This window comes from Quercus robur, chromosome 10 (genome assembly GCF_932294415.1).
Source record: "Quercus robur chromosome 10, dhQueRobu3.1, whole genome shotgun sequence".
Lineage (NCBI taxonomy): Eukaryota > Viridiplantae > Streptophyta > Magnoliopsida > Fagales > Fagaceae > Quercus > Quercus robur.
In genome coordinates, this window is record NC_065543.1 from 30,534,849 (window position 1) to 30,606,937 (window position 72,089).

Below are 72,089 nucleotides of genomic sequence, written 5' to 3' on the forward strand. Positions count from 1 at the left end.
TACAAATTGTCACATTATTTAAAATTTTAAATTGCTGATGGATGTTTTTTTTCTTTCCCTTTATACTATTATTGGATAAGTAACTCATTAAAACAAAGCATATTAAATATTTATTTAGCAAAAATATAACCCCCATATATATATTTATTTATTTATTCTAGCCTTGGGAGAATTAGAGACATGTACACTACGTTTATATTATTTTTTTTAGAAGGAAAGAAAATTGTAAATTTGTGGTTAGGAGTTAGAGATCCTTACTGTATTTTTCATCTGTGAAAAATAATATATCTCTTTTGTTTAGATTGTTGTTATATTTTTCTTATATTGACTAGTATAATTTTAGACATGTAAAATGATATTTATTATTTAAATAATTTAAAGTTCAATTAATTTGTATTATATGTGTGGGGCCCGACAACAGATGGGCCAAATCCACCTGTTCACAGGAAGACTTAAGGCCCAAGCCGAAGAAGATAGTAGTCCAAGCCCAATAACGCAAAGCATCAATGGGCCAGAGAAGCCGCCGAGGAGGGTACAGCCCTCGGCTGGCCCAGAACTACACTAAGGAAAGGGGTAAAAGTGGCATAGGGATAATCTTGTAAGAAATCTAAAATATCTAGGAAAGGCTGCCCATACTACCTGCCCTAGACAGAGCTTTGCCTCTCACAGAGTCGTGTTTCTTTAGCCTACTCAACCACTCCCCAACAACTCGGGTCTAAAACTGATGGGACAAGTATCAGTCTTGAAAGGGTCGACCCTACACGTGGACGAAGGAAATTGAACGCATGCGAGTATAAAAGAAAAAATATGTAACCTAAAGTAGGGGCTCCTCCAGTCCCACTGAAAGGAGAAAGTGCTTCAGAGGCAAAGATATTGGAACCATGCATAAATATCTTAACAAAACCACAGCCGGGTAAACATGACTTAGCCTTTCGATCCCACTCTCTACAAATGATATTGTATGGGCCCATTTACGTGCGAACCCAACCCAACTGCGGTTTAACGCAAATCGTGTGCCTACAATTGGCGCCGTCTGTGGGAAGGCTTGCGTGTTAGCTCGAGCGGTGGCGAGGTTGAGTTTCTGTCGAACAAGGGACTATGAGGACGCCTGTATCACCGGCGACGCATTGTTGCTATTCCAACATAGGCTCCCACTAGGGGCTACGTTCCACGGTGTCAACGACATGGGCAAGCCTAGGGGCTTCAAACATCAGGCCGACTTCCTCCACCTTATTCGAGGAGCAAAACCTTCGGAAGAATAAGCAAGTAAAGAAGCATGCTAGTTTTGGACAGAACAAAGGCCTTGCATGGTCCTCGGACCCGAGCCTCTGGGGAAACCAACTACTTAAAAAGAAGCATACAAGTTTTGGACAGAACCAAGGCCTTGCATGGTCCTCGGACCCAAGCCTCTGGGGAAACCAACTACTTAAAAAGAAGCATACAAGTTTTGGACAGAATCAAGGCCTTGCATGGTCCTTGGACCCGAGTCTCTGGGGAAACCAACTACTTAAAAAGAAGCATGCTAGTTTTGGACAGAACCAAGGCCTTGCATGGTCCTCGGACCCGAGCCTCTGGGGAAACCAACTACTTAAAAAGAATCATACAAGTTTTGGACAGAACCAAGGCCTTGCATGGTCCTCGGACCCAAGCCTCTGGGGAAACCAACTACTTAAAAAGAATCATACAAGTTTTGGACAGAACCAAGGCCTTGCATGGTCCTCGGACCCGAGCCTCTGGGGAAACCAACTACTTAAAAAGAAGCATACAAGTTTTGGACAGAACCAAGGCCTTGCATGGTCCTCGGACCCAAGCCTCTGGGGAAACCAACTACTTAAAAAGAAGCATACAAGTTTTGGACAGAACCAAGGCCTTGCATGGTCCTCGGACCCGAGCCTCTGGGGAAACCAACTACTTAAAAAGAAGCATGCTAGTTTTGGACAGAACCAAGGCCTTGCATGGTCCTCGGACCCGAGCCTCTGGGGAAACCAACTACTTAAAAAGAATCATACAAGTTTTGGACAGAACCAAGGCCTTGTATGGTCCTCGGACCCAAGCCTCTGGGGAAACCAACTACTTAAAAAGAATCATACAAGTTTTGGACAGAACCAAGGCCTTGCATGGTCCTCGGACCCGAGCCTCTGGGGAAACCAACTACTTAAAAAGAAGCATACAAGTTTTGGACAGAACCAAGGCCTTGCATGGTCCTCGGACCCGAGCCTCTGGGGAAACCAACTACTTAAAAAGAAGCATACAAGTTTTGGACAGAACCAAGGCCTTGCATGGTCCTCGGACCCGAGCCTCTGGGGAAACCAACTACTTAAAAAGAAGCATACAAGTTTTGGACAGAACCAAGGCCTTGCATGGTCCTCGGACCCGAGCCTCTGGGGAAACCAACTACTTAAAAAGAAGCATACAAGTTTTGGACAGAACCAAGGCCTTGCATGGTCCTCGGACCCAAGCCTCTGGGGAAACCAACTACTTAAAAAGAAAAACAAAAAAATTTTGGACAGAACCAAGACATTGCATAGTCCTCGGACTCAAGCCTATGGGGAAACCAAGTACACAAAAGCGCCATTGGAGTTCCCTAACTCCCAGTCGATTGCTCGGATGGATTATTTATAAATCATCAGCCTTGGACGATATTCACGCGCTTATCACAGAATATCCAACTGATATCCCGGTTAGTTTCTTAAGTTTGATTTATTACAAATTATCGATATAATGCCTGATAGTGCTGACAGATGAGAGTTGATTAGATTATGCTTCAAAGTAGCTTTATCACAAATATTCTCAAAGCAACACATACATAGAGCACATTCGTTCACAAAGTTGTGTTGCCCATTAGATCAACGCTTAAAACATGTAAATCAATTTCCATTTTTATTACGATGAAGAAATAGTACAGTGTACAAATGAAAAGCTGGAATCAGCCTACGTCAAAGCTTACTACATAAGCAAGAAAAAGAAAAATACAAGAAAGCTGGAGAAAGCCGAGGAGGTATGTCGGAGGAAAGGTTGGCTACAGCTCCGAGACCTTATTCTTCCCCCGCACCCTTACATGCCCATAACTCAGGCAGCCAAAGAGACCCAACTTAAACCTGACACCGTTGAAGAAAAGGTGCAGGGAGTTGGAGGTGGTGGGCCTTTCTCTAAATATACGCCTGCCGCAAAGCAGAGGCGCTGATGGAGGAAAATCTTTCTTCTGCCATACCAAAGTGCTGGCATGAACAGAGCCTGCTTCGGATTTTGACTAAAAAAGGGAGAGACGCCGTTCTCCCTCGGTGGAGATGGAGTACTCTCCTGAACTTGTGCTTCCTGTGCCCATACCTTACTGTTATAAGCCTCATGAAGACACGGCGCTTCTGCGGCGGGGACAGTTCTTTCTTCCCAACCCTCACTTTCAACATGTTATGCCAAGAAAGGAGAACTCCGGATATGGAAGCTGTGATGTGGGAGGAAATCTGAAGGATTTGTGCGTATATAAAGCAACTTTCTCTCCTTCCCATTTATTGGAAAAGACAAGGTGATGACAGTCAACTCACGTGGCGTCCCAAGAAACGCTACAGACAAAACAGTCCTGGCTCAACTTCCAACATCAACTGCAACCACAAGATTAAAGAGCCTCGTAAAGGCGCACCTCGGTCACCGTGACATCAGAGAGTACCACGTGGCCAGAAGTTGCAGAAATATCTCTTAATTCAGGGGCTAGGTGGATTCGTGGCCCCGGGCCCGCTTTGTGTAAGGGCCCAGGTACTGTGGCCGACGCCGAGCAGTGGCCATGGCCGAGGACAACCCCTGTTTGGCACCTCGGGAAATGCTCAAAGAAAGGGAAAATCTGAACTCAAAGTCTTGGACAGAACCTAAGGCTTGCATGATCCTCGGACCCAAGCTAAAAGGGGAAACCAAGTACTGATGCAGACATTGGTCTCAGACAGAACCTAAGGCTTGCCTGATCCTCGGACTCAAGCTAAAAGGGAAACCAAGTACTGATGCAGACATTGGTCTCGGACAGAACCTAAGGCTTGCATGATCCTCAGACTCAAGCTAAAAGGGAAAACCAAGTACCGATAAAGACACAAGTCTCGGACTCAAGCCTAAGGGAAAGGTCAAGTACATAAGATAAAACGCATAAGTCCTGAGCAAAACCTAGGTTTTGCAAAGTCCTCGGACTCAGGCTTCCTGGGAAATCAACTGCCCGAATGAAGAAATTGCTCGGCTTAAATATTGGAAAAGGCTAAGGCTCGCATATTATGGAGATGGCAGAACAACCTAATGATCGTCAACCTAAGGAGGCCATTCATCCGGTGGGTAACATGTCCTCGGATAACTACTTCTTACACCTTATCGAGCATTTAATACCCATCACGGCTAATCTTAAGATAAGTCTCATTCCTTACTGGTCGGACTGTTATATTGAATAGTAATTTTGTTAAAGTTATCTTGGCATCTTTTTATCAACGATTACTTTGACCTTAGTTACTATTGATTCAAATGCTATACTATTATGCCGAGCAGCGCTTTTACCTTTGTTAGAATATATAAACAAGACATACGAAATAGAGTAACAATAACTTTTATTAATATGAAAAATTGTTACAACGTACAAGGAAGGGCTTAAACAAGCCTATACAAAAAATGAACTGCTAAGACAGTAACAACATCCGTAATACAAATAAGTGAACCATCAGGTGTCTTCTGAACTCGCCTTCAAAGTCTCTCTGAAATCTATACCTCAGTACTGCTCATATCAGGAGAAGAACCTTATACAAAAATAATGAAGGACAAGGAAGAAGAATTGGAACACATGGAAGCACTTCAGCAAGCTCTTGTCACTGAAGAAAGCAAGGGAAAAAGAAGATGGAGGACATGAGTAGGAAGGAGGAGAAGAAGAGGGAAGCAATGAAAAGAAAGTAAAAGGAGCAAAAGAGGGAGAAGGGGAGCCATATTAGGTATGCTCATGAGAGAGCGGATGGAGATGACAAGGGAAGTTTTCGACCCAGTCACACCGGAAGTAAGGTGTGACGAGTCCCTGCTTCGGATTTTGGCTAAAAGAATGGGGAGACAAACCTTGAGTCTCCGCCATCCTTGCCCTGACCGAGCCATCTCAAGTTTTGTTAGGGCATGGCGTTTCTGGAAAAGGAAGGATTCATTCATGGCCGACTACTATGGTGGATGTATTATTGGATTAGGAGTAACCAGATGGAAGAAGTGAACTATAAGAAGGGCCTAAGGGATTCAGATATGAAAGAATCACCTCTGGATTTCTCTCTTTATATAAGGGAATAAGACAGGGGCACGTAACATGTTCTGATCCTCAAGGAAATCTGCGAATAAATACGCATTCATTTCATTCCCCCACGTTATCAGTAACCGTAAGATTTGGGAGGCCTCGTAAAAGGAAGATATTAAAGGCACACTACGAATAACCAAACGGTATAAACGCATCACGCGCAAATCGAGGGAAACATCTCGTAGACCAGCACATTCCTTGGGGAGGTGAAAAGTCGCCGACGTTGATCAAGGGCCGAATTTAATGAGCCGCTATAAATGCTCGGTATTATCAAAACCCTCCTATCCAACCAAGGGGTCGGACAGCATGGTTTTGAGGGGCTATTGTGGGGCCCGACAACAGATGGGCCAAATCCACCTGTTCACAGGAAGACTTAAGGCCCAAGCCGAAGAAGATAGTAGTCCAAGTCCATTAACGCAAAGCATCAATGGGCCAGAGAAGCCGCCGAGGAGGGTACAGCCCTCGGCTGGCCCAGAACTACACTAAGGAAAGGGGTAAAAGTGGCATAGGGATAATCTTGTAAGAAATCTAAAATATCTAGGAAAGGCTGCCCATACTACCTGCCCTAGACAGAGCTTTGCCTCTCACAGAGTCGTGTTTCTTTAGCCTACTCAACCACTCCCCAACAACTCGGGTCTAAAACTGATGGGACAAGTATCAGTCTTGAAAGGGTCGACCCTACACGTGGACGAAGGAAATTGAACGCATGCGAGTATAAAAGAAAAAATATGTAACCTAAAGCAGGGGCTCCTCCAGTCCCATTGAAAGGAGAAAGTGCTTCAGAGGCAAAGATATTGGAACCATGCATAAATATCTTAACAAAACCACAGCCGGGTAAACATGACTTAGCCTTTCGATTCCACTCTCTACAAATGATATTGTATGGGCCCATTTACGTGCGAACCCAACCCAACTGCGGTTTAACGCAAATCGTGTGCCTACAATATGTTTTCTTGTTTTTTAAAAGGGTAAATTGCAAATTACACCCTTAAAGTTTAGAATATTTAGATTTTACATTTTGAAATTTCAGAATTTAGATTTTACCTCCTGAAATTTGGAGTTGTTTGGATTTTACACCCTAACATTTCAACCTTTAGTGGTGTAAAATCCAAATCTCTCTCTCTCTCTCTCTCTCTCTCTAAGAAACATATAATACAAATTAATTAAACTTTAGGAGTGTAATTTCTAATTTATTCAACAAAATACCGCAATCTAAAATGTTAAAAATCTTAATTTTGATCAACATGATTTGTAATATAGTTAAGAGTTTACAAACTAAATGAATAAAAAAAAAATGTTTTAACCAATGTAAAGACTAACTTGATGTAGATATATTTATATATAAGAAAATACATACATAAAATTATGTTACACAAATACTATATATATAATATTTTTTTAATAGTTATAATTTCAGTAAGACTAATGATATAGTAGATTTCATAACTTTTGAGGTAGCAATTTGTAATTGGTGTACAAGAACAATGATGTTAGTGAAAGTCCTTCAAAAATGATATTCTACTAATTACATTTAGCAACTTAATAATTTTTTTTTAAAATTATGAAATTTGTTATGTATCTAATATTGTTGATATTCGGTTATACTCAATAAATTGTAACAAAAAGTTAAGAAATTATGGGCTAGAACAGAATTTATGTTGTTCTATAAGAACCAAGCTGTTGTCGCGAAAGCTTCCAAGTCTTGCATCGGTTTAGTATCCATTATCAGCCAAAGCAAATCAAGGAAACCTTGGGGAGTGTACTCAAGCCTTGGAATTTTTAATTAGACATCTCATTTGGAAACAAGATGGTCAATTGAGTTAGAAGGCTTTGCGTGTAAACTTTTAAATATGGGTTTTGATATGAATTTTTTTTAATGACTTTGGGTATAACCGTATAAGGGCTTGATGTATGTAGGTAAAAGGATACCATATGGTTTTGGGCCGTGGCAGCCTAGTTGGCACTTGGTAGTACAAACCTAACATCACTTTGGACCGTTGCTTTAGAGAAACATCTGAGCATGTGCTAGTGATACATGCTTAATTCGGTCCCATTCTAATAAGCCCAATAAAAATTGAGTATCAACCCGCATATTAGCCTGCAATTGCATGATTTGATAACACCAATTACACATCAATTTGTAGCTAGGCATGCATTTTAGCATGCTATTTATAACAATGATTAATAGTTTGTTAATTTGATTTCACGGGAAAGATTTTAGATGGTTTTAAATCCTACCAACAAAAGAATTTAGTGGAATCTAATCAGTTGATATCTTCTAAAAAATCGAAAGATTTATTGGAATAATCTGATCAAGTGAGGGAAAAAAAGATTATGAAGAGTAAAGCCTCATGGTAGTTATCTATAAACTTGTTTCAAATGATTCAATATATTTATCTCATGAGCAATGGCAAAAGATTCTACAAGTTTTACTACATTGAGCTTACAATGTACCGGCGCTTTTTAATTTAAAAAAGCTCTGGTATATGTGTATTTATACCAGCGGTTTTAAAACCGCCCCTATAGGGTACTTACGGAAATATGAATACAACCTATACCAGTACTTTTAAACTGTTGTAATAGGTATTGCCTATGCCAGCGCTTTTGAAAAGCGCTGGTATAGGTCTTCAATGGAAATAGTAATAAGGCCTATACCAGCGCTTTTAAACCGTTGTAATAGGTTCTACCTATGACAGTGCTTTCAAAAGTGCTGGTACAGGTCTTCAACGGATATAAAAATTAGCCCTACCAGCGCTTTTAAAACGCCATAATAGGGTAATCATCAAAACTATTGAAATACCCTATTCTAGCGGTTTAGAAAGCGCTGCTATAGGTTTTTTGTTATATATATATATATATATATATATATTTAGGCACCTGTAATACATATTTTCCAAGCACCTGTAATGTAATCAAAATACAATATCAAATAACGAATACAATAATAGTGTAAACCAACAAACCAAATATATTTAATTACACCATATTAATAACAATATATCAAATAATACATCCCAATTCAAATCCTCTAGATCTCATTTTCTCATCCAAATTAATACATCCCAAATGTTTAGAATGTTATGAACAAAATAATACATTCCAATGGTGAATATGTATCAACGTTTGAAACTTTATAATACATTGAGTGGGACAAAATAAAAACCACCAGCTGCATATCTTCTAATGCGAATCCGTAGATGATAAATTTACAAAAATTGGAGAATATTCATCCGCATCATCACCACTCTAAAATATAATAAACCAGGATAGCTTCATATCTTTGCATACTCTATGGGCTTCCCTTTTTTTTTTCCACAACATGGTCATTAAATTCATTAAAATAGTGATTATGGTGTTTCTACACATTTAAGTTTACTTTCCATCATCTTTGAATTATAGCTACCCATAGTTGTGTATGATATATAATTGTTCATGTGAGGGAGAGCAATATATATGACATTATGTAACTACAAATTTAAGAAGTAGAGTTCTTACAACGCTTCTTCAAATCAGCCTTGTGGCTCCTCCACACCTTCCTAAGCTGATACAAAGTCCACTTCCTTTGTCTCCTAGGTTTGATGCAATCTGTAGGTATGGTCCATTGTTTCTAAAATCAACAACTGAGTTAGCGCATTTCACAAATTCAACACAGTAACATACTTATATAAAACTTAGTACAATTAAGCATAGAGTCCAAGTAGTTGTGTTGTCTCGTCTAACACCTAAATGACCTCCCAACGTTGGTTTTTATATAGTTGTGGCACTAAATGCCTTCGAAAATATTCCATGGGCACATATATGGCATTCATGCCATATATTCCAATCACCTTGACCAAATTCCTACAAGTTTTCCAATCAGCTGGCACACTTTATTTAATTGTAAGATGAGTCTTTCTTCACTAGTAGAAGATTGTCATCTTTCTTCCTCAATTGGAGAGGTTCCCAGTCTTTCTTGCTCTTCCCTCGATCCTCCTTGTGAAAAGCATTCCCCAACATCGACCAAATCAAAATACCACTTCCTCCCCATTCCTATGTTCAAGAATTTAACAATACACAAATAAGAACTATTTTCTACTTTCCAAATCTTCAAGAATATGCATGAAAATAATCTAAGCAAGAGAAAGCACATACTAGTTATCTCCCAATTGCCTTCCCTTGAAGAAGATGAACAACTACAACAAAGAGCACAATTCACAAGAGAAAAATTAAGTTTAAAAACTTTTTAAGCTTTGATTGGGTTTTCACTTAGCATAACTAGTTTGTGCCTTAAAGATTCTACTCCACTTAGAAATTTTACTACACTTACATTTTGTTTCCCCAACCTGTTTATAGCTAAACAAACACCAATATAGAACCCACAATAATCAAGCATATTCAAACTATCAAATTAATATAATACAATAAAAAATTTCTAGCTATAATACAAGACATTCCAAATGTCTAGAATGTTATATCAAAGTTGCAAACTAAAAATAAAAAATAAAAAACCACAAGCTTGATGATTGATTTTGCATAGTAGGACAATAGGAACAGCACAATTAACACTCCTAATATAAAATACAACACCTTATATCTCCCTACAAGCCACTCGCTTGCTCCAAATTAACAACCCACCACATCAGAATATATGAATTTACTCAGACAGAATACAATAAATTGACAACAAATTGAACAATAATATGACAAAATTCACAAAACAAGCAACACTCCCAATATAAAATATACCACATTTTCTCTCCATGCAAGCCACCCGCTTGCTCCAAATCAACAACCCACCATAGCAGTAACGTTGACAAATAATTATAGACTAGATGGGTAATAAAAAGTAGATTTTACTCACCCTTTAGCTATCTACTGATTTGCTAATGGAAAGAAGAGTGATGTAGAGTGATGCATCAAAAGAGTAATGGCATAGAAATAAGGAACCAAGTCAACAAACACTTAGGCATATGCTGCAAAAATACTCATATATAAAGGGTTCATTCTAATACTTTAATTTAGTAGCTTTCCTTTTTTGCCATTTGAATTTACAGCTTATTAACTTTGTTAATTACCTTTCACAACCTTAGGGCGCTATTAGCATTTTTCATTCTATAACTAAATTGCTTTAGACATACATAGTTTTTAAATTAAGGAACTTATGTCTTGATTTTTAAATGCATCCAAAAATAACAAGACATCATTTATTAGATCATTTTTATAGACACCTTTATACCCATTAGTTAAGCATAATAGTTATCTAGTTGATCGAGCAAGAGAAATTTAACACGAACACACACACAATGCATGCACACATGACAAACAAAATTTAGTACTTAATTATTTCTATATAAAAAAACATCCAACAAAAAAAAAATAATAATCAAAAGAAATTCAATGCAAAAGTTAGCAACCTTCATTACAAAAGAAATATATGCAAAAATCACAAACCGAACCATTATATCTTGCCAAGAAACAATCACAAATTATTGTATATATCATTGCTACTATTAAAGATCACTCTTAAGAACCTAGGATTTATTTGTTCCTCAGTATGCTTTTAATAAAAAAATAAAAAGGCTTAAAGATGCTAACTACATCCTATGAACTTCCATTCATTTTTGCTTCCAAATAAAGGAATATATTCATCACTGAGCTACAATACAATGGGGGCAAAAAAGAAGACAAGTTTAACAAGGCTGCCGAGACAATCTCTTGTATGTTCAAGATGCCTTTGTGGCAAGGTTTTACTTTCTTTTGTCCTTGATGAAGAAATGCCTAACTGAAACAAGAATGACTATTTGATGACACCAAGAAGATGCTGCTTTTCTTAGCACCAGCTCCATGAAAAGCAAGCTTGGCATTATCAAATCTATGTAAAGTGATTACAAGTACTGATTGTGCAACAATGGTGGTCTGGGTGCTATCACAGAAACAAGTTATTAACATTTAGCATAACTCTGTACCTAAACTAATCCAAAGCATTAACACTAGCCTCAATCAGGAACAGTAGGACATCATTAAAAACAAATTAATTAATAGCAAACATCAAGTAAACTCAGATATTTAGTAATACAAGAGTATATATTGTCAAAATAATAATAACAAAAACTAGTCGCTAACCCGTGCGATGCACGGGAAATGTATTGAGTACAATATATAATTTAATCTTTGTTTATTTTACTACAACACCAAAATTGAATTTGTAAAATAAAATCATATAGCTAAAACATTTGTTAACAGCTATACGTTTCAGACATTTATTAAACTATATTATTATTATTATTGTAAGGACACAAAATCTTTAACGGCCCAACAACGATGTTGGGCTCGCACACGGAAAGTCCCTCACAATAATATTTGTAGAGAGTGGGCTTGAAAGGCCAGCGTTGGATCACAGGGCGACATTTCGGGCCGGACTATAGATGAACCAATATGAGAAAGAGCTTTGGGCTGGATATTCGGGCCCTTCCATCTTGTATCTAGGAGGGTTTGGCTCCTCGGATCAAGTCCGAGGAGCGATGGTGCTGTCCCCGGTTACCCGTCGGTGGGTTTTTATGTGGTGTCCAGCGTGTATTATCCAGGCATTCTCTTTCATCAAGTCTTTCTCAAGAAGCTAGATGGGAGAGATCTCCCTTTTGGTCACATAACATTCTCTTTTATACTAGCCTGCGTTCGTTGTCCTTCGTCCACGTGTAGGGTCGATCTTTCCAGGACAGATATCTGTCCCATCAGTCTAATCCCAAAATTGCTGGAGATGATCCATAAAGCCTAAGATCCCGGCTCTGTTAGGGGCAATGTCATGTCAGGGAAGGGTATTAAAGACAACTTCCCTAGGATATTTTCTGATCTTTCTAGCTTACTCGTGTTCCATTTCTATCCATGAGGTTTTGGACCTGCCGAGGATGAAACCGTCCTCGGCTGTGTCTTCGGGCCACTTTTTATGTTTCCTAGTTTCGAGCTTGGGCCCTGGCCTCCTTCAGTTTAGGACCGGTGGGCTTCCCATAAGCGCGTGGGCCGGACCCATAAACGATTGGACCCCACAATTATTATTATTATTATTATTATTATCAACTTAACAGTATTTTAATATATGATACCAACATGCTTCAAGAAAATGTCCAACACTGAAAACAATTTCGAAAACAAACTCAACTAAACAGTTTGATGAATAAATATATTACAATCTATAATATAAGCCAAGAAATAAACTTTGAAACCAATATGAACAAATATGACTCACTAAAGTCATGAAAAACACAGGATTCATTACAAAAAAAAAAAGCATCTTTAGTCTTTATAGATTTTGCCTAAGTACCCAGATACGATGACACATACTCACACAAAAAGAGACATAAACACGGACAATTAAAGAAAAAATAAGAAAAACAAAAGAGAACACGGACAATTAAAGAAAAAATATAGGAAAAAAAAGTTAGGAATAGAAATATAAGATAAAGATGGGTTACCCTTAAAAAGAATAATCCATGGATATTCATTGAAATCTTCTAGATAATTTCTGATAATAGAAAAAATAAAACCCAAAAGTTATGATGTTAAAACTTCCAAAAGGCCAAAAAAAAAAAAAAAAAATTAAAAAAAATCAGAAGATTCAAAGCTTCAAAAGTATTGAAATAAAACAATATATATATATATATATATATATATATATTTATATAATTACGCAATAGAGAAATACAATAGAAAGAAGGGAATCCATGATTATAGCTTTTCCACTTATGTATTGGACTCCTCTCCTTCTTTGGTCAATGCATCAAGGTTAGGGTTATTTGATTTGTTCAATAAAAATTTGAAGATTTAATTAAAAGATTCAGGCCCAGCAATTAAATAAACAAAACAACAATTGACAAACTTATAAGAAAAAGCAACAAATCTATAATTTTTATTGAACAAATCAAATAACCCTAACCTTGATGCATTGATTGAAGAAGGAGAGGAGTCCAATACATAAGTGGAATATGTGAATTGTGAAGCATGAGCTGCCCTCAAAAAAAATGTTGAAGAAAAATAAGTTTTAAGGAGAAAATTGTGTTGCGGCAAAAATAAGTTTTTGGGGCTTAGGTTTTCTACGCAAGCAATTCTTAAATAGGAGAGAGTAGAGGCGGTGGGAGAGTGTCCTTATTTGGCTAGAAGTCTAATTTGCATTGGAAAAGGAAAACAGTGATGAGGTGGAAAATTTAATTTAATTTAAATTTAATTCAAATATTGTGCTGATGTGAAAAATTGTGGGAGTTTCAAAAGCTTCGGTTTTATATATATATATATATATATATAGATAATACAAGAGTATATATGCTCAGCCAATTGGTTGCTAGTGCACCATATTCTCAAAAGTTGACAAATGAAACTTAAGACCACCACCCAAAAAATAAAAGAGGGAACTTTGAAGTTATAACAACATATTTATATACCAATAATAAAATTCCAAAACCCATTTCATGAAACCTCAAAATACAGAGAAAAAAATACATTAAACCCACCTACATTTCCTCCAAAATAGAGCAAACTTTAACCAAAATCAAAAATAAAAAGCCACAAAATCAACTAAACCTTAACCAAAACCAAAACTAAAACCCACAAAATCAACCAACAATTACACAAAAATATACACATAACCCAAACCAAACTTCAACCAAAATCAAAACTAAAAAACCAGAAATTTAACAACAAATATATATACAAAAATTGCTACAAAATAGAAGTGAGAGCTAGAGAGACTTACCTTGCTTTGGGTAGGGTTTGTGGTTTTGGGTATTATTTTTGTGTTTGAAATTTTGGAAAAGAAATGGTGGGTTTTGAGTGAAGAAGAAGAGAGGAGGAGGGGAAGTGGGTTAAGGAAGATCCATGAGAGAGAGAGAGAGAGAGAGAAAGGGAGAGGGAGAGAAAATATGGGTGAGAGGAAAATATCTGAAGTAAAGAAGTGGGGGACAAAAATGAGAGGCCAAAGTGGTGGGAGGCTGAAAAAAATAAGTGGGAAGTCTGAAAATTTCTAAGCGGTGCGAGGGACTTATTGTGACGAAAATAACACTTATTGCAGCAACAGAAACTGCTGTAATACGTTTTAAACCTATTATGGCGACGTCTTCACTTATTGCAACGACTTTAAACTGCCACAATAAGTCATGAAATTTTCAATTTTTTTTTGAAAATTTTGGAAGCCCGGTTCTTTACTTCAGACCTATAACAGCGGTTTTAAAACCACCGCAATAGGTGTAAAGACCGTCGTAATAGGATTTTAGGAATTTTTTTTCCTACATTAAAAGTAATAAAATAGAATTTAATACTAAAAATTAATAAAATATAATTTAATAATTAATAAAAATATAAGATGAAACTTGAGGACCAAAATTAATAAAATATAATTTAATAATCATTAAAATGACTGAAATACCCCTAAGACTAAAAAAAGGGCAAGATACCCCCATAAACTTAAAAAATAACTAAAACACCTCTACCACCCAAAAAATGACTGAAATACCCCCTGCAACATGAAAAATAACCAAAATACTCTTGAAGCATAAAAAGATACCAAAATACCCTTGAAACCTCAAAAAAGACCGAAATTAATAAAATATAATTTAATAATCCTTGAAAATGACTGAAATACCCCAAAGACTAAAAAAAGGCCAACTTACCTGATAAACTTAAAAAATGACCGAAACATCCCTACAACCTAAAAAATGGCTGAAATACTCCCGAAACATGAAAAAGAACCAATATACCTTTGAAGCCTAAAAAAAGACCAAAATGCCATTGAAATCTAAAAAAAGACAAAAAAACACTGAAACCTAAAAATGACTAAAAACACCCCCTTAGCCTAAAATGATGACCAATATACCCCCAATGGCTAAATATGAATCAAATACCCACTAGGCATTAAAAAATGACCAATGTACACCCTAAGCCAAAAAGTGACTGAAATACCCTGGAAACTTATTAAAAAAAAAAAAAAAACCAAAGTACCCTTGAGCCTAAAAATGACCAAAAATACCCTCTAAGCCTAGAAAATGACCAAAATACCCCCAAAAGCTAAAAACGACCAAATACCCCCTAAGCATTACAAAATTTTACACCCATACATCCTAAGCCTAAAACCTGACCGAAATGCCCTGGAAACTTAAAAAATTAATAAAATACTCAAGTCATTTTTAATGTTTAAAGGGTATTTGTTCATTTCTTTAGGTTTTGGGGGGTATTTCGGTCATTTTTTAAGGTTTCGGGGGTGTATTCGTCTTTTTTAGGTATCAGGTGTGTTTTGGATATTTTGTGTTTACGAGGGCATTTTGGTCATTTTTTCGATTTATAGGGGTATTTTGGCCGTATTCAAGTAATCGAGGGTATTTTGGTCTTTTTTAGGCATGGGGGGTACTTTGGTTATTTTCGATGTTTTGGGGCACGTTGGTCAATTTTTAGGTTTTGGGGGTTATTTCTGTCATTTTCTAGGTTTCGGAGGTGTATCGGTCTCGTTTTAGGTATCGGGTGTGTTTTGGACATTTTCTGTGTTTACGGGGGCATTTTGGTCATTTTTTGCACTTTATGGGGCATTTTGGTCTTATTCAAGTAATCGAGGGTATTTTGATCTTTTCCAGGCATGGGGGGTAATTTGTTCATTTTCGATGTTTTGGGGATACTTTAGTCAGTTTTTAGGTTTTTGGGGTTATTTTGGTCATTTTTTAGGTTTCGAGGGTGTATAGGTCCTTTTTAGGTATCAGGGGTGTTTTGGACTTTTTTTGTGTTTACGGAGGCATTTTATTCATTTTTTTTTTCAATTTATGGGAGTATTTTGGTCGTATTTAAGTAATCGAGGGTATTTTGGTCTTTTTTAGGCATAGGGGTACTTTGATCATTTTCTATGTTTTAGGGTGTGCTTTGGTCAGTTTTTAGGTTTTTGGGGGTTATTTTTGTCATTTTTTTAGGTTTCAAAGGTGTATCCGTCTTTTTCTAGGTATTAGGCGTGTTTTGGACATTTTTTGTGTTTACGGGGGCATTTTGGTCACTTTTTCGATTTATGGGGGTATTTTGTTCTTATTTAAGTAATCGAGTGTATTTTGGTCTGTTTCAAGCACAAGGGGTACGTTGGTCATTTTCGATGTTTTGGGGGGTATTTCGGTCATTTTCTAGGTTTTGAGAGTGTATTGGTCTTTTTTTAGGTATCAGGGGTGTTTTGGACATTTTTTGCGTTTAAGGGAGCATCTTGATCACTTTTTCGATTTATGAGGGTAATTTGGTCTTATTCAAGTAATCGAGGGTATTTTGGTCTTTTTCGATGTTTTGGGAGGTACTTTGGTCATTGCTCAAGTTTTAGGGGGGCATTGGTCATTTATTAGGAGAAATTCATATTCCAACGCTTTTAAAAGTGTTAGGATACGAATTCCCCAGAAGGGAATGGAGTAACCTTATTCCAGCGCTTCTAGTGCCTTGGTATAGGTGTACCCTATTCCAGCGCTTTAATAAGCCGGGATAGGTCTCCCCCAAAAGGGAATTGATTAACCCTATTCCAGTGCTTTTAGAGCGTTGGTATAGGTTACCCCTATTTCAACACTTCATAAAGCGTCGAGACAGGTCTTCCCCAGAAGGGAATGGAGTAACCCTATTCCAACGTTTTCAAAAGCGCAGGGATAGGTCTCCCTATAAGGGAATGGAATAACCCTATTCTAGCGCTTATAGAGTGCTAGAATAGGGTTATAAAATGCTGCAATAAGGCCTTCTATACTAGCGGTTTTGGAAACCGCTGCTATAGGCCTCATATTGTAGTGATTTATGAAGCGTCGATTTTGAGCTGCCATAATAAGGTGTCCTATACAAGCGGTTTCTAAAAGTGCTACTATAGGTTAATCTATTACAACGATTTTGATAAGCGCCGGGAAAAAAACGCTGGTGCAAGACGATTTTTTTGTAGTGCTACTATCAATGATAAGGATTACAATCACTAGTAATCAACCCTCACAATTCAAATTCACACACTAAACACAAACAAAACCTCTCACAAATACAAACTAACTTATAGATCTCACATACAAAAACTCACACAATCCAATAACACCAAAATGCCTAATAACTCTATCACACTTAAATAGAGAAACACTTAGGCTACCCTTTTAGCTGTGCATTTTGATTGTTTTTAGGGTTTGTGTTGTTTCTAAAATTACTTGCTCATAGCTAAAATAAAAAATAATTTTGGAGTAGTCTCTCAACTACAATCTTTAGCGTTCTTGACGGGGATGGGTGTACAACTATGGCTCATTCGGATCCCCTACTCTTGTAGGCTTGGGCCCAGCAAATAGAGTGTTACTATGATCACACCCAAGTGGAAGACGCTAACTCAAGTCGCCCCCCTCTACCCATTTTTTTGTTATCAAAAAATAAAAAATAAAAATTACATGATAAGTGGGAAGCTATCAGACTAGCAAATGAGTTGAACGACATAAGGGTGACAAGGATAAAGACAAAAAAAAAAAAAAAAATATGCAAAATGATTTACGCCCTTTATAAGTGTAATATGTTTTCAGTTATTTGGTGTGATTTTCTATTGATTACTTAACAGTTTTGTCACCTAAACATTGAAAAACATTTTAAAAAAAATATCTTCTTGTAAAAGAAAAAAAGAAAAGTGGAACTTGATTTTTCTCAATAAAAATACAATGGACTTCACTTTCGGTTTGTGGGGGGGGGGGGGGGGGGGGGAAGGAAAGAGAAAAATACCTCTACATTAGTTACAAGAAGAAAATGGTGGTATAAAGATCAAACACATCATTACAACAAAGATCACTTATAAAAATCACAATAATTCATAAATAACTTGCAGATATATAAGGATTGAGATCCAGTACTATTGCATTGTGTTACTATCAAATTATCAATGATTAAGACTAAAAGTTAAAAAGTTCACTTTTAATCTTAACTCTTAAATAAAATAAAATAAAAATTCCCAGTGAATCAGTGTACGTGTCCACTGATGCACTAAACAGAAGTCATGTCGAATAATTATAGAAATTGCTAGTAGTTTACCAATGGAATCCTCTGGTGTAATAAGTAATGGCAGGTAAAATATTTTACTGACAATAAAGATACTATATAAATTAAGTAATGTTATGTATCACTGTTCTTAAAAAAGTAATTTACTATGTTATTTGAGTGACACTAAAAATATTTGTTGTCATATTATTTTCTAAGCTTTTGCAATAAATTTTTTTTTTTTTGTACTTTTAGCCTTTTTGCCACAAATTTTACAAAAGAGACTATAAATTAATGAGTCAATTTTTGAATTCAATTCATAACTAAAAAATAATTAATGAAATCTATTTATGGCTCTCACTTCATGATGATTGCCTTTTACAATCAGACTAAGATATCAATTGTTTTTTTTTATATAGTAGAGTTTTGAACCCATTATTTGATAATAAGTGATTTTACTAGTTGAGCTAACTTGAACCCACAAAATAAAATTGTTGAAGTTGGGCTTGGGAGTGAGAGATTTGAACCTTCAATATATCCATTGAAAACACTAAAAGATGTTGAAATTGAAAAACCTTTCAAATGTTGGTAAGCATTTTTATGACAAGATTAGTAGTTATTTTAACATTTCTCCAAAGATTTCAATCATCGGAATTTTATGGGCTTGGGTAACAGATGCTTTTAGAGCATTCGATAAGAGTCCATTTTAGAAATGTTTTGTACCACTTTTATAGAAAATTTAAAAACTTAAAAAAAAAACCAGTTACTTTTTTTTCCCATAATTTTTTTTTAAAAAAAATTTTAAACTAATATTCTTAAGATATTTGTGAAATTTTTTCTAATTTTATAAACAACAATACAAGAGTCGTTTTTCAAGAAAATCTCACATATCAATATGAGGCCAAAAAGAATCTCATATCATTACTATGCTGGTTTCTTATTATTGTTATGCATTCTCTATTAAAAAAAAAAAGAAGATAAATGTTAGAAATACTATCATTTATTATAAATATATATATATTTTTTACAAATTGACGTATTACTAATAATAATAAAATTTAATATATATTTATCATGTTTTTAAAAACCACCTATTACACTTGTTGGCACATTGTTTTGTAAATAAGTCTTGCACGTATTTCAAAAACTAAAACACACTGAAGTGGAAGTTACAGAGAGAGCTTCACTTTAGTGCTTCAAGGTCCACCTTAACATTCTATACCTTCTTGAAAAGGCAATGATTTTCCCGTGAGCTCCTCAAATCCTGTTTTGTATGATGTTAACTCATGTTTATCTTGAGGTGCAAGTGGCCTTTAAAACTTTCTATTGTTTCACCGACGGCTATGATGCAGCCATTTGTATTAAAGAAAGGTAAGGATGGTGTTGAGTGGCCTCACATCACACGTGTTAGACGTTGCTCTTCTATACTTTATGATGGCCTATGCATGTACCGTAGATTACACAAATCCAAGGGGTCCAATTCCCTTTGCAGCACTATAAAATCCCTGCCCAAGAGTCCCATCTCAGTATCCTAGCGACTCTCAATTAACTTTTTTCTCTGTGTTTCCTCTGTCTCTAAGCTTTTTTTTTGCTTTTCTCATGGCTGCCTCTGTTGATCCTCTTGTTGTGGGCAGAGTTATTGGTGACGTTGTAGACATGTTTGTTCCCACTGTGAACATGGCTGCCTACTTTGGCTCTAAGCATGTGACAAACGGATGTGATATCAAACCCTCAATAGCAGTCAATCCTCCAAAAGTGACACTCACTGGTCATTCTGACGAGCTATATGCTCTGGTCTGTTTTCTCTAACACTCTCAGTGTGACTGCGTTTGTGTGGGAGAGCTTTAAGCTTGCATGCATGAGTCTTTATATATGATATTATGATATCTTTACCTTCATAAAGAAGGATCGAATCATCTTCCTTGTGCCTTGTGGTACAGTCATAATCTAACATTTTAATGATGGTTGTTTCGACAGGTGATGACAGATCCTGATGCTCCTAGCCCTAGTGAGCCCAACATGCGAGAATGGGTCCACTGGTCAGTCAGTCACTTCTTCAATTTTGACTTTTGTAGCTATGTGCTTTGTTTCATTCTTTATTTTGCCCAAATGTCTTAATGCAATTGTGTTTTCAGGATCGTTCTGAACATTCCTGGTGGAACAAACCCAAGTCGAGGTAATTAAAGACCAAGACCAAAAGTTATTGTTTTCATTTTATTTTATTTTTTTGAATGTTCACTTTTACTCTCTTTTTCTCTCTCAGGGTCCAAATAGAGTCCTTGTACTTCAAGTTTCTTTTATAGCTAGCTCTTTCCCCGCAAAAAATGCATGCAAGCTGATTCAAGTTTCATTTGACTAATATTTTAAAACCAAAGTATTTAAGTTGATACAACATTTTTATTTATTTATTTATTTTTAATAATTTGCTTTGCTTGAGTTTTAGTGTTTCAAAAGATTCTTTGATAGAATGATAATATATGGTTGGTGGTGCATTCGCAGTGTTAAGCAGTGTCACTGACAACCAGATCAGTTGGCCATTCTTTCATTATAGGTCACAAAGAATCTTTGATACCACTTTTTTTTTCTGGCAAAATCAATCATGCATGTATTTGGTTTCAGATTTTCAAAAAATCGAAAACATCAAGGTTACATTACATCATGATGATGCACGCCCATATTCTTGAAAAAAAATGCCTGCACCAATTGCATATCAACAACTGCCACTAGCCGCAAAAATTTCCTAAAATTAGCCCAAATTTTCACACCATGTTTGATGATGATACTCTGTCCACGTGGTGCAAATCTTTTTGTGAACATTCAGCTTTCTCTTTCTAACAAATATCTTAATCTTTGAACCAAATTTGTTTTATTTTCATATTTTGTCCTTGTATACAATTGCATGCATGATTATTGTATACACGTGTTTGGCACATATTCAAGCTTTGTTGTATTGACACGTATGGTGACACTTGTTACAGTCACCTCATTGACATGGTAGCAACCTAGTTTTCAATGACCCCAAATGGCAATTCTCTAGATTGTCTACGTGGTGTACATGTATAAGCCCACTTGGCAAATTTCAAAATTGGAGTTAGCTAAATATTGCAAATTTTTTAGCAGCACCGAAAATAAAAACTTAAAAACTCGTTACATATCAGTTTGCACGTGTACTACAACTGAAAGCACAAAATCGTGTCTTCAATGTACATTTTCAGTTGTTTGCAGACCTATGTGTTTGAACGAACACACCAGTGTACAACAATTGAAAACATGAGTTGAAAACACAAAATTGTGTCTTCAATGCATAGTATCAATTGTTTGCAGACCTATGTATACGGACAACAAACAGATGTGTACAACAATCATTATCCAAACAAAAATATCAAAACCAGGATTTGTGGACTTAGTTGAAGCGGGATGTGGACGTTTTTTCAGGGAAGGAAATACTGCCTTATGTAGGGCCTCGACCCCCAATTGGAATTCACCGCTACATATTGGTGTTGTTTCGCCAGAAGTCTCCACTAGGACTCGTGGACCAGCCACCCTCGCGTGCAAACTTCAACACTCGCTTCTTTGCAGCACAGCTCGATTTGGGTTTACCGGTTGCCACTGTGTACTTCAACTCTCAGAAAGAGCCAGCGAGCAAGAGACGTTGAACACTTTGCATATATATACATATATGTTGGCGTAGAGTGAAGTGAAGTAACTCATAAAACAATGAAAAGTGTGTCAAACACTTGTCTTTATATTAATGTTTTTCTTAATGAATTATGCTTTAGCTCTTTCTCTCTTGGTTTTGTGGTTTTGGGTGTATGAAGAGAGAGTCCTATATACTATCCTAGTCTTTCTTTTCTTTCCCGTTAATATTATAAGTTGAAAAAATAAAATTTATGTTTTTGTGTTTCTTTGTGTTGAAATATTGATGACCAATTTTTTTTTTTTTTTTTTCCTTATGTTTGATTTGAAATTATTGGGCCGGAGAGAACAATGTTTATTTAATTATGGGGCTCGATCCATTGTTAAGGGAGTAACTAAGAGGAGAAAAAAAGATGTTTATGTTGCGGAAATGAAGAACTAGAAAGAAAGCCTTCTGATTGTGTTTTCATAAATTAGTTCCTAAAGTCCTTTTTAAGATAGGAAAAAGAAAATCTAGATATATGATGTTCCCAATCTTCTTGTTAAACTCATGAAAAAAAAAAAAACGAAAAAGATGATGAAAAAATATATATATATATATATATTATCTGAAAATAAGTTTTAAAAATATGATCTATTCATACTGAATTCTCCCAAAATATAAGTTTCGGAAATCATTTATTGTAGAATGTTTATGAACTGTATTTTATTTTATAAATTTTGAAACATATATAAAGCCGTTTTTTAGTTTATATATTTTATTGTGTCTATGGATTTGCCCCTTTAACAAGTGATGAAAACAAGGAGAAGAATCGCCGTTAAAGGGTTCCAGCTCAACCAGTATGCTTTTAATTTTAATTTTTAAACCAATATATATGTCGTAGTGTTGGCAAGATTGTTATGTAAGAATACACTATAAATAGTGATGGGGTTGCTAGTAATAAACAAAACCATATATGCAACTGAAAAACAAATTAATAATAATAACATGTCATTTAATTTCTTGGATTGACCTATTATTACTTGCGATAATTTGCACTTGAGTTTGCATTATTTTAATTTCAACAAACACCAGAGTTAGTTTTCTTGCAATCAAATTCTAGGCATAGAATTAATGTAGATAAGATCTAGCAACGCGATCATTAGCTCCTTTTGAATAAAATCCACTAGGTTTATGTTCATTATTGGAGCCATACACAATCCTCAGTATCTTTTTTGCGGTCCTATCGATCAAATGCGACTGAGTTTTCATCTCTAGCAAGTATGTTCCCTTTGATCTTTCCCTCAACACCTTTAACTGGGGAATCACATGACCTTCATCTTTGTAACCTGCATGTTCAAGCTTATTCCTTAGTTCTGAAAAGCAATTTGTAAACTTTGTCACAATTAGTCCATAGTCCATACCATATGCCATATGGTGTCACTTTCTCCTTTGCATGCTCGTATAGGTATGCTCCAATAATTGCACCTTGGATTAATTCCAGCCCTGAAAGGCCTGCAACAAGCTGAAAATATACACATCCATTGCTAGAATAATGATATAATGATTTTTGGACAAGGAGTATTTTATTATGATATCAAAGTAAGTACTGTGAACTCAACTCCAATCTCTACGCTCTACCAAACTATCTCTCAAATCAAAAAAGGGTTGGGTTTATAATTATATTACACTTGGTGTAACTTTTATCAATGTTACATTACTCAATAACTATATATCATATGTGGATTTTGACAAATCCACCTTTAAATATTTTGAATTGCATTACCTTATACCTTATATGCATGCGAAATATAAAAATAACCAGGGATTAATTATTATCTCATATATAAAATGTTTAAACTTCAATTTTTTAATTTAAAATTAGGCAAAAAAAATTATAGATTTTAAGGTAAATTACATTATTGATACCAAATTTGGCATGTACATTAAAAATATATAGAATATATATAATCCAACGGTAGGATTTTTATAATGTAAGGACTCAATTTGTAACGATCCCAAAAATGGTATTGGGTTCGTACGTTAAGGGCCCAAACAATATAATTTGTAGAGCGTGGGATTGAAAGGCTAGGCCTTGGTCACTGGATGGTGGTGAGTCATGGTACTCATACAGAAATAAACCGTGTTCGCTCAAGAAGTCTTTCTCCTCGGCGTGGTTTGGGAGGCTCTGGTTCTTGGCCTTTTTCCCCAGCTCCTTTTTTTGGATTGCTTACCTTTCTTTTTATATTAGCCTTTACTCTTTCTCCAACGTCTACGTGTAAGTTCAGCTTTCCAAGACTGATACTTGTCCCATCAGCCCATATCTAAAATGGTTGGGGGTGGTTGTAAAAGCTAAAAAGCATTGCTCTGTCTGGCGCAGAGTATTTAATTGCAGTAATGGCAGCCTTTCCTTTGTCCTTTATCGCCATATTGTCCAGGGGTCCGTTCTCCATCAACGTGGATGTGTTCGGTTTTTCCCAAAACTGTTCCTATTCCGTTCTTGCCCTTTCTTTTAAGAGTGCCTTGGGGATGCCGAGAACAGAATTATCCTCGGATATGTCTCAAGGCTATTTGGACTTTCATTGTATGTCCTCGGCTATATCTCTCCTCGGCTCGGGCCTTGGGTCCTAATGTAAAGTGGGCCAGGGTCACAAATTCTCTGGCCCCACAATAGCCCCTCAAAATCCTGCTGCCCGACCTCTTGATCAGGGAGGAGGGTTTTGGTGATGTTGGGCCTATATCATGGCTTGCCCAGCTTTGTCCTTCATTAATATCGGTGTCTTTTCGTTTACCTAGGAAACGCTCCCGGTCATAAGACATTCCCTTAGTTTTGCTCACGTCGCGCCTCTGCCGTTTCAATGTACGAGGCGCGTTTTTAATAAGTTCCCTTTACGAGGCAACGCACATCCAACAGTTGTAGACGGCGTTGGGAGTTGAGTGGGAATTATCTCGTTTGTAGCTTTTCTTGGAAATCTGTACAGATTAAATGCCATCAGACTTGCCTTCCGTATAAGAAGCAAGGTAGGAGGTCACTTCCTTTACGTACAGACCCTTCAGTCTTTTTAAATTCCTAAACCTCCAGCTGCGCTCAAAGTTTTCATTACCAGTGCAATTTAAGCCTTAGAGAGTGATATGTCTGAGGCAAAAGTAGGGGTGAAGGGACCACACCCTCTCTAAAAGCACTAGGTCTCTTCGAGACTTAAGATGGCACGGTCAGGGCAAGGGAGACGGAGACTCAAGACAGCTCTCCCCTTTCACAAGGTGGGGGAGAAGCCTCCTCCTCCTTCAGCCAAAATCCGAAGCAGGTGCTGGTCGCGTCAGATTTTTGGTGCAACAGTAATGGGGTTTCTCATCATTGGTACCATTCGCTCTTTCTCGAGCGCTGCTAACATGACACCCGCGTGTGAGGAGTCAGAGCTGATGTGAAGATTGGGCATCCTCGCTTCCTCCTCTCCTCCTTCTCTGGTGCCTCCTTTTGCCTCCGCTTCTTCTTCTCTTCCATCACTAGGGACATTCTGGTGTTTCTGCTTCTTCTTCTGCCTCTTCTCCTCTTCCGTCAAGGGGACCATCCTGACACGCCTAATCGCCATAAGAGCAGAATTTTGAAGGATTTATCGTTCCCTTGTATCTTTTTTCTTTTTTACTTTTTCTTTTTGCCGTTGTAGTTAGCTTCTGGTATAGGCTTGCTTAAACCCCTCATTGTACACTGTACTGTTTCTTGGTATTAATAAAAGATGACTTTATCTTATTCTAAGTATTCTTTCTTTTCTGCAATAGTTATACTGTGAATGGATGTGCTATATATATATATATATATATTTTTTTTTTTGAACGATACTTAAGGCCGAACCCCCTGTTAACAACAAGCTATTATTTTGAACTTACTGAGACTAACAGGCACAATAATGCCGACCTGAAAAGTTTATAAATATAAGACTAACCGAGATAACAGCTGAACGTTCTGTGTTGCGTATGAGGCGATCATCCGATGATGGGTAACCCAAAATGAACTATCCGAACTGGTTGCTGTATACTAGAATGCTTTACCACGTTCCCCACATTTATGGCCTTAACCATTTTTGGCATCCGGTCCGAGGACCGAGGTATGACTGTACCGGGCTTAGACACTCGTTTACATTAGTTTCCTTAGAGCTGGGGATCCGAGGACAGGACGGGATTTCCATTTTGTCTAAGACTTAATCCATTTTCTAATGACTAATCTCTCTATAGGTTTGAGTCCGAGGACCATGCAATACCTTGGTTCTGTCCAAAACTTAGAATTTTCTATAAGTAGTTGGTTTCCCCATAGGTTTGAGTTCGAGGACCATGCAATACCTTGGTTCTGTCCAAAACTTAGAATTTTCTATAAGTAGTTGGTTTCCCCATAAGTTTGAGTCCGAGGACCATACAATACCTTGGTTTTGTCCAAAGCTTAGAATTTTCTATAAGTAGTTGGTTTCCCCATAGGTTTGAGTCCAAGGACCATACAATACCTTAGTTCTGTCCAAAGCTTAGAATTTTTTATAAGTAGTTGGTTTCCCCATAGGTTTGAGTCCAAGGACCATACAATACCTTGGTTCTGTCCAAAACTTAGAATTTTCTATAAGTAGTTGGTTTCCCTATAGGTTTGAGTCCGAGGACCATACAATACCTTGGGTCTGTCCAAAATTTAGAATTTTCTATAAGTAGTTGGTTTCCCATAGGTTTGAGTCCGAGGACCATGCAATACCTTGATTCTATCCAAAACTTAGAATTTTCTATAAGTAGTTGGTTTCCCCATAGGTTTGAGTCAGAGGACCATGCAATACCTTGGTTCTGTCCAAAACTTAAAATTTCTTTTAGTAGTTGGTTTCCCCATAGGTTTGAGTCCAAGGACCATGCAATACCTTAGTTCTGTCCAAAACTTAGAATTTCTTTAAGTAGTTGGTTTCCCCATAGGTTTGAGTCCGAGGACCATACAATACCTTTGTTTTGTCAAAAACTTAGAATTTCTTTAAGTAGTTGGTTTCACCATAGGTTTGAGTCCGAGGACCATGCAAGTCCAAGGACCATACAATACCTTGGTTCTGTCCAAAACTTAGAATTTTCTATAAGTAGTTGGTTTCCCTATAGGTTTGAGTCCGAGGACCATACAATACCTTGGTTCTGTTCAAAACTTAGAATTTTCTATAAGTAGTTGGTTTCCCCATAGGTTTAAGTTCAAGGACCATACAATACCTTGGTTCTGTTCAAAACTTAGAATTTTCTATAAGTAGTTGGTTTCCCCATAGGTTTGAGTTCAAGGACCATACAATACCTTGGTTCTGTCCAAAACTTAGAATTCTTTTGAGTTTCGAGGGTTAGCCCTCGGCCAAGGTGTGGGACGTTGATCTGACATTAGAAGCCCCTAGAACCATCCATGCTACCGACGCTTCGAAGCGTAGCCCCTAGTGGGACTTTATGTTAGGGCACTGCAACGGGCTGTTGGAAGTGATGGAGGGACTTTCTTGATCCACCGCCCGTGCTAGCGCACTAGCCTTCCCACAGACGGCGCCAATTGTAAGGACTCAATTTGTAACGACCCCAAAAATGGTATTGGGTTCGTACGTTAAGGGCCCAAACAATATAATTTGTAGAGCGTGGGATTGAAAAGCTAGGCCTTGGTCACTGAATAGTGGTGAGTCATGGTAGTCATATAGAAATAAACAGTGTTCGCTCGAGAAGTCTTTCTTCTCGGCGTGGTTTGGGAGGCTCTGGTTCTTGGCCTTTTTCCCCAGCCCCTTTTTTTGGATTGCTTACCTCTCTTTTTATATTAGTCTTTACTCTTCCTCCAACGTCCACGTGTAGGTTCAGCTTTCTAGGGCTGATACTTGTCCCATCAACCCATACCCAAAGTGGTTGGGGGTGGTTGTAAAAGCTGAAAAGTATTGCTCTGTCTGGCGCAGAGTATTTAATTGCAGTAATAGCAGCCTTTCCTTTGTCCATTGTTGCCATATTGTCCAGGGGTCCGTTCTCCATCAACGTGGATGTGTTCGGTTTTTCCCAAAACTGTTCCTATACCGTTCTTGCCCTTTCTTTTAGGAGTGTCTTAGGGATGCCGAGGACAGAATTATCCTCGGATATGTCTCAAGGCTATTTGGACTTTCATTGTATGTCCTCGGCTATATCTCTACTCGGCTCGGGCCTTGGGCCCTAATGTAGAGTGGACTAGGGTCACAAATTCTCTGGCCCCACATATAATATTAATCCAATAAAAAATTTATTTGGTGACTTATACCAAATATAAAATTACAAATTTCATTTGTCAAGTTTTATCATTTCTTAGCAAAAAAATAATAGTTTATTCTATAAAAACAATGGTAGTATATAACTATGTAAATATACACACACATGCGCATAGAAGTAACAAATTGTTATTATTAACTGTTTTGTAGAACATTACTAGGGATCGATAATCATGTTTAAATCTTGGTTACCCTTCTGGAAGTAGGGTCTTGGAGTTCTGGAATTGTTTCTGCGTAGCCAGTGAGTCTAACATAAGGAATAAGGAAAGATGCAAGGAGGAAATTAAGGGTCTGTTTGGTTGGAAGGATGGAAAAGTGAGAGGATAGAAAATAGAGGGAGGATGGAAAAATGGGAGGATAGAAAAGTTTTTAGCTTTCCTCATTTGTATTTGGTTGAGAGGGTGGAAAAGTGGAGAGATGGAAAATTTTTTTGTTTGGTTGAAAATAAGGTTTGTATAAATTTACCATCATGTGCCTCTTAAACAAAACAAAAAGTAATACATTATACTTTTTTAAAAAATTGTATATAGATGAAAGTGGACATTTCAAAAAATAGTTTAAGAAATCATCCAAAAGTTTTTCTTAAAAAAAAAATAAAATAAAAAGAAGGAAAAGAAAAAGAACCCACCACGTCCTGACAAAACCAAAGAAAGAAAAAACAAAAAAGTAAAAAACAAAAACAAAAACAAAAAGCCAGCGTTATCAGAGAAAGGAAAAGTCAAAAGAAAAAAAGAAAAAGAAAAAAAACCAGAAACATTATAAGAGGTGGGGGTAATTTTGTCCAAATATTTTTTCTACTTTTCACTCCAATTTTCTCTTCAATTTAGAAAGATTGTATTTTGAAAAAGGAGGAGAGAAAACTTGTGGACCCTACCACTTTTCTCTCCCCACCTTCCCCCTCTTAGCTAAACACCCTTTCCACACATTTTTTCTCCTATTTTCCACTCTTTTTTTTCCAGCCTCCCTAAAATCCACCCAATCAAACATACCCTAAGTCTACTGGCATAACGATTAAAAGGTGGGGAGGGGACAACGGTATCCCAAATGTACTATCAACCACTTTTGCAAATGACGCTTTACTTTAATCCAATAATGGTCTTGGAATTTCATGTAACACAGGAAATGAAATAGGTTTAAGACGAGCATTCAGGGTGGTGATTAAAGCACGTAAGTCAAATTCAAAACCATTTAATGTACAAATATTAAAATCTAAAGGGAAGAGTGGTCTTCCTACTACAATGAGTTCATCAAATAATGATTTGCCTTGCATAAAAACTGAGTGTCAAACATATCACCTTGTTTAAGACCTTGGAGTTGCATGTGAATTTGGAATATATATCTGAGTATTAGAGGGGCAGAAGCAAGTGATCAAGATTCGAGGAGGGTCCAGATTTGATGAGAGGGGTGAGACCAATAACGAGATTGAGGATTTTATCAGACAAAGATGAAATTAGAAGACTCATAAGAAGTTGGCCTTGGCAGGTTGAAGATATGAAGTCAGTGTTGGTACCAAAGGGAGACTCATAATTAAGAAGTTGGTCTTGGCGAGTCGAAGATGTGAAGTTAGTGGTGGTAGTACCAAAATTTTCTCCACACAAATTGTAGAATGAGGACATGGGTTAGAGCCATCAAAGTCAAGAAGATCTTGACTTCTAAGGTAAGGGATGAATTATGTTTTACAATAGAGAGAGTTGTTTGTGAGTTTGATGGATAAGAGCTTATGGGCAATGGGTAGTGAGAGAAGAAAAGGATGGGTGGTCGAGAGTTTAAGTGGGTTGACTATAGAGGAAGGAGCGGAGGGAGAATTGGCTGCCATGGGTGCCGAGTGGCTCTGATACAAATTGAACAAAATTTGGTGACAAACTTAGATGTAATTTCTCTCACTAAATAAATTAACATGGCTACATATTTTGAAAACCTCACCGTTGAGTTGCATGTTTTTTATGTCCATAACATACACATTAAATTTCATGCCAATTATATAGTATTTACTATTTGATCCACAAACTTATTTTTTATGCATAATTTTAGACTAAAAAAACTTGAAATTTAAGTATCTAATTGATAACATAGCTATTGATTTTTGATATTTGAGAAATTTTGCAAGCATAAATGATATATGAGAAAATGTAATACAATGGTAAATTTGTCAAAATTCACATCTAATAAGCTGTAACCATTGACTAGCCAAATTTTGTTCTTAATAAAATATCACTTGCCAGATTGGACTATTATGTTCATAGCTAATATTTTTTTTTCGTCTTTCAAGTTTTTTGTCCCTAAATCTTAAAAGGTCTTCTCTTTCATCTTTAAACTATTGAAAACATTACACTTTCTTTTAAAGAGCCTCTTCCAAAATATTTTAAGCTAAAGTAGGAACAATTTTTTTTTTCAATAATTTAGAGATAAAACAAGGTCATTTAAAAGTTTAAGAATAGAAAGTATAATTTTTTCAATGTTTAAAAAAAAAAAATTAGAATTTAGAATTTAGAGACGAGAATCAAAATCCACGTAAACTTTAGAGGCTAAAAGAATATGTTACCCTATGTTCATTGTATTTATAGGTACAAGACAAGATTTAGATGGATATATAAAGTGCTAAGATTTAGATAGATATATAAAAGTGCTAATTATTGTTTTACATTTTCACACAAAATGTTCATATTTTTACACATGATGTTAAAAAGTGTGAATACTGTTGGAATTGAAAACAAAAAATAACCCATACAAAAGCAAGAATTAAAAAGTGCTAAAGAGTCAAACACAAATTTAAATACAAAAATAAGATTTTGCTAGAGAGAGAGAGAGAGTAGCACGTACCAGAAATTTATGTAAAGCAAATTGAAGAGATTAGAGGAATTGGCGTCCACGCGAAGCTTGGCAGGCAAACAGTTGCTGATTTTACCTCAATTTCATTGCCTCTCCAACCTTGAGCTTTACTTTAGAACTGATTTGGGGATCTTAAAGCAATTTGAGTTAAAGTCTAAATTAAAAGCAACATGTTTGGTTGTGACTTGTGAGTGAAATCTCATAAAGTGGAAGTCACTATTTCAAATCTAGGCCAAAATCTATTTATTAAAAAATAAATAAAAGGGTAGAAGAAAATACTTGTGCCCTTTATTTTGTGAAAGAGAGAGATGCTTCCTAGGTTGAACCCAATACTAGTGATCGTTGGAGTTCATGAGTTGTGGTTCGTAACCGAGAGTAAATGCGTAATACCTATTTGGTTAAACAGTAATACATTCTAATGACTTAGAAAGACGAAAACTAGGAATAAAAATACTGGTTTCAACCCCTAAAAGGTCAGTGGAGATGTGTCTCATACTGACTGTGTGATTGCAACTTCTTCTTTCTTTTTTTTTTGATAAGCTGATTGTAACTTCCTAGTTCACCATATATTCGTGCCGCTGGCATTTCTCGCAACTACCAGCTTAGCCATTGCTAACATGGCCAATGTATACAGCTCGTGACTTATGGAACAGTCTCAAAACAACCCGCTTTGAGGGCTAACAATTTGTCAAAGTCATCATAAAAGCAACCATGACAAATGACACCTAATTATAGCAACTAGCAAAGAAAGCTGCAAGTGTTTTTAATAGGAGGCATAAGCTTGATATGGTGTAATGAAATTGAAGATGTAGACGACAAAGTAACAAACACATAATAGAAAGGCAACTGAACCATAATTCGTGCATATGCGACGTCCATTTCAGCTTGTGTCTGTGAAAGAGATTGAACAGAAGCTAGCAAAAAATAGTGCAACAAATGGTTAATTACAGAAACTTATCAGTGTCTTAATATTACACCCCGTAGCTTGAATAAGATATCCGATATCAAACTTAGGTTTTTGGATCCTTACAGAACAAGTGTATAGTTATTATTAGTGATTCAGCTCAAGATCGAACAGACAATGAGATGGAGATAGGGTGCAAGAAACTGTTCACTTGACAAGGGTGGCATGGAAACCACACACCGAATGAAAAACCAGTACACCTTGGAGCAATTATCCAGCTGCATATCAAAAGAAGACTGCCAGTGAGATTTCTTCATATCTATTGAACAGAAAATGATGATGATCAATGTAACCGGTTAAGTTCAAGGAGGCCATGTATTTGTTGGGCTTCCACCCACGTATCATAGTGTTCGCTTACAGATAACCGAGAGAGAGAGAGAGAGAGGAAATATTTGCGCACATTTCTCGTGGTAGCCGAGACATGACAAGGCATACTAACTGAGTTTGGCATCAAAGATGTTAAACATTTTTCATGATAACCAAGACAAGACAAATATTAAGAATTCCAAAAGATGTGCAAATTGGTTCATGACAAGCTCATGGAGCAAAAACTGTCTTTGCAAAAAGATTAGAGATTCTAAATGGCATTAAAATCCTAATATCTTAACATGGCCAAGCATGATTCTTGACTTCAAAGTCCAATTTTCTTCATGAAAAGAAACCATTTTGGTGAAGGGTCCATGCTAATTGTCCAAATGAACAAGTGAGCATAACCAAGTTTTCAAATAAATAACAAATGTCCTTATAAGACCCACATTTGGACACAATGCAAGTTCACACTAGTGGAAAGTCAAGGTCAAAGAAACCTTTGGAATGCACAAACAAAAATGGTTTTTGACACCAAAAGCTCAAGGTCATCCAGACTCAAGTGACAAATATACTCGAAAACAAGGATTTGTTTCATTCGGTAAAACATCAAGCACATGGTGAGACCGAAGGACTACTGTGCATTATCTTGGGTTCACATTTGACCACGTATCAATCGAGAGCAAGCAACCACTGCAAAACTCTTTAAAAAGCTTAAAATGGCCTCATTGAGGCAATACATCATACACATGGTGGGAAAGCAATGTAACCCATAATTCATGCCACCTTTGAAGTTATGACAAGGGCCCATGATTTCAAAGTCGCTACATCCCAAATTAGTGGGCAATCATCATCAAAAGAGTCAAGCAAACACCAAGAAATTCAAAATTCCAATAGAACCAAAACCCTCCATGGTTTGAAACAATGCAAAATTTCTGCTCTACGAAACTTCTCAACCACACAGATCAACAACCAATCAATAACAATGGAAGCAAGCAAATTACAGGAAAATTAAAATTCCAATAGGCCGAAACCTCATGAGCGGAAACAATGACATAATTGTGCATAAAAGGCTTTAACACACTATTCATAAAATGAAAAGAAAAGCTCTTACTCTGTAGTGCTTTTCATATTGAATATTATGAACTTAGAACTTGAAGAGTTGATGAAAAATGGTGTTGTTTTCAAATTTTGGGTAAGGGAGTAAATGGGTTTTATACTTTTATGTGGGTGATTTTGGTCATGCATTTGGGTAGACATGGCAAAACGGATCAGAATTTGTTGACCCGACCCAACCTAAAAATACTTGACTCGAACCTGAATTTTTTGACCCGAAGCAAAAACGGGTTGACCTGTAACTAGACCTGATTTTTTTGCAAGTCAACCCAACCCGTTAAAAAAAATTTGCTAAAAAAATATTTAGACTACATCCTGATAAACCAATAGTTAATAGATTATAGATGTTCACACTTCACATGAGACAACAGACAAGACAAGACAATCACTAAGAGCTTCACATTCAATTTGAGCTTCACAACCACTAAGTGCTTCACAGACATGAGACAAGACAAGACAACCATTAAAAGATAATGTCATTCAATTTTATACGATCACACTTCAGAGCTCACACACTAGACTCACTAGTAGTCTATTATTCACTTTTTACTAACACACTAAATGTCTAGACTTAGCTTGTAGCAGCTGACTAGCTGTAATTCAAAGGCACAAACGTGACAAACCACAAAGCTTCTTCTACTCTTGCGCCTCTACCCTTCCTTTCACACTTTCACACAAAGCTTGAAGTGTTCAGTAATCAGTTTCACACTTTATTGACTTTTGCATAATTAGTAAAGCTGATTAAGATGGTTTGCTGGCTTACTTGTTTTGTTTGTTTTAAGATCTCTCTTTTTAATGTTGGAAACTTGTAATTATATGCATTTTGACAGTGAATTATTAACATTGAAAACTTTTTTCATCATGAATTTATGACTATAAATAATTTTTTTCATGCTCAAAATAATCAGAATTTGCGGATATTAACAAGTGGCATTAAGTGCAATTTATTTCCTTAATTGATTTTATTCATTCTCTCTAAATAGGTTGTCATTGATTTGTTTTTGTAATTGGGAAAAAAAAAGAAAAAAAAAAGCTTGTTTGAAAATACGAGTCAATCCGACTCAACCCACAACCCAATTGACCTGTTTAAAAATTACCCGTTTTGACCCGCGACCCGATTGACCCGACCTAACTTGTCCGTTTTGCCACGTCTACGTTTGGGTTGGCTTATTGTGTTCAGCCAACACGAGCATGGGTCAAATTTGAAACGTTCTAATTCGGTGGTGTGGCCATGCTGTATATAAAGTGATTTGTTTATGAAAAGTTTGAGAAAACACTTGTTTATATTTGTTTGTTTAGTAAACAATGTTGGGAAATTTAGATCCTGGTTGATAGAAATAACAAGTTTCAAAACCCAAGTTATTAATTAGATTTATTATGAATAAACCTTGTTAAAACAAATAAACATCAATATCATGTCAATATCATACATAGCGGAATAGTAAATAAAACAAGATATGATGACCTAAGAAAACCAATGAAACAAACTAGTTTTATAGTAAAAAAACCTAGGGGGAAACCTTCCCGAAAAGCAATTCACTATAGTAAAGAGAAGTTTCAGATGTAGTACAAAACCTTTGTCCCTAGATTCTACAATCCCCGTAGATGAACTTACCGCAAAATCCTTCTACCGCTTCAGAACCTCTGAACTCTTCAATATATGAACACCACCATTTTGCACGGATCCCAGTACGTGACTAACTCCAACAACTTGAAAGTGTTGTTAGCTGCAAAGTTCTTTATTTCATCAATAATGAAGATCAAGAAGTACTTGGTTACAAAACTCTAAGATGCAAAAGACGCAGTAACTTCTTACTGAGAGAATAAGGCACTAGGTCATTTTCTGCATGTGTTCTTCTTGTGTTCTACATATATAACGTTCTTTAAAATAAGCCTTATATATGTCTAGGATTGTGAGAAAAGAAACCCTACACATACATGTCAGTTAGGGCCAAAAATCAGATCTAGAAATTCTGATTTTGTAGATTACGATAGATTCAGCTTCTGTCGAGCTTCGTTCTTAAATCTCGATAGATACTGTTTCCGTCAAGGTATCTGTTGAGTTTTAATGAACAAATTTTCTTCACTTGTTTCTTAGTCCAATCTTCATGGCTTTAACACTTGACTTGAACTCTTGTTTCTTGAAGTACTAAACCCATTTTAGATCTACCTAATTACAAGTAAAGTGCATTTTGTCAAAAGATTAGCCAATAACATAAAATATGTCCTTAACAAACAAGTCAAGTTTAAACTCAACTTTAGCCTCCATCATTAAACAGGCCAAGTTCAAATATAATAATGTGTTTGTAAACAAGCTTGTGAATATAAAGACTCGAATTAACCATATATAATACTATATAGGGTAAATTGCAAATTACACCCCTAAAGTTTGGGGTTGATCGGATTTTACACCCAAAGTTTCTGAAACTTGATTTTATACCTTGAAATTTGGTTCCGTTAACAATTTACCCCCCACGATTAGTTTCTGCTGTTATGTGACATGTCATCTTGCTGATGTATTTTATTTTTGCCAAATCAACCCTAAAACTACGTCATTTCAGTGATGACTAAGTGAAGAGTTGGCATACATCAAAACTATATCATTTCAAGATTAAACTTAAAGCACATTACTCTAGCTTAAATAGCACCATTCTGAACAAATTCTAAAATCTAAAACAGGACCCACGGAACCCCACGAACCCAAACCCATCAGTTCTTGTGAACCCAGGCAGCGGTAGCAAGACTCAAATTTCAATATGTAGAGTGCAAGAAAGAAGAATGCTTTTTTACTTTGGCAAATAGAATGTGTTTTATGTTGGAGATTGCGAACATCTTGTCAAAACTAAAACATAGCTTAAATCCAAATGCCAAAAGAAGATACCCAGCAAATGTATGCTTCAAAGTTCCAAGATATTGGCCAAACATGAGTTCCGAGGTTAACATGATGGTTGACTAAGTACATGCCCAGAGAAGTATAGATAGATGGAACCTATACCAAGCATCCCCAGCAAATATAAAAGTCAGTTGCCAGAGCCATATGTACAATGAACAATATTGAGATTAAGCATGGATAACACTAGGCGTAGGGTGAAGAAACAATGATAAATGAGACAGACTACTATCAAAACATGGTGTTTCTACCGTTGCCTAGACGCTTGGAGCCTTCACTGTCGCTGTCGAGGCTACTTGGAGCCGACACCGATGGGTTTGGGTTTGTGGGGTTTGAATTAGACAGATTTGTTTGTGGGGTTCTGTGGGTTCTATTTTAGATTTTAGAATTTGTTTTGAACAGTGCCGTTTAAGCTAGAGTAAGGATTTTTTTTTTTCAAAATAACATCATTTTTCAAACAATTTTGTTAGTTAGCATGTTTTCAAAACTATTTAGGAAACTAATGTCTCAAGTGCAAAATACTCAATTTTGGAGTGCTAAAATTGAGTCCATTGAACTTGGTTTCATTTAAATTGAAATCAAGCCTTACAGACTCGATTTCTTAGCCATGCTCTCTATCAACACTCTATCAACAAACCCAACGAAACAAGAAACGTGTTCCCTCAACAAACCCAATGAAACATCAACAAAGATCCAGAATCAAGAAACCCACCCAAAGATCTAGAGAGAAACATCAACAAACCCCATCGCCGTCGCTGGAGCCTTCGCTATCGCCGCTGGGTTCAATCGTCACCACCTCTGTCTTCGTGGAAGGTTTTTTTCTTCGTGGAGGTTTGGGTTTCTGTCTTCGTGATTTATGGGGGTTTATTTGGGTTTTTGGTTGTGATGATTTCTGGGTTTCTAGTTATGAGTGAGAGAGATGGAGTGTAACAAAAAGGCACGGATGAGATTTCAATTTCACTAAACTCGAGTTCTACAAACTCAATTTTTATGCCACAATCCTGAAATCATGTTCACTAAACTCAATTTAGCACTCCTAAAATCGACTCCCTTACACTTGAGATGTTAGTTTCCTAAATAGTTTTGAAAATGTGCTAACTAACAAAATAGTTTGAAAATTAATGTTATTTTGAAAGAAAAAAATCCCTAGAGCAATGTGTTTTAAGTTTAGGCTTGAAAGGATGTAGTTTTGATGTGTACTAGCTCTTCACTTGGTCATCACTAAAACTACGTAGTTTTGGGACTGATTTGGCAAAAATAAAATACATCAGTATGATGATGTGTCACTTAATAGCAGAAACTAACTGTGGGGGGTGAATTGCTAACGGAACCAAACTTTAGGATGTAAAATCAAGCTTTTGAAACTTTAGGGTGTAAAATTCAATCAACCCCAAACTTCAAAGATGTAATTTGTAATTTACCCTATTATATATTTATATGTATACTTGTTTAAAAATGTAATTTTATAGACTTAAAATTAGGTTATATAAGTTTGTAAATTGGTTCATGTGATATAAAATTATTATTTTTAGTTTATTAATAATATAAACAATCCATTTGTACTAAAAATTTATAAATTTGTGAACGGATAAAACATTTTAGTCTTGATTTTATTATATACTAGTCGCTAAACCCATGCAATGCACGGAAAAAACTATAGAATGAATTTAGAAGAGAATATCATTATATTTAAGTTGAAATAGTTAGCATAATAATAACTAAAAAAAGAAGAAGAATATTTAGCATAAATGTATGAAATGCTTGTAAAATACGAGATGACATTGATAATATAATGTAAGATGCCATTTGAAAATTATTGATATAACTATCCAATGGACATTGCATTCATTCTAAAATAAGTTATAGTCATAAATAACATTTTTTTTTTAGAAACAAATCTTAATAACATTGTATAACCAAAAAAAAAAAAAATGACATAATAAAATGACTTACAAATTAAAACATATATTCATAGATAATTGCATTTTTTATAGTATATTTTCTTTATAATTTATAATTGTGAGACAATAAATATAATAAGTAGGCTTAAAAAGAAAACATAATACATAAACCTTTGAATTATTATTTTTAATTTTTTGTGAGTAATGATTTATTAGCAAAATCTAGCAAAAATTTATATTTTCCTTAGCATTAATCTTTGTTCTTTATTGTTTGTTCCATAGCAATTTTTTTTTTGGAAACAAATTCATACCAATTATTTTAATAAGGCTAATGGCAAATAGTTAGAAACCAACGGAAAATATATGTGAAAGATGAAATAATAATAATATTCATACTAAATGTAACACATTTAGTATTTAATGATTTATTAGTAGATTGTAACACTTTTGCAAAAATCTACCCCTCCCCACGTGACTATCTCCTCCCACTGTAACTCTTTTTTCATCTCTTTCTTCTTCTCTTTTCTCCTTTTTCTTTTCTTCACTGTCAAATCCTTTGTTTTCCTTCTCTTATAGTTATAGTACTGGTCTTTTTTTGTTTTCCTTTCTTAATTATTGTCATTCCCTTTTCTTCTTTGACATTCTCCATCAATTTTTTTTTTGGTTCTCTCTCACAGTGCCCTCTGTAACTCTTTGTCATCTCTTTCATCTTCTCTTTATTTTTATTTTCTTTTGCCCACAATAAGATCTACTGCCTTTCTTCTCTTCTTCTTCTATTAAGTGCTTTCAAAGTTGAAAAAGAGAAACAGGTTTGGTGGAGTTGGGACCGGAAAAGTTGAAAAGAGAAAACTTCAATTGAGAGAGAGATTTGAGGCCTGATGCTGAGGGAGAAACAATTAAGAAGATGAAAAGAAGCGTACCTTAAAGCAGTGATTGGGTTTTTTGGATCATTAGAGATAGAGACCGTAGTGGGAGAGAAGGAGGTTTCTTGTCACGACCCAAACTTGTATTTCAAAATTTAGAGCATGACCGACATGTTAATATCAAGTTTACCTCAATACTAACACAAACCAGCTAAAGTTGAAGGTGCTTATCAAAAAGGGTTTCTTGTATTCCTTTTTATTTCCTTGCATAACAGCCATAATATCCAAAATTGATAAAAACTTTGAAACTTCATTTCATTTCAAACTTTGCAAGATTACAACTTGGCTATAACTTAAGATATTCTTGTAAATATTACATAACTAAAAGTTTAGCAAAACTCTTATTTACAAGCCTAATCCCAAAAACATACAACTAGGGTTCAAAACAAACTAAGGTTCCGAAAAACATCTGTGCTTAAAAGGATCAAGTACATCATGATTCCTTCTATACAACAAAAGAGCTAAACTACTATACAACAAAAATACAATACATTCTAACAAACGAGAATCACGGATTTCTTACCACCTCTAATACTCTTGCTGCTTTCAGGAAAGAACATATGCACTAAAATATAATAGGGTGAGTTGCAAAGCCCAGTAAGGTTTTAAGCTCTATGAGCATTTAATAAAAATTCATGTAAATCAAATATTTTATGGATACACCCACTTTAATAAATAATCTTCATATTATCAGGGATGAAACCATGTTGAGGTTGAGGGGGGTTGTGGCCCCCCCCCCCCCCCCCCAAAATTTTTTAAAATATTAAATAGTAGGTATATATTTAAGATTTTTGAAAATAAGTCCAAGAAAAATTATATTTGCCCCCCTCAAGAAAATTATATTTGCCCCCCTCGACTTCGAATTCTAGGTCCGTCCCTACATATTATTCTTAAAACAACTTATGAATTTTTAGATGAAAATATATCATTTTCCTTTCATATAATAATAAAAGGACATACTAAGGAACTTAAAATAATTCAGTAACCCTATCTTTAAATAAACCATAAAATACATTATCATAAACTTTCCATCAGACTTATAACACATTTAACATACCTTTCTTATCATCATACTTTTCTTATAAATTCCAAATAGCTTGCTAGCTCATTCATGATACATATTAGTCAGTTCAATTGTAAGTTTATCACAACTTTGGGAGGCTTCCAATACATTTATTCAAGCATCCAACATTCCCCACAATGCTAGGAAATCCCAAGATCATATCAGAGAGTATGACACCTCTTTTGGTGTGATCATATCATCAACCATGTGGGTCGGTTGGCATCCTCCACAAGTTGGCCGCCCCAAGCGAGGGTGGGTATAGCAAAGTTCTCACCACTTATAATGGCCAATCAAAATCTCCATGGAAATGCCAGTATTATAACCTTTACTGGCTGAGTTCAAATCATAACAATGGAATAACTCGAAAGATATATTTTTCTGATAACTATGCTTTTACATAAATGTTTCATAACAGTAGCATATCCACTTCATTCTTAAATATTATGTTTGTGGTACAAATAACAGCATCAATATGCTAAAATTACTATATATATATATATAAGATTCAATAAGTCATGAACATATATCTTTACTTAAATCTTGCTTATATGTAATATCTCTAAATACCATATCAATTTCAGAGTCAAATCATAAAACCATGATTTATTAAAAATCATACAAGACGACATGCTCAAATCTATCATGACAGAATTTCATGCAACTTAGAAATTAAACCATTATTTTTATATTGATCCAATTGCTGTGAGACCACTTCTATTACAACCATGTGTGTCTTAGAATTCATAAGAACTACTCCTAGCATCCTAATTCACAGAAATTGATTTGATCTATATTTTTCATGTTGTAAACACCAAATCTGTCACAGTGACAACTTTCACATATTTTCTTACAAAATCATCAACTAATTGCAATTGGCCTTCATTTCATGTGAGCATTTTTATACCTATACTATACATGTTAGAATACAATAATTGGCATCCAATTGACCATAGTATCTTCAATCTTTCAAATTGCTAACACAAAACCACAAATTTCAGTTTCTAACAATCAGATTAAAGAACATAGAAGGGAAACTAAAGAAAACAATTACACCATCAAAATACCCAAAATAAGATAAGGTTTTATTTGCTTACCCACAAACTTTGAAGCTGAAACTTTAGTGTTAAGCTTTTAATTTCTTCTTAGAGAGAGATACATATGGTTTTGGTGAGACAAAAGGCACATGAGAGAAGGGGTTGTTGATGTGTGAGAGAGAGGTACAAATATAAAATCTTGGTGAGAGAAAGGAGGTTGTTGGTGTGTGAGATGGTGATGCCGTTTAAGAACAAAGGAAGATGAACAAAGAAACAAAAAGAATGAATTCGGTGCAAAAACAAAGAAAAGATTTCTAAGAAAATTTTGGGTGGGGCACGTGTATTGCTAAGGGAAAAAGGGTTGATGACTCACCCTTTTAACTTTTCAAAATTTACTTACCACCTCGCCATAAGCTTATATTCTAGAAAGGCCCAATCAATAAAATAACTATGCACATATATCATATATCTTTATAAAACTTCTTTCTACATCATTAAAAACAGAGCCTAATCTTTTGTAACATCAAAATATCAAATTTTTATGCACTTATAGTAATTAAGATAATAACAAGCATATAAATTCATAAATTAATTATGTAATTAAGCTAGGATGTTACATTTCTTACACTGGTTTACAGTTCACTATAGTCAGGTTTTTGTTTTTTGTTTTGGAGGAAGGAGAAGGGAAATGGTGGAGGAAGGAGAAAGGATTTGCATTTTGTTTGACAAAGGTGGAGATCGGGGATTTGGGGAGTTGGTTTGGCCTTTGGCCATGGGTCTTTGTTTTGGAGGAAGGAGAAGGGGTCTGTGTTTATGTATCGGTTTTACAAATATAAAATCAAAATTTTGTGTTGGGTTTTACTAATATAAAATTAGATTTATTTTATTTTATTTAAAGAATGTTGATGTTTAAAAATGTGGGAGCTTTAAAAAAAAGTAAAGATAAGGAGAAGTTAACAAAAAGTCAAAATGTGCATATTGGCCAAAAAGGTGCCTATTGAATGAAAATGTGTCTTTTAATCGAATTGTGACTATTAAAAAATGAAAAGTCACAACTATTCGGTGTTTTTAAATGTATATGTGGCATTAATTTATGTAGCCACGTGGTGCAAAGAGGAATGGTCAACAAAAAGTCAAACGTTTCGGCTATTAGTTATTATATAGATAGGAAAAGAATAATTTTTTTTTTGAGAAAATAGGAAAATAATAAGTTAATCAAATAGCTTGTGAACAAGCTCAAGCTTGCTTTACAAGAAATTAACCAAGCTTGAACGTGTAATCTTGTTTGGTGATAAGCTCAATCTTGGCTCGTGTTTGAAATAAAATTAAATGAATTAGCTTGAACTTTAAATACTCAGTTTGTTTACAATCGTTTAAGAAGGTCAGATTCGGAGGATGCCACATAGTAAGTCTCTTTCAACTTGGTTTGTAGATAAACTTTGCCCCTTTCTAGGTGCATTTTTCTCTCATTATCTTGTCAAAATACTTATAAAAAAAGAAAGTTGAACCCTTTCTTTTTGACGAAAAGGGTTCTTATAAAGAAATAATCAGAACTTCCCTTCATGAATGTGTATATAGGGAAAAGAGGAGTTTTATTTTTGGTCAAAAGAGAGTACTCTTGAAGGGAAATTATAGAATACTATGAGAATGCAATAAATACATATTTCCTCATCTAACATAATAGTAGATTACGCTAATTAAATTTATAGTGGAATTTACTATTCATGTAACATGAGATGTTACGTATTTATTATAATTCTGGAATATTTTATAATTTTCTACTTTTAAATGATCAGAGAGAGAGAGAGAGAGAGAGAGAGAGAGAGAGAGAGAGAGAGCTTTACGTGTTGTGTAAAGTAATAAAAAAAGTGGTGTGAGTGAGAGACGAGTGAATTAATGTGACTTGCCCTATCAAATCAATCTTGTCACCCAAAACTTCTTGAAGAAGTTAGAGGAAAATGCAATTTTCCTTGATTTGCATGCTCACTCATTTTGGACTCGCACTTCAATGCGACTAGTCAACGACCATTCTACCTTCTATTTGAGAGTTTTTTTGTGTCATTCAAAATATAACGTCAATTAATATTTAATAATTCTAACTTTGGTAGCTTTGGTTGGATATCAAAATGCCAAAAAAACTAGTATTTGTTTTGATTTTTTGATGATTTCACAATATCTTGCTCATCCTAGATTTGATTGTGGCCTATGAGCAGTTAATTGAAAGTGATTTAATCCTTATCTTAACGATGGTCAATTGATTCTAATTAGGTGGTTAGATTTGTGGCTAACTTAAAGTCTGGCCTGATTAATTATGGTTTAAACTATTAGAAGTTGGCTCGAGATAAGGCTATGTTTCTCAATATTTTGTGGAAATTACACTTTACTACCCTAAACTATACCCCATATTATACTTTGCACCTCAACGTTAATTAAGTTTGGTGTTAACTTAGATGGAAATTCAAAGTTTAAGGTGCAAAGTGTAATGAAGAATATAGTTTAGGGTAGTAAAGTATAATTTCTCATTTATTATTAAGGAATTGAGAAGATGGACAATTAGGTATTTTCACATAGTGTCATACTTTTCCATCCAAGTGAACACTAACTTAACATTATGGAGTAAAGTGTAATAAGGGTCATAATTTAGAGTGCAAAACATGCATTCGAAAAGTTTATATTGCAAAGTGTAATGTGGAGTATAATTTAGGGTGATAAAGTGTAATTTTCCCAAATATTTTTGACCATTTGGTTAGGTTAAATCAGCTCCATTATCAATGTTTCTCTAGTAGGTTTTCAAAATTTTAATCCATGTTATATGGGGTCAAGGGAGAGGCTTTTTTGAGATCAAGTACAAACAAAATACGGTATTAATAGTAGTGAAATAATGATATTGACTTTTTAAATAAAGTAAAAGTTAAGTTAGAAAATTTATTTCTACACTTTTCAAAGAGGACTATATTTTGGAGCATTCCAAAAAATTAATACAGCTCCAACAATTTGAGATTGGGTTAATATAGATAACTATCACAAGAAGGCATTGATAAGGGACCTCAAACATCATTAAAAGTAAAATGCAAGGAAGTTGAACTAATAATGTTCGTTACAGGCAAAGAAAAACAACACGATTTCCTTAATTCGCTACTACACTTTCTTAAAAAAAAGAGCTTTTTCAATAGTATAGGGGCTAAGACAATGAATTTTTTTTTTTAATAGTTTAGAGATGAAAAAAAAAAGTTTTTATTTTTTATTTTTTATTTTATTTTTTATTTTTTTTAAGTTTAAGGAAATAAAGTGCAATATTTTCAATGGTGTAGGGACCAAAAAAAAAAAAAAAAAGGGTTTTTGTTAGGTTTTAGTTGGCCAATTTTGTGGACACCTAAAAATCCCCAGGTTTTGGGATTTAAGGTGATTGCACATTGGGTCATTGGTGATGTGACTCTTGTGTGCTTGTGACTCTAGGGTGGGTGTGTGTATGTGAGTTCCTTTTTCTTATTTTTATTTTAGGCCACTAACCATTGGTTTTGTGTTAGGTGTAATTGGTCACCTAGGGGTCTAATTCATTTTAGGTTGCCTAATTAACTAAACCAAATTTTAAGGGTTCATTAATTAAGGCAAACCAAAAAGTCTCAAACCAAAAATCTTGGATTCGGAAGTTTGGTTACGTGTGGGGAAGGTATTGACACCCCACAACGCCTATCCGAAGATAGTACTTTATTTTAATTTATTTCAAACGTTATTTTTTTAGTGAAAAAATTAGATACTTGGCATTTTTATATTTGAAAAAGTTTTGCAAACAAAATATATAAGAGAGAGAGAGAGAGAGAGAGAGAGAGAGAGACATGTGAGTAAATATTTACCATATAGCTAGCATGTGAATATTAATTTCAAAGAATATTTACAAGTAAGTCATGTGAGGTATTTACATAGATAGCATGTGAGGGAGCTTTCAAGCATGTGTGTAGATTATTTCATAGGTAAGTAGCATGTGAATACTAAACTACTATATAAACAAACTACAAAAAAATAAGATAGTTAGAAGAGTAGCACCTTGTTGTCATCAACAATTTTCTCATTTATTATCATGCAAAAACAAATGACAAATAAAATACATTAGTGCAAAAGAAATAGGAGGGGCAATATAAGCTTGATTGGTGTTCAATGGTTCAAGAAAATGAACCATGGACACAAATCTTTAACAAAACTAATTTAAGGAAAAGTCTGAAATTAAAATGTATGAACAAGATTTACAACATTAACTTTTTCTATTATCTTTTGAAAGGAAGATTAAATTTTTTTTTTATTTTTTTTATTTTTAGAAAACTGTTTTTGGAACAAGCAAAGTTACAATGGCAAAACAAGTTTTATTTTTTAGATAAAAGGTCTTTGAAAAGGTACCGTGATTTTTATGCAAAGACAAAGTTTTTTTTTTTTTTTTTTTTTTTTTTTTTTTTTTTTTTTTTTTTTTTTTTTTAAAGGGCTTTACTTGTTCAAAAGGTTTCTTTTTATAGGAAGAAATGCCAACATGGTAAAACATCTTTGACAAAATTTTTATTTGAAAACAATTTTTTTGGATTTGGAAAGTAAAATCAAGATTTTTTTTTTAAAGCAATTTCTAATGTGGTAAAAACATTATTTTTGAAACAATTTTATTTATTTGAAAGCATTTTTTTTCGGATTTTAGAAAAGAAAATGATAAAGCAGTTTTCAATATGGTAAAAACATTTTTCCAATGTGGTAAAAGTATTATTTTGAAGAAAAAAAAATTTTTTACCCACCATTTTTGGATTTTGAAAAAAAAAAAGTTTTGTTTTGAAAGCTTTTTAGGGAAAAAAGAAAAGAAAAAGAAAAGGTCATTTTTGTTTGGAAAAAGCCATTTTTTGAAAGAAAGCTTTAAAAGAAAACTCTTTTTTTGTTTTTTTTTTTTTTTTAGAAATAACATTTTTCATAGAAAAAGGGGGAAGAAGGAATTTTATTTTGAAAAGCATTTCCTTAGAAAAGTATGCAAAGGATTTGTTTTTACCCAAGCAACTTTATTTTATGGCAACTTTAAAGAAGAGAAAAGTAAATGAGCAAAAAAGTGCAGAAAAATAAATTACAAAGAAAGTAAAGTGCTGAAATTTAAATGACATGAAAGTAGAGAGCTAAATTTAAATTGCAGAAATTTAAATGATATTAAAGGAATGTGCTGAAATTTAAATGACATTAAAAAAAAGTGCAGAAATATTATAAGAGTTTATTGGAAAAAGTTTTTTTATGTCTCTCTTAAATAGATTTTAATCTCTTTCAAGTCTTATGGGTTCTTCATCATAAAGAAATAAGAGTTCTAAACCATCAACCATTCTTATGAGATTTACCCATATTGTGTTTTATTTGAGGTTTAAAAACCATTTAAGAGAGAGGGGATAGAAAATCTTTTTGTGTACACACACGCGCGTGCATATATATAGGTGCAATAAAATAAAAGGGAGGGGGATGAAGTAAGAAATTAAAGGGATGACATAAAAGTAAAAGGGGGAAGGGGGTTGCTTGAAAATAAAATGGATGACATAAATGTAAAGCAAGAAAAATAAATCCCTAAATGCCTAGATGGAATGGGATTTCTTCCCCCTAAGGGTACTTCCCATATAGAGTCTAGGAAATGGCCCAATACCCATCTAGGGAGACAAACACAATATCACAAACAAGCAAAGAATAATATGGACATAAAGATAAGAGAGATATTTACACAACAACATGGGAACTTAAAGCAAATATGAACAATAGACAAGATAGAGAAAAAGATTTTATATATGGAAAGATGATGTTACATGAGAGAAAGAAAGAAAGGGGATGGGTGTAGTTATGGAAAAACTACCCCATCCCTATAAGCTTACCCACAAAATTACCAAAAAAAAAAATGGAAGAGGCTTTTCGTGGTGGGTTTCCTAGAGAGAGAGAGAGAGAGAGAGGAGAAAGAAACTTTTTTCAGAATTTCTAAGGCTTTTTTCTATAATTTTCTCACTTTTTTCTATTTTTCTCCCTATTTTTCTTCACAAAACTTTATATTTTTTCACAAAAATAAGGAGGTATTTATAGGAGATAAGGCAAAATGGGGGGCTAGCTAGGTGTAACATGTTACACCTGGGCTAGCCACCCAAGGCAAGGGGTAGCTAGCTCAGGTGTAACATGTTACACCTAGCTAGCCTCCCATTTTTGCCACCTCATCGGCTTATTTAGTATTTCTTTAATTTCTGGTATGATCTTCGCATAGCTATTTGGAGGCCTTTTCAAGCTCTGTTTTCTTCAAACTTTATATACCTGGAAAGCTTTGAATGTCTAGCTTTCAATGGTCCCAGTATTGTAAGATATTGTGCTCAAAAGGAAGGTGACGCAGTGCGCTAAAAATTCTGTGATGTTTTTCTTTAAAAAATTTGCATCTTCCAATCCGGGGCAAATATCATCGAGCCCTTTTAATGAAAAGTATCCAAGACATTCTTCAAGATGGTTAAGTTGGATCACTCCAGTTCCTACCCAATCGGTTCATTTTATTGCACGAAGTCATCCCAAAAACTGCCTGTTTTGTTTTTAAAAAGTGAGATTTTTATTAAGGTTTTTGGTATTTTGGTAATATCTAGTTTGTTTAACTTCGATTTTGACCCGTAAACTATCGTTTCGAAGGAAAAAAAATGCCCTACGAGAGCCAAAATTCAACACGATTTGATGGTTGGATTAAAAAGTCAACTTTTTGACCATACCTGGTTAGGGTTTTGGCCTTAGTTGCTATAAAAATTGTTGTGACCCTTTGATCCACTATTCAATCATGTTGTATTTATTTTTACCCTTTTACCCTCTTAGGCTTTGAAATTTGTATTTTTGCACAATTTTTTTTTAATTTTTAATTTTTGACAATTGCTTTGGCGCGTGAATCAGGGCCAAATAAAATACGGTATTGACAAATTTCATGACAATGTAATAGAAAAATGTCTTTGTAATGTTTTATATAGTTTAAAGACCATTTGCGCAAAAGCAGCTCAAGAGAAGAAAAAATGTATTGATTTCTTCAATTAATTGAAATCACACTTTTGGTTGTCTTTTAATCACAACTCGATTGACTGAAAATCAGAAAGTCAAAATTATAATGTGTTTTAATTGAATTCAGGTATCGTGGGTTTTGTGCCCTACTCATGTCACATATAAAAGGTACACATTAAGAGACTTCAACAGAGAATGAGAAGCAATTGTTGAGAACCATACAGAGAAAAAAAGCCTATTATTCTTTACAACCCATGAGTTTCGATTGAAATATATACACAAAAAAAGTTGTTGTAATCAATTGATCAAGCTTGAAATCACAAATCTCAATGCATCACTTAGGTAAAGCAAAGCTTCAAAGAGTTTTTGGAGTCAATCAAGAATTCTGGTCGTGAACAATGATGTGTCATTTGTGAAAGCATTCATATATCAAAAAGTTGACAAGTTTTGGAGTTGTAGAGGATATTTGGAGTAAGTTCATATCTACTGATTAAAGTCTAGGTATAAAAGTTTATGTTCGAATGTAAAACTTTTCTTAGAGTTTGTTTGGATACCACTTATTTTACTGAAAACTGAAAACACTATAGCAAAATAATTTTTAAATGTGTGAATAGTGCCGTTGGACCAATTTTTAATGAAAAAGTTGCTGAAAAAAAAAAGTTTGTGAGTTCCGTGAACAGTGTACGGGATCCACTAGTGTGACACCAAAGCCACAAAACGCTAAAAAAAAAAAAAAAAAAAAAAAAAAGGAAACGCATAGACGCAGACGTGTTTCTTTTCATCCGTATCCAAACCCAGCTTTAGTATGTGTTTGGATTCAGATGTTTTTGCCTAGTTTCCTTTTTTTTTTTTTTTTGAAACCAGGGCCTCTGTTCATAGGACATGAACAGTGCATTTAGGCAAATGAACAGTAACTCGTGCATGAATAGTAAATTTTTTATTATTTATTTTTTATTGTTTTCAGTTTTCAGCACAATAAGCGATATCCAAAAGAACCCTTAGTGTACGTTTCACATTGGCTTAAAAAGCCAGCTTTTTTTATTATTCAGTTTATTTTTGTTACTATTCATAGGTCCCACTGTACTTTTTGTTACTATTCATGGGTCCCACTGTATTATTCAACTATCTTTTAGTTTTATCTATAGTACTTTCAGTAAAAAGTTTTCAGTTTTAGTTAAATAAGTAGTTCCCAAACAGACACTTAGGTTCCATTTGGAATTCGCTTATTTTGCTGAAACTGAAAATTTATTGTTGAAAGTACTGTAGATGAAAATAAAATTTAGTTGAAATAGTACAGTGAGACCCATAAATAGTATCAAAAAATACAATGAGACCCATGAATAGTAGCACAAATAAGCTGAATAGTAAAATAAGTTGATAAAAATCAGCTTATTTTTAGTACTATTCATAGGCCCCACTGCACTTTTTGGTATTATTCATGGGTTCTACAGTACTATTTCAGCTAACTTTTACTATTATCTATAGTACTTTCAGTAAAAAGTTTTCAGTTTCAGTAAAATAAACGGATCCCAAATAGACCCTAAGTATCCGTTTGAGAACAGTTTATTTAGGTTGTGTTTACCATAAGCTTAAAAAGCCAATTTTTTTACTATTCAACTTATTTTTGCTATTATTCATGGGTCTCATTGCACTTTTTGGTACTATTCATGAGTCCTGCTGTACTATTTCAGCTAATTTTTACTTTTATCTACAGTATTTCTAGCAAAAAATTTTCAATTTCAGCAAAATAAGCAGATCCCAAATGGACTTTTAGCTGAAATTGAAATTTTTTTACTAAAAGTAATGTAGATAAAGGTAAAAGTTAACCGAAATAGTATAGTGGAATCCATAAATAGTACTAAAAAGTGAAGTGGGACCTATGAATAATAGTAAAAATAAGCTGAAATTTTCAGCTTGTCCCAAACGGACACTTAGGGTCTATTTGGATACCACTTTTTGTTGAAAACTAAAAACACTGTAATAAAATAATTTTTAATTGTATAAATAGTGCTGTGGGACCCAATTTTAAAATTATTTTTGCTGAAAAAAGTGCTAGTGGGTCCCGTGAACAGTGCACGTGACCCACACAAAACTATCGGGATAGCACAAACACAAACGTTGAGGACAAAACGCTGTATCCAAACATGCACTTAATACAGTGGATTTCTTTGTTGGAGTAGGTTACCTTTTGGTTTTTCATTTAGAAACATTTTCTGTTTGTTTTCCAGTTAATTACCATATGACTATTGCTTTACAATTTGGTGACTACTAATTATTCTATTTTAATTGATAAAACTTGATAAGACAATTGACATAATTGTATATTAATCAAATAGTTTGTCGCATATTTGTTTTGGGGTCAAAACGGCCTTTTCAATTTTTAAAGTTTTGGGATGAAAATCTAAATTCATGCAAATTTGAGAGACAAACATAATATTTTAGCCAATGTTGTTAAAGATTAGAAACTAAACAGAGTATTCAAATTAAGCAAAGAAAATCAAAGAAAATACAAGAGACTTCAAGAACTAGAGAGAGAATTTTCTGAGTAAGAGAGAAAATTCTTATTGCTCAAGTACTGTGATTACAAGAAGTGAATGAATTACAATGCACTACTTTACATTTATATTATGGATTACTACTCTACCATATTTGAGCGGGAAGATCACTAACTGCCTCTAACTACTTATAACAGATTTTCCTATTTACACGCTTCCAATAACAATTAGCCATCTGTCCACTAATAACTCAACCAACTCTCTCATATGCATTTCACATGCTGCACTTAACCTTTTAATACTACAAGTAGCTTTCTCAGCAAAACACCAATACTACTGTCGTTTAGACTCATTGTCTTCTTTTGTACTTTAGTCTTCTTTACACGTGCCTTGCTATCTTTCTTCACCACTACTTCACTTTTACTCTTTTGATCATGCTTCTTAACAAATGTTCATTTTATTTATAGATACAAGAGAAGATTTAGATAAATATACAATAGCAACAATTAAAAAGTGCAAAAGAGTCGAATACAAATTTAAATACAAAAATAACACTTTGCTAGAGAGAGAGAGAGAGAGAGAGAGTTGCACGTACCAGAAATTTTTGGGATGCAAATGGAAGAGAAATGAGGCATTGGTGTCCATGCGAAGCTTGTCAAGCAAACAGTAACTGCTTTTACCTCAATTTCGTTGCCTTTTCAACCTTGAGCTTTGCTTTAGAACTTTTATATCATTTACTCATTTTCGTGGATTTGGATTCTCCAATTTTGAACTCACAATTGAAGCTATTATTGAACAGTCTTGCAAAAAACATCCTAATTCTTTGAAGCTTTTATGGAACTACAAAAGACACCAAAAATTACGTCTTTGACTAAACCTAGGTTGAATCCAAACAACATCCTAATTCCTAGATTGAATATACCATTGTTCTTTGGAGTCCACGAGTTGCGGTTCCAAACCAAACGTAGTCATCTCTCTGACTAAACAATAATAAAATTTTATTGATCTTAGAAAAATGAAAACTAAGTATAAAAATACGGGTTTCAACCCCTATCTCAAGGTCAATGGAGATGTGTCCCATACTGACTGTGTGACTGTAACTTCCGGGTTCATCACCTATTCGTGCCACTGGCATTTCTCACAACTACCAGCTTAGCAATTGATGACTAATTTATAAAAGCTCGTGACTTATATGGGATAGTCTTAAAACGACCCACTTTGAGGGCTAACAATTTGTCAAAGTCATCCTAGTAGCAACCGTGAGAAACGACACGTAGTTACAGAAACAAGCAAAGAGCTAGACTGCAAGTATATTTGATAAGAGGTTTACGAATTAATTATATGGTATAATGAAATTAAAGATGTAGAGGACAAAGTAACAAACACATAATAGAAAAGCAACCAGATCCATAATTTGAGTGCCTACGTACATTTTTTGCTTGTGCCTCTAGAAGAGAGTGAACATATAGAAGCTAGCAGAAAAAAAAAAGTGCAATAAATGGTTTAACTACATATACTTATCAGTGTCTTAATATTACACCTAATAGCTTAAATAAGATATCTACTATCAAACTAATGTATTTTGGGATCATTTCAGAACAAGTAATTTTTTTTTTTTTTCTGATAATTCAATAGTTGGTGAGAGGGAATTTAAATCAAAATGTTTTCATTAAAAACACAAGAAACTCTTGTCGAACAAGTGTGTAGTTATAATTATTAGTGATTCAGCTCAAGGTCGAACAGACAACGAGACAAAGATAGAGTGCAAGAGACTGTTCACTTGACAAGGGTGGCATGGAAACCACTCGCCGAATGAAAAACCAGTACACCTTGGAGCAATTATTCAGCTGCATATCAAAAGCAGACTGACAGAGAGATTTCTTCATAGCTATTGAAAAGAAAAGGTGATTATCAGTGAGGGTAGTAACGTGTTAAGTTCAAGGAGGCCATGTCTTTGTTAAGCTACCACAAGCTCGATCTTATAACTCGTGTATCACAGAAGTAGCTTTGACTTACAGATAGATATGCAAGAGAGAGAGAGAGTGAGGGGTGTGAAAATGAAGTATGAGAGGGTAGATGGGATTCCACACGTTGAAGAGTAAATGCAATGAAAGTCTGGTTTAGGTTAGGAGATCCCTCGTAACAAGAGGGGACCTCTATATATCCTACCTACCCTCCAGACCCCATTTGGATCTTATCTAGCCCAATGACAACCGTCTTTCCCATATCTGATTAATTGTAAACATGGAACAGGCTAGACAGTTGAAGATCCTATTGGAACATCTAGAAGTCCTACTATTCTTTCCAAAATTAATAGTATCCCATGCACCGATGACCACTTGGTTTGAACATATAGAGAACAAAATTTAAGACTACATGAAAATAATACATAATTGTACTCTATATAAATCAATTGGATAGATTACAAATTAGGGTCCCTGAAATCCCGTAAAGACAAAGTATAACTGCTTGCTAAATTAGACTGACCAAACTGTTGAAGATCAAACAAATTAATATGATACAAAATGCACCACCAATCCAACCTATTAAGGAAGATCATACCGCACTAAGAGTATATATCTTCAACAATTCACCCAAATTTTTACATTGTTTAGGGAGTAATTTAACAATTGTCTTTGTCTTTTCTGTACTTAGTTTTTTAAATACATTTTTTAATATACACGATCATTTTTTTTTATTCATTTAAATATTATTTTTTTTACTTTTTTATTATTATTATTTTTCCCAAAATTTGATACATTTTACCGACCAACAAATGCCCAAAACTCTTCTGCATTTTCATCAAGCAACAACACTCAAATCTCTTTTGCCCATACTTTTACCAACCGAAAAGATTTAAATTTCTATTACTTAGATCCATTTCGTCTTTTGCTTAAATTTATATTGTTGCAATTAAAAAAAAAAAAAAAACGCTTTATGATGAAGAGGGAGTGAGATGAGTTAAAAACATCCAAAACTCAATGAGAGATGAGTTAAAACATCCAAAGCTCTATGAGAGAGAGAGAGAGAGAGAGAGAGAGAGTTGGATGGTTTAATATTTTATTCTATTTAATTTGTTTTGCTCATCTACAATACTCTTTAGACAAAGAGAGTGACTATAGATGAGCAAAAGAAATTTCCTATTTTGCAGATACTGCTAGACCTGACTTTTAAGGCTTCATTCTCTACTTTGCATATAATTTTTGTTTTAGATTTTCTATTGGATCGAGATGCTCTAAGGAAAGTGCACCAACCAAATCAACCATCTTAAAGTGAGCAAAATCAAGTGCAAAAGATTCTAAATAAAAAATTAAAAAATCTAGTGTAAAGGAAGGTAATAGCTAAAACCATAAATTCGATTGAATAATTGTCGGGATCATGTTCCCAAACTTTGTTTATGTAAACCAAACTCTGTGAAAGGTAATGGCATCGTCACTTTGGATTATAGTGGGGCGATTTTTGGTGGATTCTCACTCTTACTGAATTTGACAATATCCCTACAAGCATTGACGGTGAGATCTGGGTTGGCAAGCTCACTGTGTTTCGATGGTTTTCTGAAGAAGGTCCCCATTTGGTTGCTATTACAAGCAAACACGATCCAAATTTTTGGATATTACTATCCATAAATCAGTTGAACCCTGCTTGGCTATGAACTCAATCCATCCTTTTCTAGACTCTATAACATCCTTACTCCAATTAAGTACATGCCAATTTCATATTTGGTTTGCACCAAAACTATCTCCAAAGTAGGCCCAATCCTCTTTGATGGAACCTATATTGGCTTCTTTTGGGTTGCACCAAGCCACCTCCCATATTGAGTTGACTAGCACTCCGACAAGGTTTGTCATGTCATCAATTCATTTTTTGGCTGAGTCTCAAAATTTTGGTTGATTCGAGCCTCTTTTCAGTGCAGGCCTCTTTCAACTTAGTTCAGCCTGATATATTTCCTTATAATGTGTATCATGCATTAAAGTTCAATATTGATTCATCATGCGAGCCTTTGGCATATATGAATTGGGCCTACTTGTCCAAATAATAATATTTTATCTATATATATATATATATATATAACCGAAACCTTTGGAGTTCTCACAACTTTCCATGTCACCACTATTTTTTTGTCAATAAAATTGTTGATTCATCATGCATAGTGTAATTTCTATAAAAAATTTTGAACTTTTTTTTTTTCTCAATTGACCCTCGACAGCTCCTCATCAATCAAATTTTGTGTGTTTGTTCTTGAAAAAAAATTTTGTTCGATTGATCAACCTTAAATTGTCTTTCAATCGATCAAATAATTTCAGTGAAAATTTCCTTGAGTCTCTTTTTTTTTTTTTTTTTTCCTAGGAAAATATGGATTTCAATATCAAAGGAAAAATCTTTGAGCAAAGATGCAAACTTAATTTATATACATAAGTGATGAACAAAGCATAAGATATAATTAAAAGGAAATCTTTAGAAATAAAAATGCAAACTTTTTTTTTTTGAAATGCAAACTTTTTATGTTAAAATGTCATATTCATCATTCTATAACCAAATCTTGAAACTTTATAACCAACATGACCTTTTTAAATAGAAAAACTCTAATTTTAATAAAGATTAAAGCTTTTGGAAATAAAAAATGTAACCTTGATGCAAAATTTATAGTTTTTAAATAAAGGAATGAACTTTTATGAAAAATGTTGAAACTTTCACGCTTAAAAGGCATTTTTAATACAAATCTTCAAACTTTGTTCGTGGATTCAAACTATGGCATCATCACATATAGGCTTGCAAACATGGATTCAAGCATTTCAAATGATAGACAAAGATGAATATAAGATGGAACCAACAAAAAAACACCATGGATGCAAAGATATTAAGCTAGCGTGTAAAAAAATTAAAGCTTTACATTAAAAACCATAAAAGGTGGAACTTTCAAGAATATGTTAAACTAAACATGGCATTAGCTACAAAGTTTCCCCTCTTAGAGCGTAAAAGATGGAAACTTTTAGCACTAGGAGATTGAAACTTATTTATCTAGACATGCAAAGCAAGCAAGAAACACATAGGTAAAGATAGTAAGCTAAAAATGCATAAAAACTAAATCTTAGCATTGAAAACCATAGAAGGTAGAACCTTTAAGCAAACAACAAGCAAACCCCAGTATTCAAGCTAAAAAGTAAGAAACAAACATGGAGGAACATAGAAATGAAAGAAAACTAAAAAGTTTTAAAGATTATACCCTCCCAAGAGCTTGACTTTGATCAAAATGTAAGGAAAGGAAAATTTTCTAATAGTTAGGAAGGCTGTAGGCAGTGGAGGAAGCTGGAACATTTTGGGTGTATTGGAACTCTATCGGAAAAGGGAGAGCTGGAGCTTTTAAAGAAAAAGTCATGGACCACATACACAACTTGAGGCTGTGCAAGTTATGTCAATACCGTATTTTGCCTACTTTGTTTTGTGTGCCAAAATCCCATCTCTTTCTAAAAAATGATAAAAATCACCATTTTGATCATGGGATTAAGGAAAAAACTTAAAATGTTGGAATTTATCCGTATTGAATGGTATATTACCCTGTATTTCATATTTAAAGTCAAAACAACCAAAATACCCTTGTTGACCCATTTATTACCAAGTTTATTGATAGTTAAACCAAGTCAAATTTTTATCCAAATGATTTTATGTCAAGATTAATATTTTCAAGTATTGTTCAAAAGTTTGACCAAGTTAGCTCACATTTGACCCCCCATTTTGACGAAAAGAAATCTAACCATTAGATTGGGATAATTTTATTCCCTTCAATTTGAAAATTCACAGGCCCAAATTAGACTTAAAATGTGCACGATATTGCAAAAAAAAAAAAACCACACAAAAAATTATTGCTATTCAATTTTGGCAACTTTTCATTTTACTAGTTAATATCTTGTGCAATGCGCAGTACATTTTAAAAAAAATTGTAGGATATTATCCTATAACCCATTAAGTTCATCGATACTAAATATTATTATTGTTAGTCATGATTAATCTATAAAATTTGCTAGTAAAACTAAATTCAAACTACACCTTAGTCACTAACTATTTTTTCAATTTGAAAGCTTGGAATCCTTTGTCATGTAGTGCTTTACTTCTAATCATACGGCCTTGTGAACCCTTCATGTGTGGAATCAATGGATTTGGTTCAGCAGTCATTTTGCATAATCCATTATCTAACAGTTAAATCAAAACTCAAAATTGCCTGTAAAAGGCTTCTAGCTCACTTCACACAAAATTAAGCGGGTGATCCTTGGAATATATAGAGATTAATCATGACTATATAGAGATTATATCAATCCATATTTGTCATATTTAAACTCCTGTTTTGATGGCCTTAACTTGAATCTGTAATTTTTCAATCTTTTGATGCATCTGCAGCAGCAAAAAGCCAAGAGTTCAGAATCTTGAACTCTAAATGGAAAAGATTAAGTGCCAAACATTACAACAAAATTTCCAAACTTCATGCATAATAACGTTGTTGGATTGAGTGACTAAAAAGATATACTCTAGGTTCCAAAAAATCTGAAAGCAAATCAAATGTGAGATACCTTAATTAACCTTCCATGTGAAACAAGTCTTTCACACAAATCATGGTAAAAATATCCAGCAAAGAACACAGATTAATTGGGCACAGGAACCTGTAATAAGAGTGACAGAAGTAACAATAAGTATTTTTTATTGGGAATTAAAAACCGAAGGTAGCTACTTGAGAGGTTCTTACACTTAAAATGAGTTGAAATGCAGCCTCTTTAATTTCAACAACTGTGATAGCTGATCTAAAAGTGCTCTCACGATTGCAAGAGGCCTGGGAACTTGCAAATGAAAATGAGAAACTCTTTTGGAACCCAACTCACTGTTGATGCAACCCTTTAGACGGCGTATCCTGAAATCAAAAGACTTACAAGGTCACCATACTGCTCAGATAAGTTAATGATTAATGTCTCATATACAGGTGAAATACATAGTGCATGAGTAGTCCTACTTTCCCACAGTTTGGCCAAGAAATTCTCCAATGGAACATTCTTGCATTTGAATAATCTAGTCATCAGCCTATATATATCATGGTGAAAATCCATGCAACCCCGAGAATATAGAAGAAAAGAACGTAATGTTGTGAATGAATTGAATTAATGTCAAGAAAAACCATAATAATATGCTATCAGTACAGAACCTACAGCACCTAACATGATTTAGGAACAAACTTTCAGTTATAAAAAATCAATAATATTATACAGTATTGGCAGTGTATTTTCTGGCAGCATAGAGCCCAAATACAAGCAAACTTTTAGATTTAGCAAATGAGAATAACTGCTACTGTCAATATCATACAAAGATATAAAATGAACATAGAAAGATTTAAAGCATTAATTACTCAACTTTGGAGAGTAGCCTTGATGCAGGACAACCAGAACAAAAAATAAACAACAGGAAAATAAAGGAATATGACCTAGGAGTCAGCACCTAGGCCTGGCTTGGAGTCAGCACCAAGTGGGGAAATTACTAGGAGTCAGCACCTAGGATAGACCTGGAGTCAGCATCAAACCAAAAGAGTCCAAATGGCCATTTTTTTCATTCATCAAAATATCAACTAACGCCTCACAGACTACAATAAGTTGCTTATAAAGGATTGCTAAACCCTAGTTCTAATTGGCTTGGAAATCCTAATTGCCTTATTACAAAAATAACCTTGCTTCCAAATTAAAATACTAATAGCCTAATAAACTACTAAGACCTAAAACATAAAAATACAATTAACTTGCAAACATAAATAATACTAAATAATCTTCTTGCATCTCCCACATCACATAATAGTTTCCAGAATTGAATGCACAACAGAATACTACAACTACTCTGGTGCACAAGCAGCCATATTTTTCACAGCTATGGTAACTAAACAAAGACATAAAGATTGACCTTTGAACAAGATTTCTTTATAATAAGAAGATAAATAAAGGAGAGAAGTCCAAGCACACAAGAAGTATACGAAAACCACACTGAGTATAACAAATTCTTTCTTAAATTAAGAGTACCACTAATTCCGAAAGAATAAAAAGAATGGAATCACAGGTAAATCAGTAATCAAAAAAGAAAGTAAGTGAAGGAACTCCATCTTGAACTTGGGAACAGAAATCTCTCAACAGCTCTAAATTTATGTTAATTGTAAATCCACTGCATCAAACAAAATGGGTGGCCTTCCAAACAACACAAATGGAAAATACCATAAATATACAAAGTAAAATAAATCCACAATTAACTTACTTTTGACAGGAACAAAAAATATCAACAAACTGATAGAATGTATACTGGATTATACAGAGTTTTGTAGTAACAAAAGCATTTTCATTTTCACTAACAAGCTGTTTCCTTTCTGAATTTACTAAATCCACTAGTGGCTGGCATAAGAATTTCAAAGCATTTAGGTAAAAGAGATAATAAATTTTTCTACTATTCTGAGTGCAATCTATAGAGGCCTCATAACCATGAACAACTCTGACAAACATAATCTGTATGTTTGACATTACATTTCTTTAACATAATTCTCTTTGCAGCTAATATGAAAGTAACTACCCAAAGAACCAAGCAAAGCAGCTAAGTTCTGCAGTATATCCCCATCATCACATAAAATTTGAATAACAGACTCATATTTAGCACCTCCAGAGGATGTAAGATCACCACCTCTGGACTTCACATCAGAATTGATAAGGTGCAACCCAGCTGCATAAAGCCTCAGTATCATATCAAATGGAGATCTAGCCTGCCAAACAAATTTGATTAAACTTACAATGTGGGACATGCAAATAACACCACAAATGAAAAATGCACAATATAGACTACAGCAACAAAATACCTGATGGGAATCATCTGCTATTTTGTTTAGAAGTGTCACCATTGTAATACTTAAGTTTGCGCCTGAAGTTCAACCTTTATTGGCACAATAAGAAACAAGTTCAACGTACTCCATTCTGGTTTTTTCCACTTTGAACTGGAAAAATAAAATATACCTTGAGGTCACGGGTTTAAATCCCGTCTCCAAAACATAAAATTACTAGACAATGCAATAAAACTTAAAAGTAATCTTCTCCAAATAATGAATGTGCAAACTAATAATTTATGGAGGAGGATAGAAGATAAAAAGTATGGAGTTCAATGGGATCATTGATATTCTGAGGTAGTTGCTGGTTCATATAATATGGAAGTGTGAAAATTTATCAGAGGTGGATGAGATTTATTCTCTAAGTTATTAGATATGAAGTTGGAAATTGTTCTAGAATTTGCTTTTGGAATGATTGATGATATGGTGATATGCTAATGAAAGATACTTACTCAAAATTATTTTATATTGCTGCTAATAAAAATGCAACTGTGCCTAATTTGTCTAGACTTATCTTTTGAGTGTGTTACTCAGATACCTAAGTTTACTAGGTTAGCCAAAGACTAGGATTTAGAGTCAATTGATGTTCATGTATATGTTGTATGAGACTAAAGTTCGATGGGTAGAGGAGGATAGAATGGTATGGGGGCATCCAATATGAAGAAGTTTCAGGTCAGGTCATATTATAATGTGTTTAAAATAATAGACAAGGATTTGTTTTTTCTGTGGCCAAATCTCCCCCCTACAACACAATCTTCATTTGATACACATGAGACATGACACAACAAGCCAGTGATCATCTTACTTGTATATGATATTATATTTGTATAGATATAATATTCCATATTATAAAATGTGTTATTAGAGAAGATAACATTATAGCCAAGTCTTTTGCTTTAAACATGGACATAGGTGAAACTGACGATAGAAGTCTTACTTGAACCATATGCCTGATTCATTAAAACTTATCTCGTGTACACACTTTATCGATATTACCTTGCATTCACGGGCAATGGAATCCAACACACGCATTAATATGTCAATGATGAGCAACGATCTATTCTCTGGTAGCAAGAATAAAATGAACATATCCGCCGGACAACCTGCATGTTGAATGATGATTAAGAAACATAAAGATCCTTCATAATACATATGGCCAAAAATCAGACACAGGTCACCTTGTAAATTTGATCTTTTAATGATGACTTTGCATACTCAGAGATTGTAGCATAGCAGAATGCAAGTACTAGATCCCCATCAAAACATGCTAGCTCCCCCACCAAAAATTAGGTACATTTCTCCAAGTAAGGGTGAGTTTGGTTCAGCTTTTTGTAAAAATGCATAATGAAAAAGTGGAGTTTTAAAAAGCTGAGTGTTTGGTAAAAACTGTTAAAAAGTGCATAATGAAAAAGCTGAGTGTTTGGCTAGCACTTATAAAAATGGCAATTTGAGGGATAAATTACCAAAAAGGACAATGTATATATATAAGGGAATTTATTTCATACTTTTCTTTTTTTTTATGTGAGTTTGTTTCATACTTAAATCAATTACTTCATCATACTTAAATCAATTTTTCTCTTTCTAAAAAAATTATTTTTTTCTCATCAATATTAACTAATAATAACCTACCATTTAAGATTTATTATGAAAGTATTATGAAAATATTGTGATAAAAATTGATACTAATTTTAATTTTAACATACTATTAAAATTATTTTTTTTCTTTTTCTAAAAAATTTTTTTTTTTCTCACCAATATTAGCTAATAATAACTTACCTTAAGATTTATTGTAAAAATATTGTGATATAATTTTTTTTCTCTCCACACACACACACACGGGCTCTCCTTCCCTTCTTTTTTTTTTTTTTTTTTTTTTCCCCTCTTTTTTTCTCCTCCACCCACGTACCCACACTCTTTTCTTTTGTTTTTTCCTTCTTTTGTTTTTTCCTTCGTTCCTCTTTTATTCCTACCACACCAGCACTATCCAGAACATTCATTCCACAGCTCTTTCTTCTTTTTTTTTTTTTTTTTCCTCTTAGCACTTCAGTCCAGAACAGTCGCTCTCCTTCTTTTCTTTTTTTTCTTTTTTTTTTCCTCTTAGCACTTCAGGCTAGAACAGTCGCTCTCCTTCTTTTCTTTTTCTTTTTTTTTTCTTTTTTTTGTTCTCTTAGCACTTCAAAACGAACGAAGGAACCAGCTCTCCTTCTTCTTTTTCTATTTTTTTTTCTTGTTCTTGGATCGTCGGGAAGATTGGATGATCGGGAAGATTGGATGGTCAGTAAATCTCTCCCCCCCCCTTTTTATTTCGTCAATCTTTTTGATCCGCCAGAGGGTCTTGATCTGCTGCTGTTCTAATTTTCTTGTTGTTGTTGTTGATCTGCTGTTGATCCGAAAGAGTTGTTGCTCTAATTTTTTTTTTTTTTTTGTTCTTGATCTGCTGTTTCCGAAAGAGTTGTTCTAAATTTTTTTTTCTTTTTTTCTGTTCTTGATCTACTGTTTCCTAAAGAGTTGTTCTAATTTTTTTTTTTTTTTTTATTTTTTTTTTTGTTCTTGATCTACTGTTTCCGAAAGAGTTGATGTTCTAATTGAATGGGTATTTCCGTAATTCTACCGTAGCAACGGTAACCATCCAAAATGCGCACTGCGCATTTTCATTTATGGACCCTCAGAGGTCCATAAAAATTTTTCGCGTTTGTCCGCGTTTTTGCTCTTTGCCCAAAACGCAACTTTTATCAAAAAGTTGCGTTTTGGGCTTAACCAAACGCAAATTTAGGACTGGCTTTTTTCAAAAAGCGCTTTTTGAGCTCAAAATGTGGAACCAAACGGGCACTAAGTCACAAGCACCCTATGCAACTTCTCATGTGCATTGGCATCTAATACCCTAGCACATTTAAATTCAATCAAACAATCATTGCACTAGTCATCTTGGTCCAAACAAACAAAACAAGCACTTTACACCTATAAACACACATATAGGGTCTATTTCGATATCGCTTATTGTTGAAAATTGAAAACTGAAAACACTATAGCAAAATAATTTTTAAATGTGTGAATAGTGTCTAACTTAACAGTTGCTGAAATCCGTACTTGCAAGTCCCGTAAACTATTCACAGGATCCACAGGAAAAAGGCCGAACGCAAGGAGTTTCATTTTTCAGTGCAATCCAAACTCAACCATAGGCATAAATTTACTACCAAACACAATCTTTGCTTCAAAAACTTCAACATAGATATAAAATTTAAGTCCAAATCTCTATGGTTATTATGTTTCAATTCCGATCCATCAGAGAAACTCATCTCAACTAAAAATTTAGTAATTTTACCCCCATTCTAGTCAAATTAGAGCATAATCCAGAAGTTTCAAATCATTAAAATATCCAAAGGCTTCAACTTCCTTTCGTTTCATTTCCCACACTTCCTCGGCAACCAAACACAACCTTTCAAATAAACAAAACTCATGCAACTAACAAATTAAGTATTGCTAGCCCCATTCTAGCTAACATTAGTGCATATTTCAGAAGCTGCATTTCATTAAAATTCCCTAAGGTTTCTATCTCCTCTCCTTTCATTTCCCACACTTTCTCGTCAACCATATACAACCTTTCAAACAATCAAAACTCACGCAACTAAAAAGTTAGTAATGTTAGCCCTATCCTAGTCAAAATTAGTGCATATTTCACAAGTTTCAAATAATTAAAATCTCAAAACACATTTTCTTTCATTTCCCACACTTTCTCACCAACTAAGCAAAACCTTTCAAACAATCAAAACTCAAGCAACTAAAAGGTTAGAAATTTTAGCCCAATTCTAGTCAAAATTGGTGTATATTTCACATGTTTGATAATTAAAACCTCCAAAAAATCAATTTCCAATCATTTCTCATATTTTCTTGCAACCAAACAAAACCTTTCAAACAATCAAAACTCACACAACTAAAAGATCAGTAATGTTAGCCCCATTCTAGTCAAAATTAGTGCATATTTCACAAGTTCCAAATAATCAAAACCTCCAAACATATCAAATTCCTTTAATTTCCCACAATTTCCTAGCAACCAAACACAATCTTCCAAAAATTCAAAAAACACACATACCTAAGCCACGGCCAAATCTCCTCAACCAAACCAATCAGCCTCCTATACACTGCCTCATCCTTACTCTGGCCCATCGCGGCACACTTCAGCATGGTTGCAAGTTGCAACCACCTCCAGAACCAACAACGCAAAATCCTTATCTCCACCGCCATTTTCCACACCAAAATCCATCCCTCTGAAGCTCTCCAAAACGCAAAACCCTAACCCACTCGGCCTCAGCACCACCCCAAATCCCTTCATACAATGCAACAAGCGAAGCCTCTGGACGTGAACGGAGTAGGATTTAGAAGAGAGGTGGGAAGAGAGGGAATCCAAGCAAGTAAGGCAGAGTTGGTAAATGTTGAGGAGGTCGAGGGAAAATTGGTCATTTGAAGAGGAGGAGAGGCATTTGGGGAGGAGGGAAAGGGTGCGGTTGAGAAATGGGAAGAAGTGCTTAGATAGAGGATGGATTTGATGAAGAGAGGAAAGAGCGTTTCCATCGTGGAGGAGGAGAGAGGTTGGTACCGGAAATTGCAGTTCACAGTGGCGAATAGATCATCGAAGACGAGAATTTCGAGAGAGAACGAAAAGCAAGGGGAGAGGGCGATGAATCGGGACTGGGTTTTTCAATTTGGGTTTTATAGAGTTCTGAGAAATTTCAAATTTCAAAGAGGGAAAAGATATTTAATCTCGTATATATATATATATATATATATATGGATGGAAGGATATTTTGAAAACTATATATCAAATATTATTAGAGATGAAAAAGGAAAAAAATTAAAATAAATGTAAAGGAGAAAAATGAAAACACCATTACAATTATTTTTTTTAAACCATTAAATATATATTGTCAATCCACGTGAATAAATGTTACGTTCACAAAATTTTTATAATAAGTTCACAAAAAAACTTAAAAGCGTATGCAATGGCTTCTTTAAAACAAATTTTAAAGAGCTCTGTATCATAGTGAAGGCCTTACTCGCCAAACCTTGATACTGTAGAATTGCTGTTTCTTTCGTGTAAGGCAGAGAGTACCTCTAGTAACACTGTTGCTGAAGGTTTTGTGGGTTATTTTTCGGGGGTTTTGGGAAACACTGTGTGAGTAGGGGACTACAGAGTCTAGGAGAAGAATCATGGAAAATCTTGTCACAAAATGGGGGAATTTATCCTTGGATGATAGGGAAGGCAGAGAGGTCCAACTTGACGACAATGAGAGCTTGAATAACGTAACCATGGCAGCAAAATTCTTGACAAGACGAGCTCTAAACACAGAATCTGTTGTGAGAACTTTCAATCTTATCTGGAGGCCAAAGAACGGGTTCAAGGTACGGAGGGTGGGAGATCACATCATCCTTTTTATTTTTGACAATGAAGAGGAGGTGGAGAAAATTATAGAGGGTGAACCTTGGAGTTTCAACAAACATCTAGTGATGCTAAAACGATATGACTATAGCATCCCAATACAGGACTTGGTTTTTGATCATGTTTCTTTGTGGGTGCAAGTTCATGACATTCCAACAAAATACCTGAGTAGAGAGGTGGCTGAGAAACTCTGTGAAGCGGTGGGTGTAGTAAACAAGGAGACTAGCCTAGGTGAGGTGGATTGTGGTACTATCATGCGGGTTCGAGTAAAGGTTGATGTAACCCTTCCTCTCTGTCGTGGACGAATTTTTAAACTTGGCAATGGATCGAGGGGCTGGGTAACCTTCAAGTATGAGCGGTTGCCAAATGTTTGCTATTGGTGTGGTCGGCTGAATCACGTTGATAGAGATTGCGATCGTTGGATATAGAGCAGTGGCACTTTAACGAAGGAAGATCAGGAGTATGGCTCATGGTTGCGTGCATCCTCTTTACCGGCACACAACAACTCCGTGCTAGTAGTCCTGGGGTTCTATGAAGCAAAAAAGAAGGAAATAGACAGGAGCAATAAACAGAAGGAGAATTTTTCTAGTGGCAATCACGGTGAAGCATGTGGAAAGGTAGGTGTGGCGGAGCAAGGAAGAATTCCGGTGGAGGAGGCGCTAGGGAGCAAGATGAATGCAGTAAATGCACCAATTATGGATGAAGACGTTATGGACGTTACTCATAAAGAAGGTTCAACGGGTGATAAGGCAGAATCAATTCAGTTGGGAAAGGGTGCCGGTTTTCAAGGGGAATTATTTAATGAAAAATTACATGAGATTGATTTGGAATTAAATAAGTTTAACTTGGAGAAGGACTCAACTGCTGGCTCAGTGGTAATTGGGGAAACGGATAGTGCTATTAAGAGAAATTCCAATTATTGTGGGATTATGACAGATAAATGTTTCCAGGAGCAGGCGGCGTGTGGAAAATTGAAGGAAAAAGTGCAGCACGTGGCACTTAATGAAGAAAACCCTAATGGTTTTGAACCTCACGTGATAGATGAAAAAAATAAGGAGCAGGAAAGCTTGTCTGGGGTGGCTGTGAATGTAAACTCTACGTGGAAGAGGGTAGTGCGAAAGAAAACAAATAGCCTAGCTGTGATTCCTCCCTTGAAATCTCTGAAACGTTCAGGTACTGAATTGGTGAATCTTGAGTTAACCAAAAAGAAGAAGCAGGTTTCTCATGATGATCAAGTTACTACAATTGAATTGGCGGGGTATGATGTTCAGCCCTGCCAGAGGCAATGAACATCTTATGTTGGAACTGTCGTGGGCTTGGGAACCCACAGACAGATCAAGAGCTTGGTGACTTAATCCGGGCACAAGATCCCTTAGTCGTGTTCCTAGCCGAAACATGGCTTGACAAAGCTAGGCTGGAGGAAATAAAAGTTCGATACAAATTTAAAGGGTTGATAGAAGTCTCAAGAATAAGTCGAGGAAGGGGGGTGGCTATTTTTTGGAAAGAGGAGTGTAATCTCTCCCTAGACACATACTCCCCCAACCACATTGATGTGATCTTTAATAAAGGGATGGAAGATGAATGGAGGTTTACTGGGTTTTATGGAGAGCCAGATACTAGAATTCGCAATGAGTCTTGGGAAAAATTGAGGAAATTAAAAAACAAATTCACCCTTCCATGGTTGTGTGCAAGTGACTTTAATGAAATTTTGAAGGCAGATGAAAAATTGGGTGGAAGACTTAGGCCAATTAGACAGATGGAAGCTTTTAGGGAGGTTCTTGATGAATGCGAGTTTAAGGATTTGGGTTATGTGGGAGGGAAGTACACGTGGTATAAAGGCTCTAGAGGGGGTAATACAATATGGGAAAGGCTTGATCGTGCGGTTGCTACCACTAATTGGATAGAAAAGTTTCCGGCAACAAAGGTTGTGCATTTAGAATGTGGCTCCTCGGATCATAAGCCATTGATCATCCTTCCAAAAGGGGTCCTAATGAAGTACAAAAAACCATGGAGGTTTGAGCACATGTGGCTGGAGGATGAGAGGTGTGGTGAGGTTGTGGATCTTGCTTGGAGGAGAGTTTGTCCAGGTAACCTGATGGTTCAAGTGGAAGGTAAAATAAAGGTGTGTCACGCAAAGCTTAAACAGTGGAGTCGGACCTCCTTTGGGAATATTACCAATGCACTAAAAGAAAAGAAGCAGTAGCTCCGGTAGGCAGAACAAAGAGCAATCAGGGAGGGTACAATGGAAACGATGAATCGGTTGAAATGGGAGATAAATGCCTTGTTGATAAGGAGGAAAAGATGTGGAAACAAAGGTCAAGGGCTTTGTGGTTACAAGAGGGTGATCAAAACACAAAATTTTCCCATAATAAGGCCTCACATAGATATAAGAGAAATAGAATTGAAGAATGAGGCGGGAATGGTATGCACAGATGAGGAGGAGATATCAAGGATTTTGATTGATTACTACCAGAACCTTTTTACCTCGACCTCACCATCAAATTTGGAAGAAGTTCTTATGACAGTTCCCACAGTTATTACGGATGACCAAAATGCAATGTTAGATGCAGAATTTGTCCAGGCAGAGGTGGAGGAAGCACTTCAACAAATGGCACCACTAAAGGCACCTGGACCAGATGGCTTACCTCCTTTGTTCTACCAAAAATTTTGGCCATCTATTGGTGAGGATGTTTCAAAGGCAGTCCTTAATTGCCTAAACTCAGGTTCAATCCCTTCTTCCATTAATCATACTTTTATAACTTTAATCCCAAAAGTTAAAAGTCCATCTGTAGTATTAGAATTCCACCCTATTTCTCTTTGTAATGTTATTTATAAAATTGTATCTAAGGTTGCTGCAAATAGGCTCAAAAAAGTCCTACCTCTTATTATTTCTGACTCACAGAGTGCTTTCCAGTCTAATAAAGATATTTCAGATAACATTCTAGTGGCTTTTGAGTTGCTCCACCATATGAAGACTCAGAAGTCTAAGAAAGCAGGTTTTATGACCCTCAAGTTAGACATGAGCAAGGCATATGACAGGGTGGAGTGGCGTTTTCTGGTGGAAATTATGAGGAAGATGGGGTTTTGTGATAGGTGGCTAAAGCTCATTCATGAGTGCATTAGCACGGTGTCCTACTCAATATTGGAAAATGGGGAACCTAAGGGTGAAATTTTCCCTTCTAGGGGAATTCGCCAAGGGGACCCATTGTCACCATACTTGTTCTTATTATGCTTGGAAGGGTTGAATAGAATGATTCAGAAGGCTGCAAGGGACGACATTATTAGAGGCTTTTCATTATGCAAAAATGGGCCAAAGATTACTCACCTATTTTTTGCAGATGACAGCTTACTATTTTGCCGTGCAAGGAAGGAAGATTTACAAGCCATCCAAAACATCCTAACTAGCTATGAGCATGCATCCGGTCAGAAAATAAACCGGGAGAAGACAACGCTTTTCTTTAGTAAAGCTGTGTCTAATGACATGAAGAGAGAAATCATGGATCTTTTAGGGGTTGCAAAAATAAAGGAGTATGAGAAGTACCTTGGGCTGCCTGCTGTTGTGGGGAAAAATAAAAAGGCGAGCTTAAATTACATTAAGGAAAGGGTGTGCGCGAAGCTTCAAGGGTGGAAGGAGAAACTTTTATCTCAAGCGGGGAGAGAAGTCTTACTAAAAGCAGTGGTTCAAGCGATCCCTACAGTTGCAATGACTTGCTTCAAATTGCCGGTGGGTTTGTGCAAAGAGATTGAAATGCAAATAAGAAAATTTTGGTGGGGAGAGCGAGGTGGCCAGCGGAAAATCCATTGGAAAAGTTGGGAAATTTTGTGCAAATCAAAAGCTGAAGGGGGGTAATAGGATTCAAGGATTTGGTTAGGTTTAATGAAGCTATGTTGGCTAAACAAATTTGGAGATTACAAACTGAAAAGGAGTCCCTACTATACAAGGTATTCAGCACCAAGTATTTCCCCTCAGGATCGGTTTTTGAAGCAAAATGCTCCACGGGCTCCTTTGCTTGGCAAAGCTTGCTTAAAGCTAGGCATGTTATTGAAAAAGGAATGATGTGGAGAGTTGGAGATGGCACGCAGATTCGGGTGTTCCATGACAAATGGATTCCTGGATGCTTCCCGAATGGAGCTGTACCACGCATACCAGGCTCTAAGGATGATTCTACCATTTCCTCACTCATTAATCAGACCACAATGGAGTGGAATGGGGAGCTGATTGACTTCAAAGTTGCACCTTTTATGGCTCAGCAAATAAAAGCCATTCCGCTATGTAAATTGGTGATGAGGGACTGCTTAGTGTGGCCACGAACTAGGGACGGAAATTACTCGGTAAAGACGGGCTATCAGTTGTTGGAAGAGCTAGAAAACAAAGGAGAAGCTTCGGGTTCAAACAGCAGCAATCTGAGAAGTTTTTGGAAGGGAATTTGGAAGATGAGGATCCCAAATAAAATAAAAAACTTCTGTTGGCGAGCTTGTACCAAGTCCTTACCAACCTTGGCGAACCTCCATCGACGCAACGTGGTAAACTCTCCTGTGTGCAACAGCTGCGGCTTGAATAGAGAAACCGTTTTGCATGCACTATGGGAATGTGACCAAATTCAGTGTTGCTAGGGTCGTGGATTTAATAGAGTAAGACAAGCTCAGATGCATTTGGGCTCCTTCAGTGATCTGGTGTTCGCTGTAAAACAGTATGAGGAAGATATAAAACTGATCACAGTGATTGCATGGTTTGTCTGGTGCAGAAGAAATAAATGCCACTTTAAGGAACAATGTTTACCACCTGAGAAGATAGTTGACGCGGCAGAAGCTATTTTAAAAGAATTTCAGGCAAAACCCAAGAACATGCCAGTTAGATTACAACCACAGCCACAACGATGGTCACCACCGGAACTTGGTATGTACAAAGCAAACTACGACGGGGCATACTTTGCGGAGGAAGAAGCAGCAGGAATCGGTGTCGTAGTGCGTAATGAACTGGGACAGGTGATGGCGTCCTTAGCAGAGAAGCTCGTCATGCCTCAAACGGTGGAGATTCTTGAGGCGATGGCAACTAGGAGGGCTATGATCTTCATGGAGGAATTGGGATTGTGTAGGGTCATTTTTGAAGGAGATTCAGAGACTGTTGTAAAGGCCCTAACAGGGGGCTGCTCAGATAGGTCCAGTATTGGGCACATTGTTAAAGACTGCATGTCATTAATGGGTTGTTTTCAATCCTGTTCTTTCTCTCACGTGAGGCGGCAGAGCAACAGAGTAGCTCATGCTTTAGCTAGGAGAGCAAGAAAGTCTTCCCCTTTGTCCGTTTGGATGGAATCTATTTTGCCAGACATTTCCTATTTGGTGTATGTTGATGTTACGACTTAAAGTTGATTATTATCTTAATAAAAGTGGATTCATTCCTTTCTCAAAAAAAAAAAAACAAAAAACAAAAAACAAATTTTAGACAGAAAACATCCCAAAAATCAACTCCAACAACTTCTCATTATTGCTACAGTGCTTCTCTACAAATAGAGAACACTGAAGCGTTTACTGTTCACACTTCAAATGTTTTTTCTATTATAATAATCAGTTATTGAATAAAAAAATATTGGAAGATGTGTAGTTGTTAAAAAAAGAATAAAGAAATAATATTTAAATGAGGTAGAGAAAATGATAGATAATCTATTGGAAAGTGTATTTGAAAAAGTAGGTAGGTAAAATCTAAATATCATTGTTCACTGTCCACAAAAATTTAGATAAGTTGCTAGTGATGGTCTAAGTGTCAAGTTGTTAATAACAATTCAGAGGGTTGAATTCTCGACCTAACATTCCATGTCTTTGTGCGAGAGATATCAATTAAATTACAAAGCAGAGTGAAAAATTTAGGGGAGCATTGAAGAGCCACAGTCAAATGCAACTTTTTAGGGATGTTATTGATGAATGTGGATTCATGGATTTGGGCTTTGTCGGTCCTAATTTTACTTGAGCAAACACTTCAACGATGGTCATTCCATTTGGTAGAAGTTGGATAGAGGTTTGGTATCAAATAGTTGGTTTCATCAATTTCCAAGTTCTCGAATTTCTCATCTTACATGTGATTCTTCTAATCATCTTCCAATTCACATAAATATGTCCGGTCCAGATTTTACCATTGAGGAAAAAAATCTTTAGGTTTGAGAAGATGTGGTTGTTAGATTCTTGGCGTAGGGAGACAATGGAGGTAGCTTGGACTTTAGTTGGAGAGTCAGGTTTGAATTGTGAGAAGAAGAAGTTACTGGTGATTGTTAAAAAAGAGGCTATGAGAAGTGGAAATAAATCTTGAGTTAGATCACTAAAATCGGAGATCAATGTCCTATTGGATAAGTAGAACCGTATGTGGTGTCAACGATCTAGGGTTCTTTGGCTAAGTAATGGAGATAGCAATTCCAAATTCTTTCACACCAAAGCAACTCAATGTTTTAGGAAGAACTTTATTCAAGGTTTAAGAGTTGATATGGGTTAATAGCAAGTTCGACTGGAGAAGATTGGGTCAATGTTGAATGACTCTTACATAGTTATTTACAACCTCCTGTTAGAATTATGGTTAAGTGATTAAACTCACCATTTCTAGATAGCTTAAGTTTTTGGGACAATTGGTAATTTAACATGATATCAAAGTAGAAGATCTTGAGTTCGATGCCTATCTTCACTCTACCTCCCACTTAAAAATGTTAAATTCCTCATTGTTGGGCCCCCACTTATTAAGGGGAAGTTTAGGCCTACAAGTGAGGGGGAGTGTTAAAATTATGGTTAAGTGATTAAACTCACCATTTCTTGATAGTTTAAACTTTTGGGATAATTGGTAATTTAATAGGTGATTTTATGAAATGAGAAGTCTCAATGACATTAAAGCAAATGGCTCCATTAAAGGCCCCCATCCTAGACGGCATGCCTCCATTGTTTTTACCAGCACTTTTGGGGGATGATGGATCATGAGGTAACCCACACCATCCTATCTTGCCTGAATTCAGGTATATTACCTCACCTAGTTAATCATATGTTCATCACTCATTCCAAAAGTATAAGGCCCAATATATGTTTCTAAATATAGACCCATTAGTTTGTGTAGTGTCTTATATAAAAAAAATTTCAAAAGTC

General features: G+C 35.2%; 2 protein-coding genes and 4 long non-coding RNA genes across 6 annotated transcripts; 2 read left to right on the forward strand and 4 right to left on the reverse strand.

The window, feature by feature from the left end:
• Positions 1–8,932: 8,932 nt before the first annotated feature.
• On the reverse strand, positions 8,933–14,205 carry LOC126703487 (uncharacterized). The gene is made up of 3 exons (XR_007648097.1): positions 14,013–14,205; positions 9,422–9,462; positions 8,933–9,319 (listed from the first exon to the last, which is right to left on the reverse strand). It is a non-coding gene; the product is annotated as an uncharacterized LOC126703487 (long non-coding RNA).
• Positions 14,206–19,765: 5,560 nt separating this feature from the next.
• On the forward strand, positions 19,766–22,025 carry LOC126702092 (protein MOTHER of FT and TFL1). Its single transcript, XM_050400711.1, has 4 exons — positions 19,766–20,038; positions 20,222–20,283; positions 20,380–20,420; positions 21,680–22,025. Exons 1-4 carry the CDS (start codon positions 19,844–19,846, stop codon positions 21,898–21,900), a joined length of 519 nt encoding a protein of 172 aa, XP_050256668.1. The 5' UTR covers positions 19,766–19,843; the 3' UTR covers positions 21,901–22,025.
• Positions 22,026–22,953: 928 nt separating this feature from the next.
• Positions 22,954–31,480, reverse strand: LOC126703458 (uncharacterized). The gene is made up of 3 exons (XR_007648075.1): positions 30,944–31,480; positions 23,285–23,385; positions 22,954–23,209 (listed from the first exon to the last, which is right to left on the reverse strand). It is a non-coding gene; the product is annotated as an uncharacterized LOC126703458 (long non-coding RNA).
• Positions 31,481–31,855: 375 nt separating this feature from the next.
• On the reverse strand, positions 31,856–33,579 carry LOC126703457 (uncharacterized). The gene is made up of 2 exons (XR_007648074.1): positions 33,337–33,579; positions 31,856–32,134 (listed from the first exon to the last, which is right to left on the reverse strand). It is a non-coding gene; the product is annotated as an uncharacterized LOC126703457 (long non-coding RNA).
• A 17,115-nt stretch (positions 33,580–50,694) lies between these two features.
• On the reverse strand, positions 50,695–54,636 carry LOC126702902 (uncharacterized). The gene is made up of 2 exons (XR_007647879.1): positions 51,248–54,636; positions 50,695–51,092 (listed from the first exon to the last, which is right to left on the reverse strand). It is a non-coding gene; the product is annotated as an uncharacterized LOC126702902 (long non-coding RNA).
• Positions 54,637–66,258: 11,622 nt separating this feature from the next.
• Positions 66,259–67,176, forward strand: LOC126704051 (uncharacterized). The gene has a single exon (XM_050403090.1). The coding sequence runs from the start codon at positions 66,259–66,261 to the stop codon at positions 67,174–67,176; it is 918 nt and encodes a 305-aa protein (XP_050259047.1).
• Positions 67,177–72,089: the final 4,913 nt, after the last annotated feature.

Excerpts from the sequence above, each read along its gene's own strand:
- LOC126702092 (XM_050400711.1), top strand. The coding sequence starts at position 19,844 with ATGGCTGCCTCTGTTGATCCTCTTGTTGTGGGCAGAGTTATTGGTGAC. Across the intron at positions 20,284-20,379 it reads ATGCGAGAATGGGTCCACTG|GATCGTTCTGAACATTCCTG; the intron begins GTCAGTCAGTCA and ends TTGTGTTTTCAG. Across the intron at positions 20,421-21,679 it reads TGGAACAAACCCAAGTCGAG|GGAAGGAAATACTGCCTTAT; the intron begins GTAATTAAAGAC and ends ACGTTTTTTCAG.
- LOC126704051 (XM_050403090.1), top strand. The coding sequence starts at position 66,259 with ATGAACATCTTATGTTGGAACTGTCGTGGGCTTGGGAACCCACAGACA.